At 49.1% G+C, this 54647-nt stretch overlaps 2 protein-coding genes and 1 long non-coding RNA gene across 3 annotated transcripts; 1 reads left to right on the plus strand and 2 right to left on the minus strand.

Annotated features, from left to right (window-relative positions):
• Nucleotides 1-21441: 21441 nt before the first annotated feature.
• On the plus strand, nucleotides 21442-22099 carry LOC101781977. Its single transcript, XM_004961096.1, has one exon. The coding sequence runs from the start codon at nucleotides 21530-21532 to the stop codon at nucleotides 21938-21940; it is 411 nt and encodes a 136-aa protein (XP_004961153.1). The 5' UTR covers nucleotides 21442-21529; the 3' UTR covers nucleotides 21941-22099.
• A 7278-nt stretch (nucleotides 22100-29377) lies between these two features.
• Nucleotides 29378-34465, minus strand: LOC111256627. Its single transcript, XR_002676718.1, has 3 exons — nucleotides 34261-34465; nucleotides 29733-29795; nucleotides 29378-29644 (listed from the first exon to the last, which is right to left on the minus strand). It is a non-coding gene; the product is annotated as an uncharacterized LOC111256627 (long non-coding RNA).
• Nucleotides 34466-36312: 1847 nt separating this feature from the next.
• On the minus strand, nucleotides 36313-39333 carry LOC101782383 (nuclear transcription factor Y subunit B-4). The gene is made up of 6 exons (XM_012844395.2): nucleotides 39170-39333; nucleotides 38859-39059; nucleotides 38615-38744; nucleotides 37680-37685; nucleotides 37502-37579; nucleotides 36313-36672 (listed from the first exon to the last, which is right to left on the minus strand). The coding sequence occupies exons 2-6, from the start codon at nucleotides 39053-39055 to the stop codon at nucleotides 36658-36660; spliced, it is 426 nt and encodes a 141-aa protein (XP_012699849.1). The 5' UTR covers nucleotides 39056-39059; nucleotides 39170-39333; the 3' UTR covers nucleotides 36313-36657.
• Nucleotides 39334-54647: the final 15314 nt, after the last annotated feature.

Genomic DNA, 54647 nt, shown 5'->3' on the forward strand with positions numbered 1-54647 from the left:
ACTCGGCTTTTACCGCTTCCTATTTAAGCATAGCAACTACTCGGTCCAACAACTAGTGTTCAGATCAAGGAACTACGCCATGCATCTACGGTTGCAAACAACTCCTATACGTAAATGCACAAACATGATTAAGAAGGCATGCGCAAGTTTGAGAAACTGGGGTTCATGCTCCGGGGCTTGCCTTCAAGCGAGGAAGAAGGGAACTGGTCTTCTGCTAGGGCGGCTTCGGCTTCTGGAAGCGGTACTCGGCTACAACTCTGTCTTCTGGCGCCGGGTACAGCTCGTAGACGCCGTCAGCGAGATTCAACTCTACACGAATGCAAATGCAGGAGTTAGCACTTAGACGGTTATTTCAACAGCAACACTTGCAAATTTTAGCCCAGAAACTTGTAGCAAGGCTACGGAAAAAGTGGGGAAGTTCACTTGAGTTGGTGGAGAGCAAGGTAAAAGGGTTGGATGGGAAGAAACTTATGATCTGACCCTTAGACTAGAGGAATAGCTGTGCTGGGGGTCCTCAGACTTAACGCAGAGAAGTTCCCAATTTTTAAACATATACCCTTAGGTCAAGGAAAAAGATACAGCCGAGTCCTCGGGCGAGGCGGAAAAGGGTCGGCGAAACAGACAGGGTCGGGCGAGGCGGAAAAGGGGTCGGGCGGACAGACAGGGTCGGGTGAGGCAGAAAAGGGGTCGGACAAACAGAGAGGGTTGGGCGAGATGGAAAAGGGGTCGGACGAACAGACAGGGTCGGGCGAGGCGGAAAAGGGGTCGGACGAACAGACAGGGTCGAGCGAGGCGAAAAAGGGGTCGGACGAATAGAGAGGGTCGGGCGAGACGGAAAAGGGGTCGGTAACTTACCTTTCGTTTATAGGTGAAGCTTGGGGTCGGGAAGGAGCAGACCGGGGCGGAAGGAAAGCACTAAGACTTGTGCAGCGGCGAGGTCCGGCGGTGCTCCGGCGGCGGTGGTGCTTCTTGTGAACACCAAGCAAGCTTTAGCACAGCGCGGAGGAGCAAGCGGCTGGGTGGATTGGAAAAGGCGGGTGTTGAGCGGCGGAGCAGGACTTTGGGGGTGACACCTTCGGCCATTAGGCACTGGAGACAGGGCGGCGCAGGCGCGGTTTTGCCGGTGGTTGCGATTTGGCGAAGGCGGGCGTCGTCGTGCGGCGGATCTGATGGGTGTGACCGGGGGAATGGCGCTAGAAGTAAGGTTGCACAGGTGAGAAGACAGGCGGGCTGCGGCTGCGCGGGCGAGCGCGAAGCAGCGGTCTGTCGGGGCGCAGCTGTGGTAAGGCGGAAAAGGAGCTGTCGCGGCCGGGGTCGGGGTTGGCGAAGGAGGAACCGTCGCGTAGCGCATCTGGGGCGGCGTGACTGGGGAGAGGCGGCGGAAAAGCCGGGAGGCATCGGGCCTTGTAGCTGGGGGTCCGGCGAGGTGATGATGGACGCGAGCTGCGAGGCGCTGCAGAAAGGGTTGCAGAAGGCTTCCGCTGCGATTGGGGAAGAGGGCACGGGAATCCATCCGGTCGCGGCCGGCAACGGGGCGGAGCGGCGAGGGTCGGAGGAGTTGAGCGACGCGGCAGAGAAGCTCTGAAGCGGGCATGCCACTCGAGTGCGTCTGCACCGGGAGATCGGGGAAAAGATTTGCGGGTCCACCGATCAGTCTCGGTTTGTCCTCTGCTAAAGATTGAGAAGGGCACTGCCTTGGGGAACTCAGAAGGGACCGACGGGGTGGGTTGGGGGTCTGCAGGGGTCGGAGCTGGGAATCGGCGGAGAGGGGTCGTGTTCTCAGGGGTCGGGACCGGGGCTGGAGGTTGAGCACTTAACCCGGGGAAGCTGAGTCAGCGGGATTGGGGGACTCGGATTAAGATTTACTCAAAAGATTTAGGGTCGGTCGTCACAGCCTACCCCCCTTAAAAAGAATCTCGTCCCGAGATTCGGGTGTGGAGGTAACCAGTGGGGGTGTGCAGTCCTTACCTCCTTGGCTGGAAAGAAAACCTTGGAAATGCTTGTTCAGATACTCTTCGGTCTCCCATGTTGCTTCATCCTCTGTGTGGTTACTCCATAGGATCTTGTACATTTTCACCACTTGGCGTTGGGTGCGCCTCTCCTTATGGTTAAGAAGTTTGGCCGGGCACTTAGCATAGGTCAAGTCGGGCTCGATTTGAAGTTGCCCTTGCTCTAAGATCTCGGTTGGGACTTGGACACATTTCTTCAGTTGAGATACATGGAAAACATCATGTATGGCCGAGACCTATTCTGGGAGTCGGATCCGGTAAGCAACGGGTCCACAAATTTCCACAATCTCATAAGGGCCAATATAACGGGGAGCCAATTTCCCTTTTACTCCAAACCGTTGCACTCCTTTGGTCGGGGAGACTCGAAGATACACATGATCACCAATATCAAACTGCAGGGGCCTTCTTCTCTTGTCGGAGTAACTCATTTGTCGAGATTGGGCGGCCTTGAGATTTGCTTGAATTATCTTCACTTGTTCTTCTGCTTCTATTACTAAGTTAGGGCCATAGATCTGTCTTTCGCCGGCTTGTGACCAATTCATTGGTGTCCAACATCTCCGACCATATAGGGCTTCAAATGGTGCCATCTTCAAGCTAGTCTGGTAGCTATTATTATAGGAGAATTCTGCCAATGGTAAGCACTTATCCCAATTTTTGTCATAATGGATGACATAAGCTCTCAACATGTTTTCAAGGATTTGATTTACTCTTTCGATCTGACCATCGGTTTGAGGATGATAGGTTGAGCTACGGATGAGCTTGGTGCCCATTGATGCTTGTAGCTGTTCCCAAAAGCGTGCTACAAATTGAACTCCTCAATCAGAGATGATCGTCCTAGGCACACCGTGCAGGGAAACAATGCAGTCAAGATACAACTCCGCATACTTCTTGGCCGTGTAGGTGGTGTGGACAGGAAGGAAGTGGGCAGACTTGGTCAGGCGGTCCACAATTACCCAGATGGAGTCATGCCGCTGCGATGTAAGGGGTAGTCCAACAATGAAGTCCATGCTGATGTCTTCCCATTTCCAAGAGGGAATAGGTAGGGGCTGCAGGGTACCTGCTACCTTTAGATGGCTGGCTTTGACACGTTGGCAGGTGTCACATTATGAAACGTATCGTGCAATCTCTGGCTTCATTCCACTCCACCAGAAGATTTGACGGAGATCATGATACATCTTATTGCTACCAGGATGGATTGAGAACTTGGAGAGATGAGCTTCATCTAGGATTTGCTTTCTAAGATTGGGGTCGGATGGTACAACTAGTCGGTTCTCATAGTACTCTCTCCCATTCTTATCCTGTCAGAATTGCTTATACCCTTCATCCTTCAATGAAATCTTCCTTGTGATCCGCCTTACTTCCTCATCCTCTAACTGTGCAGACCCAATTTGATCTTCCAAAACAGACTCAAGAGATATGCGGCCGAGGGTGCCATGGGAAACAATTTCCAAACTGAATTTTCCCATCTCATGACACAGAGTCTCGGTGAAGTTTGTGGCCGACAAGCAGTTGCAAAAGGTCTTGCGGCTAAGAGCATCGGCCACCACGTTGGCCTTGCTGCGGTGATAGTGCACTTCCTAATCATAATCTTTTATCAACTCCAACCATCTCCTTTGGCGCATGTTGAGGTCGGCTTGAGTGAAGATATACTTGAGTCTCTTGTGATCGGTGTAGATGTTGCAGTGAGTGCCCATCAGATAGTGTCTCCATATCTTTAAGGCATGAATCACTGCTGCCAGCTCAAGATCATGGGTCGGGTAGTTCAGCTCATGAGGTCGTAACGCCCGTGAGGCATAGGCAATGACTCGGTTGTCTTGCATAAGAACACACCCAAGTCCAGTGCCAGAGGCGTCACAGTACACGTCAAATGGCCTAGAAGGGTCGGGTTGAGCCAAAACCGGGGCTGAGGTCAGCAAGTGCTTCAGGGTCTTGAAGCTTCTTCACACTTGTCGTTCCACACAAATCTGACCTCTTTCTTCAGCAGCTCAGTCATCGGCTTAGCTATCTTGGAGAAGTCTGGTATGAAACTCCGATAGTAGCCTGCTAGTCCAAGGAAACTTCGGATCTGGTGCACTGAGGCGGGAGGCTTCCAGTCCATGACTTCCTGTACCTTGCTGGGGTCGACGGCTATGCCATTCCGAGAGATAGTGTGTCCCAAGAACTTGACACTATCTAACCAAAATTCACACTTGAAGAATTTGGCATAGAGCTGATGATCTCTCAACCGTTGGAGAACCACGTGAAGATGATCGGCATGTTCTTCCTCGTTCTTCGAGTACACTAGGATATCATCAATGAACACCACCACAAACTTGTCCAACTCGGGCATGAACACCGAATTCATGAGATACATGAAATAGGCGGGTGCATTGGTGAGTCCAAAAGACATGACCAGGTACTCGTAGAGTCCATATCTTGTGGAGAAGGCGGTTTTGGGAATGTCGCATGGTCAGATCTTGATTTGGTGATAACCTGAATGAAGATCGATCTTGGAGAACACTCTTGCTCCAGCTAACTGATCAAATAGGACATCAATGCGGGGAAGTGGGTACTTGTTCTTGACAGTCACCGCATTGAGGGGTCGGTAGTCCACACACATGCGTAGACTTCCGTCCTTCTTCTTCACAAACAAGGCTGGGCAACCCCAGGGTGAAGTACTGGGTCGGATGAAGCCTTTTTCCAATAGATCCTTCAGCTGGGTTTTTAACTCGGCCAGCTCAGCAGGTAGCATCCGATAGGGTCTCTTGGATATCGGAGCGGTGCCAGGCTGCAGCTCAATGGCAAACTCGATCTCTCTGTCTGGCGGCATGCCAGGCAAGTCATCTGGAAACACATCCGGGTACTCACAGACAACAGGAAGGCTTTCTGTCCGGGCTTCCGATATAGGGTACGCACAAGGAAGTGCGTATTTAGGGGGTTTCAAGGGTAGGGTGGAACTGCCATGAAAGGGTGAGTTGATGTGGAGAGTTTGGGCAGTTGTATCTAGAACCACTTGGTGTCTGGTCATCCAATCCATCCCAAGGATGATATCTATTCCTTCCAGGACAAGGATGATGAGATTTTCCTTAAAAAGAGTTTGGCCTAGCTGGATAGGTACAAGGGTAACGATCTTGTCTGAGGCTATCTTCCTTCCCGGAGTGGAGATCACATATGATCCTTTAGTGTGACCGACACTCAGCTCACATCTTTCTCTAGTCTTACTCCCGATGAAGCTATGGGAGGCTCCCGAATCAAACAAGACAACAACAGTTTGATTTAAGACAAGGAAAGTACCCGTCATCTCTGGCGCACCTTCGGGGAGCTCGGTCAAGCTGGTGTAGTTGAGCCGTCCTTGGCGAACTTGCACCTTGGGCCTTCTTCCTCTGTTCGCCATGGGGTTCTGGCCAGATTGCTGATTCCTGTTCCTAGGGCAGTCCTTAGCGAAATGCCCTTCATTGCCGCAGGTGAAGCAGCGGTTACCATTTGCAGGACACGGTGGTGGCGGTAGGGTCGGCCGGGGTGCCTGTGGTTGGAAACCAGGAAAACGAGGTGCCGCTGGTGGGGGTCGGGCAACCCATCTTCCCGACTGCTGGGGTCAGCTGGGCGCCTGTGGAGGAACCATCCTGAACCTTCGAGCGGGCGGGCTCGGAAATGCCATGGAGGCCTTTCTCTTCTGGTCGGCTTTGAGAGCCTGCATGCAGTCCTCTTGGGAGATAGCCAGATTCACCAACTCGTTATAGGTATCCACCTTAATGGGGTTCAACCTCTCTCTGAGCTCCAAGCTTAGCCCTCTGCGGAATCTGTCCCGCTTCTTCTCATCTGTGTCCGCATGGTACCCAGCGTACCGGCATAGATCATTGAAAGCCTGCGCATAGTGCAGGACATCTCGGTTTCCCTGGGTAAGGTTCAGGAACTCGTTGAGCTTACGCTCCAGGAGACCTTCCGGAATGTGATGCCCTCTGAACGCGGTCTTGAACTCGTTCCAGCTGACAGCATGGTCGGCTGGCAACATAGCATGGTAGTGATCCCACCAAAGCCGGGCGGAACCACGGAGCTGTTGAGCCGCAAACCGGGCTTTGTTATGGTCGGGGCACGGGGCGGTGAGGAGCTAGAACTTGGATTCGATCGTACGAACCCAGGCGTCGGCGTCGAGCGGGTCTTGTGTTTTCTGGAACAAAGGGGGCTGCGTCCCCAAGAAATCCTCATAGCGAGCAACATGAGGCTGCTGCTGAGTCCTTCCCCCATGGGGTTGCTACTGTTGTCCTTGTGCAATAAGCCTCAGCAGCTCGGTTTGAGCCGCTAAGATCGCCTCCAGCGAAGGCGGGGGCGGGGGCGGGGGAAGATCCTGTCTCTGCTCGCTGCTGCTGAGCACAGAGCCAGATCTGGTGCGATGCACCATCTGCAAGAGCCAACGTTCCATTAATTCCATAACCTCAGAAGTATTCCAAACAGATGGGAACGCACATGTTAAATCCTCAAATGCGACTCTTGCCGACAATGCAACACAACACAGCTTTATTAAGGAGATACACACTTCCTCTTGCCATTTCAGTTAGCAACTATCTTAGTTCTGCACACGACTTCGGGCGAACCATAACCATATCCCAGGAGTTCCATTATATCCGACCTTAGGCCAAGGGGTCGGGCTAAGCGAAACAGCACAAGAAGGGGTCGGGCGAAGCGAACCGCATAAGAAGGGGTCGGGTGAAGCGAACTGCACAAGAAGGGGTCGGGTGAAGCGATCCGCACCAGAAGGGGTCAGGTGAAGCGAACCACACAAGAAGGGGTTGGCGAGGTGGACAATCGCCTCGAGGGGTCGGGCGCATCGGACCTCGTGACCCGGGGTCGGCCAAACTTTGGACAGACCCATAGAAAACGGGTGTGTGGTCACAGCACAACTCACACAGTCTGGCATCCCAAGCGTGTTGCAAAAGAGTCGAAGGTCAAGCTAAGATCTGATTTCACTGAGATCATTACATGGTTGTTTCCCCCAAAACACAGGGGAATACTCATCTCAAGGCTAACCTATTACACCACTATCCAAAACTTAGGTTGCCGAGGAGTACAACAAAAGATAAGATCCCTATAGCTCTCCATCTACGAGGGAACACTGTGAGTTGGAGAAGGGGCGTCGCCATCCTCAATGTTCATGCTGGACGCTCCCATGACCTCCTCAGGGTCTTCTTGCTCGTCCAATTGCATTTGAAGGGCATGCATGTCGTCGAGCTCGGCGTGGTGCTCGTCCAGATGAGCATTAGTAACTGCTAGCTCCATCTCGACCTCCATCTTTTCTTCGGACAGCTCGATCATGCCATCCACCAGGTCTGTCACTTCTCCCTCGAGTTCGGAGATTCGGTCTTGCATGTCGTGGATTTGTATTCCTCTCTGGATGAGTTGATAGGTTTGTCCCACCAGGTCTCTCTTCGCGGCGTTGAAGTGCCCCTGGGTGTCTACGGCTATCCAAGCCAAGACAGCCATGGCTCGGCCTTGAAGTGACCAGCGAGTGGGATGTGGCCAACACCTCTATGTTGTTGATGCGATCAAGCCACGCCGGGTCCATCCGGTCTCGGGCAGGAAACAGGCCGATTGGGTCCAAGGTGACCTCAAGCGGGTGCAGCTGACAGAACTGGGTGAGGATTTGTAGAGCAGCTGACTCCCACGTATCCTCCAGGGTGTGTCCGTAAGTCGAGACTCCGAGCTGGGGCCACTCGGGTCGCACAGGAGGTGGAGGTACCACCGCCTGCACGCTGCACCTCTGTACGCCGTGCTCCAGGTACATCCGTCCCACGTATAAGGGCGGGGACTGATACCCGAACCACCTCAAGGTGTCCCACGGAATAGCAGGAAAAACTTCAAAGTGTAAGCACATCGAGTGGGAGAAGCCATCGGCGCCGTACACCACGTGTCCGGGGGCGGCCATTTGGAACCAAGAACCAAAACAACATGAGATAGAAACTCTAAGAAGAAAGGGGGTCGGACAGAAAAGTACTCGGATTTGACCGAGCACAAGTGGGAAGAAAGCTAGAAATCCTTAGAACCGAAGAAGAGCTTTTCCAAGGCAAGGTTGCTTTAGGGAGGTGGTTTCACAGATTTTAGTTGATGACGCATGCACGGCGTACCTCGTCTCTCAACCAAAACAACTGCCAATACTTGGTCTTACGCAGTCAGTGCCGGTGCCAAGGCAACCAGTACGTCTCTCCCTATAGTAGCTAGTCGGTTCTAGTAGCGTCTCCTAAGCGAACGCGGTTAGTGTACCTGCAGGAAACACAACCACATGAACCTTTCGTGCCAGCACCCACGAAAGCTTCCCCAAGCATTACCGTTCACTATAGGAATGACACCCATGCGTTCAAGGCTGCATGGACAACACAACAACCGTGGAAATAGGTCCCCTTGAATGGAACCGTATAACCCTTCGCATACTCGTGATGCGGAATCAGCGCACATATAATAGACGTGGGCGAACAACCGTGATGATAGGCTCGTTGGAATCGAACCATACCACCCTTCGTATGAATTAACATACGGAACCTGCGCACATGTGATAGACGTGAGCGAAACAACCGCGATGATAGGGTCCTTTGAATAGAACTCCCTATCAACCCTCGCATACTCGTGATGTGGACTCGGCACACGTATGTTACACGTGGCGAAGTGCTGGGAGTTACCAAGATAACCAATAAATATTAGCCACCTAAAAACAACCCCAAAATCCCCTAGGACCTCTCGTGCTAAAGTCATCCTTAATGATCGTACGGGATTTCCAACAGTTTTCTTTTGCAAAATTTTATTCAAAAGAAGTGTTTAGGGCCTATTGTGTTCTCTATCTTGCTAAACCAGCTCTGGTACCAGCTGTGGCGGAACCACCTCAGATTAGCTTGATTAAAACATGGTTAAGTCGCATAACACGCGATGCTCATACCTTAGCCAAGTTAACACGAAGTGCCGTCGGATTTCATCCGATTTAACCACTTTAACAGAACCGAGTTAGCAAACTCACACGAAGGTGAGCGGTTCCAGAGAATACAACAAGTCCACTGAGTTAAACAATTTGACCATTTAGTTCAACAACAAAACGAAAAGCGGAGTTTTACAAGGTTCAAAAGCAGCAGAAAGATAAAACAGCGGAAGCTAGCGCCGGGGTCGGACGTCCTTGGTGAGACCAGCCAAGACATCAGTGATCCCTGTCCTCGCCGTCCGAGGAGGGATCCCACTCGACCGTCCAACCCGGAGGGAGTTGGGGCGGCCAAGTGCCAACAGGAGCGGACTCAGGAGCTGCGACTTCACCTGAAAAGAAAGTCACAAACAAGGCTGAGCTACTAAGCTCAACAAGACTTAACCGGCCGGGAGTAAAACTACTCCACCACTTCTAGACATGCGAGGCTCTTGGGCTGAGGGGTTTGTTTGCCAAAAGCACTAAGTAGATCCTTAATTTCAAAGTTTTAGCTCAGATTCTAGGTTCATTAACCGGTCTAGGTTGGCAACTTACTCTAAGCAACAAAGATCCAACCAAAAGGGTATATAACATCATCAAGACCATGTCATCATCAGATTCCTTTATTACTCAGTGTAGCATACCAATCAAGCAGTCTCAAACTGTGAGAGGCAGACGAATCGATTCGAGTTCTTTAACCATGCATGGTGAACCTAACCTCACGACATCCGCGCACCACAGAGGTCGCTTCCTGTGTCGGCCTTCCCCATCAATTCCCTAACCCGTGTCGGGCCTATTTCCTTTGGTGCAAGGTTCCACAGACCCGGCCTCTGCCGTTCTGTGACCACACTTGCCACCACGTGCGGCCGCAGGGGAACTCCGTTCCAAGGACAATGGGGCGACCGCTCACGTCTAGGTTAATTCCAGTACTAGGCTTCCTCATCCCATACTGAGTATGAGGTTAGTACTTTCAAACACTTGATCACGAACACCACCACTGTAGGGCCTTCACAGATTCCATAGACAGATGAGGCAATCAGCCGACCACCAAAAGTTAATCAGAACCCTGCCCTGTCCATCGTCCTTATAGTTGTAACAGAAGGAGAAACAACCAACTCCTATAACTCACGAGTGACAGGAAATCACTCGGCTTTTACCGCTTCCTATTTAAGCATAGCAACTACTCGGTCCAACAACTAGTGTTCAGATCAAGGAACTACGCCATGCATCTACGGTTGCAAACAACTCCTATACGTAAATGCACAAACATGATTAAGAAGACATGCGCAAGTTTGGGAAACTGGGATTCATGCTCCGGGGCTTGCCTTCAAGCGAGGAGGAAGGGAACTGGTCTTCTGCTGGGGCGGCTTCGGCTTCTGGAAGCGGTAGCTCGGCTACAACTCCGTCTTCTGGCGCCGGGTACAGCTCGTAGACGCCGTCAGCGAGATTCAACTCTACACAAATGCAAATGCAGGAGTTAGCACTTAGACGGTTATTTCAACAGCAACACTTGCACGTTTTAGCCCAGAAACTTGTAGCAAGGCTACGGAAAAAGTGGGGAAGTTCACTTGAGTTGGTGGGGAGCAAGGTAAAAGGGTCGGATGGGAAGAAACTTATGATATGACCCTTAGACTAGAGGAATAGCTGTGCTGGGGGTCCTCAGACGTAACGCAGAGAAGTCCCCAATTTTTAAACATATACCCTCGGGTCAAGGAAAAAGATACAGCCGAGTCCTCGGGCGAGGCGGAAAAGGGTCGGCGAAACAGACAGGGTCGAGCGAGGCGGAAAAGGGGTCGGATGGACAGACAGGGTCGGGCGAGGCGGAAAAGGGGTCGGACGAACATAGAGGGTCGGGCGAGATGGAAAAGGGGTCGGATGAACAGACAGGGTAGGGCGAGGCGGAAAAGGGGTCGGACGAACAGACAGGGTCGGGCGAGGCGGAAAAGGGGTCGGACGAACAGACAGGGTCGGGCGAGACGGAAAAGGGGTCGATAACTTACCTTTAGTTTATAGGTGAAGTTTGGGGTCGGGAAGGAGCAGACTGGGGTGGAAGGACGGAAGCACTAAGACTTGGGCAGCGGCGAGGTCCGGCGGTGCTCCGGCGGTGGCGGTGCTTCTTGTGGACACCAAGCAAGCTTTAGCACATCGCGGAGGAGCAAGCGGCTGGGTGGATTTGAAAAGGCGGGTGTTGAGCGGAGAGGAGAGTTCCTCAGGAACTTAGGTGGCAGCGCTTGAGCACAAAACGGAGGAACGGCGGTAAGGCAGCGATGGCGAAGGGGACTCCGGTGGGACTCTGGCATTCCCTTTTATAGCTGCGCGGGGAGAGAGAGAGCTGGAGCAGCTCGAAGACCGGGAAGAAAAGAGGGAGTGCGCTGCCATGGCGGCGATTGAGCAACGATGGGCGACGGAGCAGGACTTCGGGGGGTGACACCTTCGGACATTGGGCACTGGAGACAGGGTAGCGCATGTGTGGTTTTGCCGGTGGTTGCGATTTGGCGGAGGCAGGCGTCGTCGTGCGGCGGATCTTATGGGTGTGACAGGGGGAACGGTGCTAGAAGCGAGGTTGCACAGGTGAGAAGACAGGCGGGCTGCGGCAGCGCGGGCGAGCGCGAAGCAGCGGTATGTCGGGGCGCAGCTCTGGCAAGGTGAAAAAGGAGCTGTCGCGGCTGGGGTCGGGGTTGGCGAAGGAGGAATCGTCGCGTAGCGCATCTGGGGCGGCGCAACTGGGGAGAGGTGGCGGAAAAGCCGGGAGGGATCGGGCCTTACAGCCAGGGGTCCGGCGAGGTGATGATGGGCGCGAGCTGCGAGGCGCTGCAGAAAGGGTTGCAGAAGGCTTCCGCTGCGATTGGGGAAGAGGGCGCGGGAATCCATCCGGTCGCAGCCGGTGACGGGGCGGAGCGGCGGGGGTCGGAGGAGTTGAGCCACGCGGCGGAGAAGCTCTGAAGCGGGCATGCCACTCGAGTGCTTCTGCACCGAGAGATCGGGGAAAAGATTTGCGGGTCCACCAGTCAGTCTCGGTTTGTCCTCTGCTCAAGATTGAGAAGGGCACTGCCTTGGGGAACTCAGAAGGGACCGACGGGGTGGGTTGGGGGTCTGCAGGGGTCAGAGCTGGGAACCGTCGGAGAAGGGTCGGGTTCTCAGGGGTCGGGACCGGGATTTGAGGTTGAGCACTTAACCCGGGGAAGCTGAGTCAGCGGGATTGGGGGACTCGAATTAAGATTTACTCGAAAGATTTGGGGTCGGTAGTCACACCATGAGCCTGTGTCACATTCATTCGGAATTAGAGGAACCTTATTTGATTTTTCTTGCATCTTGCTAAGAGAAGTATCTGCTTCCAAGTCCAACTTCTCTATGGCTTTCTCCAAATCATCAAGAAGCTCTCTTGACATTGAACATTTTAATGTAATGGTTGTAGCCTTTCGAGAGATAAGACTCTGAGGGCATGCTTGCACAAAATACCTATACGATATGGATACCATTTTTAGCAAATTGTATAAAAAAGTTATATTGCAGATCGAAATGCATATACGTACCTATGGCTTCAATCTTTCTGCAAGAGCACGTAACGGTAGAATCTGCACTGTTGAACACTACTGTTGCTTCATGATCGGATTGCATGTATGTGACAAAGAATGTCAAGTTGGTCCTTCAGTTTGTAGCAATTTACAAGACAATGTAAATTGTTTTTTAAATTCATCCTCAAACTCAGAATACATCCTTCTTGTGTATGATTCGGCTGCGATCTTCAGCATAGGTAAATCTGGGGTGTAAGAAACCGCGTCCTTTCAATCTGATTTAAAGTCTTCATCCAACTCATTTTCACGGAGACTAACTAAAACCTTCGCACATTCTACAAGGAGTTCCGAAAGACCAAGTTTCCTATGAAATCTTTTCTTAAAGACATTGTTCATACCTTCACTCCTTTGAGTCGAGGTCATATTCGCTGTAAAAGCATCATGGTACACAGCTGCCCACTTTGCCCTAAAATCATATAGGTTTCTCATCCAAGAGTTATCCTCCAGGTTATATTCAGATAACAACTCATTCCACTTGTCGATGAAGTAATTCTCCGATCTATATTCATACACACATCTCTTAAAATTAAGTAGAAACTTATTATCTGACTCATGAATTACATGCCCAAGATGTTTAGCAACATTTAGGTAAATGTGTCACAAACAAAGGCGATGACTTGTATTTGAGAATACATAAGAAATTGCTCCAGCCATGACCACATCTTTATCAGTTAAAATTGTCCTTGATGTATACCTGACGTTATTGTTAGAAAGGTTTCAAAGAGCCAAACAAATGATTCAATAGATTCATTAAATATCAATGCAGTTCCAAAGATTATCGTTTGCTTGTGATGGTTTGTTCCAAGGATCGAAGAAAAAGGCATCTCAAACTTATTAGTCTGAAATGTAGTGTCAAATGACACAGCATCACCAAAGCATTTGTAGTCCATAAGAGATTGATCATCTGCCCAAAAAAAATTTGCTATCCGACCATCTTTCTTATCTACCTGAACAACATAAAAAAATGTAGGATCTGCTTGTTTCTCAGGTATTCTACCGGTGTCTATGCATCATTGGCTTCTAAGTACCTTTTGCACTCGCGTCCAATCTCATTATTGCAATCCATTTTTGTGAATGGCACTTTGTCGTCTCCTCCGTAAACTGCTTCATGAACTCAAACACCTGGGCTGGCTTCATCCCGGCTTCTCGTATCTGGCCAATTAGCCACCTGTCTGCCTCAATGACATGTTGTTGGGATCTTAGCTTGTGCGACTTATCTGGACCAGCAAGATAATGATTATGATTAGTTAAAATCTTTTGCACTATCCAAATCCCCTCTCTGTTGACACTTTTTGCGAATGACACTTTGTCGGCTCTTCCGTAAAACTGCTTCATGAACTCAAACACCTGGGCTGGCTTCATCCTGGCTTCTCGTATCTGGCCAATTAGCATCTTGTCTGCCTCAGTGATACATCGTTGGGATGTTAGCTTGTGCGACTTATCTAGACTAGCAAGATAATGATTATGATCAGTTATAATCTTTTGCACTATCCAAATGCCCTCTCTGCTAACACTAACTGAACACGAGCATCGCAACCCATTCTTATAGTGTCTTTTGATGACTCGGTCTCCCGATATCCTTGGCTACTGCAAACTATATATTTCTGAGATATACTACTATTTACTCGACACTTTGTATTGCTCTTTCTAACACTGAACCCAACCTTACCAGCATATGTGTTATACATCTCAAAGGCTTCTTCCTATGATTCAAAATTCATTCTAACTTCAGGAGTGATCCCAACTTTATCTGGCACCTGTTGTAAAATGAGATGATGATTAATTATACAAGCATGTTATGCATGATCATAACATGCGATGTTATGCATGATCGTATCAATGAACATGCGATGACCCTACCTGTGATGGCTACTCTCTATCGACTCCATGACCATAGTCAGCGACTGCATCATCCTCATGCGCATCTGAGGTTGACTGTTGTGAGCCTGTATCATGTGCTAGGGCACAGGGGGAGCAACCACAAATGACACCTCTTCCTGACCTCCTCCCAGCATGGAAGATGGGTTGTCTTCCTGACCTCGTACCATGCTGGCATGTGCGACTTCCATGGAGGCGGCGCCACAGGGACGGGTAGCGGTAGGCGGCAAAAAAAGACGGACTGACGATGGGATTGCGGCTACCGACAAGACGCGCATGTGCCAGACGAAGAGATGAGCCTTCTTTTTTTGTTTCCTTAAGCCGAGATTGCCTTAATGCCAGGCTGGGAGGAAGCCGAGCCGAGGTGATGTTTTCTGTGAGGAGGAGCCAGGAGCTCATGAGACCCTTGGCAGGACACGATCTGTCGGATGGAGTCAAGTTCCACGCGTCATGTGGCGGCATCGGGTATGCAACGGATGTGTTTTGCATAATGGATGCACCCAATTTTCTTCCCATCTGTTGCCCCGATCATCGATCGGTTTGACGAGTTCGGAATTTGTTACTAACACACAAAAAATGAAGGTAATGACGTGACATCAATGGCCCACTTCTCGTCCCGACTCCGGTCCGGCAAGGCCACAACACAAGGCCCGTCTTGTATCGGAATCTAAAGGCCAACTGGCTGCTCCCGAGCTAAAACTATGGTGTGGGCCCAATGCCACGCATGCTCAGCCCGCGTAACGCGACCAGACTAGAGTACCAGACGGGCGGTGCCGGTACCGACGCACCCACCTGGCTTAGGCTGTCCGCACTCGCCATACTCTATTTTCGTCCTCTAAAAAGAATATTTTATCCTAGTCATCAAGATTCTCTCCCCTATACCAATTTCTCCCGCACCAGTGTTACTCTATATTCCATACTCTATACCAATTATCCTATATTTTATTCCCCTGCCCCCCTCTCCTCAATCGTTCCCCTCCCTCCCCTCACGATGCCTCGCTCTCCCCGCCACCCGCCTCGCATTCCTCCCCCCTTTCTCTCTCTCCCACCGGCTCCTTCCTCCTTCTTCTCCCCCGCCACCCCTCCCCCTCCCCCTCCTCCTTCTCTTTCCTCCCAACGCCGCCCCCTCCTCCATCCTCACCGCCGCCACCTCACCCGCCGGCTCTTCCTCTCCACCGGCCCCGTTCTCCTCCCTGATCCCCTCCTCCTTCCTCCCAATGCCACCCCCTCCTCCTTCCTCGCCGCTGCCCCCTCCTCCTTCCTCGTCGCTACCCCTTCCTCCTTCCCGACGGATCTGGCGATGACAGATCCTCCGGCGGTGGTGGCGACAGAACCACCGGTGGCAGTCCAGCGGCAGCAACGGTCTGTGGCGGAACCACCCTAATTAACTTAGCTAAAGCACAATTAAGTCGCCTGACACGCGATCATATGCTTTTAATCAAGTTAACTCAGCAGTCCGTCAGATTTCCTCCGATAAACCACTACACACGACCGAGAAAACAGAGCTCACACAAGAAAACAGAGCTCAGATTTCCAGAGAATAAAATAGATCATCCAAAATTAAATAAGTACATTAATTTCTTACAACAACAGGTTCGAAATTCAAACAAAGTTTGCAGAGTTCTTAAGCAGCGGAAAAGACAAATGGAAGCTAACACCGAAGTCGGATTTCATGATGAGGCCGATCATGACATCAATGATCCCTGTCATCACCGTTCGAGGAGGGATCCCACTTGACCGTCCACCCAGGAGGAAGCTGGGGAGGCCAAGTGCCACAAGCAGCAAACTCAGAGGCTTCAACATCACCTGAAAGGTGTACCACAAGCAAGGCTGAGCAACTATGATCAACAAGACTTAATTGACCGGTGATAACTACTCCACCAATGTCTAGACATGCAAGGCTTTTTGGCTGAGGGGTTTGTTTTGCCAAAAGCGACTACAGTAAGTCGTTACTTTCAATATTTTAGCCACAAGTTCTACGTTCATATACCAATCTAAGTTAGCAGCTATACTAAACAAGCAAAAGTTTCCAAGCAATTTATGACAAGCATTCATATTAACATCACCATCAAGTTTCTTTCTTACTCAGTGTAGCATAGCGATCAATCAGTCCCAAACTGTGAGAGGCAGATGAACTGATTTGAATTTTTTAACCATGCATGGCGAACCTAATCTCACGACATCCACGCACCACGAAGGGTCGCTTCCTTTGTCCGTCATCCCCATCAATTCCTAGACCTGTGTTGAGCTCACTTTCCTTGGTACAAGGCTCCACAGACCCGGCCTCTGTCATTCTATGACCGCACTTGTCACCACATGCGGCCGCAAGGGAACTTCATTCCAGAGACAGTGGATCGAACCGCCACGTCCTGGTTCAATCAGGTACTGGGCTTCCCCATCCCATACTAGGTATGAGATTAGTACTTTCAAATACTTGATCACGAACACCATCACCTTTCGACCTTAAACCAATTTCAAGTAGACAGACGGGGCAATCCACCGACCACCAAAATAATTCACAAGGCCCTGCCCCGTCCATCATCCTTATAGTTGTAACAAAAAGGAGAACAAGCAACTCCTATAACTCGCGAGTGACAGGAAATCACTCGACTTTTACCGAGTCCTGTTTAAACATTGCAACTACTCGGCCTATCATACTAGTGTTCAGATTAAAGGAAAACTAAGTAATGCATCTACGGTTTCAAATAACTCCTGGAATGTAAATGCACACTTATAACAACAGAAGGCATGCACAAGTTTAGAAAAACTAGGTTATGCTCCGGGGCTTGCCTTCGAGCAGGGCGGTGGCGAACTGGTCCTCGGCGTGCTCGAGCTCAGCTCCTGCAGGCGGCGGCTCAGCTACAACTTCGTCTTCGGGCACCGGGTGCAGCTCGTACGTTCCGTCGGCGAGGTTCAGCTCTACACGGAATGCAATGCAAGGGTGAGACACTTAGACGGTGATTTAACAACATTTGCAAAGATTTAACCCAAAAATTGTAGCAAAACTACAGGAAAAGGTGCGAAACCCACTTTATTGGATTCTACTCAGAACGAGGATTCCAACCCAAGTGATTTCACATGTTTTTGATTTTTCCTTGATTTAAGATGTAATTTCCAAGCTTCTGTCGATTTAGAACAAGTTAAAAGAGTCGGATCGGGGAAAACTTACGATCTGACCCTTAGATCTAAGAAATAACTGTACCGGGGTCCTCAGATTTAACACAAAGAAGTTCTCGGAATTTTACACAGATACCCTCAGTCAAAAGAAAAAGACACAACCGAGCCCTCGGGCGAGGCAGACAGCACTCGGACGAGTCGAGCGAGGCGGACAGCACTCGGGCAAGACGGACAGGGGTTGTGCGAGCTGGAAGGGGATCATCATCTCACCTTCGGTCCTACTGACGAGGTCTCAGGGTCGAGAAGAAACAAGCTGAGGCGGAACGAGGAACGACGGCATTTCAGCGGCGGCGGTGCTTCTTGTGGACAACAAGCAAGCTCTAGCGCTGCGCAAAAGGATGGCCAAGCAGTTGGTGGGATCGGCAAGGCGCGGTGTTGGGCGGAAGGGGGAGCTCCACAGAGAGCTCAGGCGGCGGCGCTTGAGCGCGAAGCAGAGGAGTGTGCGACGGCGAGTGCGATGGAGAAGAACAAAGCAAGCAATGCGGCAAAGCGGTGGTGGCGAAGGGAACTCCAGTAAGAGGCTTCGGTACCCCTTTTATAGCTGTGCGGAAGTGTTCGAAGGAAGAAAACAAGCTCGAGCGGCAAGAGGATAAGATCGAGGGAGAAAAAGGAGTGCTCCGCCGCAGCGGTGATTGGTCGGCGTCTCCATTGGCAAGCTCGGACGCAATCTTGCCCTGGTTGGGCAGCAAGGATTTGGACTGGGGGCAAAGCGGGTTTGCTGGGCACGCGGATCTGCTAGGTCTGCGTGAGCGTGGGGTCGCGGCCATCCATGGCGGCGGCGCCATTGGCGGACAGGAAGGAGGGAAGGGCACTGCGGGCAAGGACGCTGCAGGCGAGGTGACAGGGCGATCGATGTGACGCGAGCATGCGCGGGACTAGCGGCTCTGCCGGGGCACACTACTGGCAAGGCAGGGGAAGGAGCTGTCACTACCTGCACGGCGGTTGGCGGAGACAGTAGCGTCGCGGGGCGCGCGCGCGGGCAGCGCGAATGAGTGTGACGGAAGGGCCAAAAGGCGTTGGGGCGCGTGGCCGGGGATCCGGGTGAGACGGATGCGCGCAGGAGGCGAGACGGTACCGGTGTGGCAGCGGCCGGTCTTCGGTCGCAGAGTGGCCGGGGCGACGGCGGAGCTGCAGGCAGTGCGCCTGGCGTGGCCGGCGAGGCCTCGGGCGAGACGAGACGAGGCGGAGGGGTCTGCAGGGCTCTTCTACGCGCAACTGGGAAAGAGGCGCACTGATCTATCTTGTCGCGGTCGGCGACTGGGCGTGGCGACGCTCGCCGGTGATCTGCAGGGCTCTTCTACGCGCGACTGGGAAAGAGGCGCACTGATCTATCTTGTCGCGGCCGGCGACTGGGCGTGGCGACGCTCGCCGGTGAGATCACGCAACGCAGCGGCGGCGTTCTGAGCACGGCGCTCGTGCGCTCTAGCGCTGTCTGGCCGACAGATCCGCGTGATCCTTTGCCGGGCCCATCTTCCAGCCTCTTGATCTCCCGATTTTCAAACTGCGCCACGTTGACTCACTTTACAAGAGTTATAGTACACAGACTAAGGTCCAACTTTTGTAATTTGACCGAGTTCAAAAACGCGGTGGATTTGGAGATTCAAAGCTCCAAAGTTTGGAGGAATACCGGTTTCAGGACTTAGGGAAAAACGGCGGTTTTACTAATTTTCAGGGGTTGGGGCTGATTTGAGCTGCTGATTTGGAAATCTTCGGAGGTGAATTGGACCAAGGTCCAATTAGCAAAGTTGTTGTAGGAACTTTATTCTCCAACTTCTACAAAAGGACTTCCTGATGTTCTGTTCAACTTTCCAATGATAAACCCGCCCTAAGGTACCAGGTCAGGCTGATTCCCAGACTTAGCCGGAATGGCTAAAGAGGCTGAGTTTACCAAACTACGAAACTTTGACCTGGATTTTGAAGGCTTTCGGGACAGATTTCGAACTTGCTCCTTAAAGCAAAGTTGTTAAGGTCCCGAAGCTCTAAAACTTTGTTATAGGGCTCATCTCAAGATGACATTGGAAACCTCTAGATAGAGAGCCCCAAAACTTGGACTTTGCCTAAAAGTTGCCAAAGCTTTTCTTTAAGCATAAAGAACTTGCTCTTACGATTAAAACACTATTTAAGCACCCAGGCTGTTACATGGTCCGACGGAGGTCCAGCGGCGGTGATGAGTCCGAGCGGAGGCGCGAGGGGGGTGGGCGTTGAGGCTGGCGGCCTTGGGAGGCGAGTAGCGGGCGCCCTGGGCGTCCGCTAGAAGTAGCGGACCGTCGGCCGTCCGCTGGCGTACTGGAGGCCTCCCAGTACCGCAGTGCAGGGTTTTTTCTGCTACTGCGGTACTGGAGGATCGTTTAGAGGTCCCCGGTGCGGACAGCCTTACCGAACCGTGCACCGCGCACAAGCTGACGGAACAGTCTAAAGAAATGGGTGACCAGTGGCGTGAAGGCCGTCGGCCGAGGTCGTCAACAGTGCTGCGCCGCCGGCCATCGTGTGAAGCCGCGGCCGGCTAAGCTGCCCGGCCGGGTCACTGATTTGGATCGACCGTTTCTCTGGCGGCGACGACCCACTGCAATGTTTGCCTAATAATTCTTTCCTTCCTGCATGCTTCGCTAGAAGTTGCTTACGCGACCGGAGGATTGGACGACTGACGGGAGCGGCATAGCTGTTGCAAGCCTTTTGGCAAAAATCGGCCGCATGCATCGGCTCTGAACTCTGCAAGTCTGAATGCCTAATTAAGCTGCATCTCATGATCTCATCTCTGGTGTATCCCAGCAGATATTGGGTTGTCTGGGCGGTAGTGTGTTGGCAAGGTTTTGGTGTGGTTACACGGCTCGTTGAGCTTAGACGGCCGCGCTTTTGGTGGTTTTCTTTTTGTTTGTTTTTGGCGGAAACGTCCTTTTCATTCTGGTTGCTGAACCATGGTTCAAGAATAATTGATTGCACTGAAGCACATCCGTAGCGAACTAGGTCATGTTTAGATCCTCCTAGCTTATTATAACCTGCAATAGCGGGAGGAATTTAGTTTATACTAGCTTTTTACAAAGGCTGGATAGTTACAAACTGGACATAAACTAGGCTGTTTGGACTAATTGCTTTTTAGCAGTTTTATATTAACTCTAGATGATACAAATGACTCCTTAATATCTTATTTGCTTTGAACATAAGCATCCATTTACTTAAACAAAATTTTAAAAATAATCCGCTTGAGCAATAAATAAATATAGCAAAACTATTATGTGTACCATGTCTCAGTGAATTGTGTATTTGCTTAGTATTTTAGTTTTTTTGGTGAAACCTGCTCGTCTGAAGTCGAAAGTCATATTTTCTTGAATTTACTCTAGGAAGTAAACTACATTATTCTTCCAATCGTAGATGAGGTGCTCCAGACGTCTATTGTGACTTCGTTAAATCTCAAATTCTCAACATTTGCTGGTCTAATTAATTTCTCAAAGATGCTCATAGATAGAGATAGTGCAGCATGTTTTCTCATGCTAATGGTTCGACCATAGCATGTTTTTTCATCTTATAGTTTGCTGCCCACACAATTAATAGGAATGTCGACCACCGGCTCACATGCGACGCATCTCTTGGTTTGATTTTAAACATGAAGGTCGAGCTACATCTATACTGTGCTTCTAAAACCATGCAACTAACAATGCCATTGCGCGCGCCGGCCGGCCCCTCGGTGTTGGCAACCCCCAAAACAATCCGACGCCGATGCGCAGTCCAACCCCCGACGCCGATGGCGTGTGTCCAAACACCTCGCTAGACTCCGAAACCAACGGCGAATCCTAGGCGAACATCGCTCCACGCTCTTGCGGCTTGTCCCGGCTCGCCCCTATTTAAACAACTCGTATGCGTCGCAGCTCCAAAACACAAACCACCTCATCAACAAAACCTCGACTAATTAAGCTTTAGCCAGCCTGAAAATTAGCTAGATTTTGCAAATCAGTAACACGCCAAGAACAGCTAGCCTAGCCATGGCGGAGAAGGAGGGCGCCGTGGTGAAGAAGGGCCACGACGAGGGGTTGAAGATGGCCGTGGCGCTGCTGGAGGAGTTCGGCCTGCCGCTGGGGCTCCTGCCGCTGGAGGACGTGACCGAGGTCGGGTTCGTGCGCGACACGGGGTACATGTGGATCAACCAGCGCAAGAAGGTGGAGCACAAGTTCAGCAAGATCGGCAAGCAGGTGAGCTACGACGTGGAGATCACCGGCTACATCAAGCCCAAGGGCATCAAGAAGCTCAAGGGCGTCAAGGCCAAGGAGCTTATGCTCTGGCCGCCCGTCAACGAGATGGCCGTCGACGACCCCCCCACCGGGAAGATCCACTTCAAGAGCCTCGCCGGCGTCACCAAGACCTTCCCCGTCGACGCCTTCGCCGCCGGCCAGTAGGCCAATAAACTTTTATAATATACCGCTTCTAGTATAATCTTGCGTGTTCATGCATGCTCACACATGTACGCGTGCGTGCACGTCGGATGAGCTACTTATATTTGGTAGATGATGTCTAAATTTTCCTTGAAATATGATGAAATAAAGCCAAAATTAATATCCGTTCTCGTTACTACTCTAGTACCATGTCATACTCTCTCAATTTGAAATTACATGCATATGATGTATTTCGTTTTGTTAAGACAAGATTAATCCAACATAGTGTCATTGCGTGATATAAAATCATGACCATAAGTGAGTATCTTTCAGTACGGATATAATAATATTGATTTTATATTGTATAAAGCTATATATAAACAAAAAAATGATAGTGAAAGGCCTATCCTAAGGAATGAAGTACTATGTCTTGTAATTTTGAACGGAATAGAGTGTGTGCGTGTGTGTGTGTGTGTGTGTGTGTTAACCTGGAGTGCATTTATCATGCCTGTTCTGAAAGTCCAGATTTGAATTAGCTGGGACAGTAGGAAATTAATTAAGTTGTTGAACGAAAGCAACAATAGGGATAAAATTATATGAATATAGAACAGGCACGTCAGCCCTTCTATTCCTTCAACTTGCAGTGGGTAACAGGGATACTGCTGTGCGAGGCTGTGAGGTGAGGCAGTGCATTAGACTTGCGGGCAACTACAGAACGGATAAGAAAGTCTCATAGTCTCCCTCGTTCGTTGAACAAACAATGGAGTTCATCACGCATCAACGAATGACAAAATGCGTCTAAATAATCTCTCTTTCGGTTTTGATGAAGTTCTTACCGAATAATTTTCTGCACCGCTACTTGCTGTGCTAACTACTTCCTTTGATGCGTGAATGAATAGATATTGTTCAGGTTGAACAACGAGTTGAATGACTGCCACAGATAGCTGATGATCTAAACATGAAGTAAAATTGTACTACCGTATACACATAAGCTACTGCAAGGCTGGTTTTCATATTTCATAATATGTATTATAAGAATAAGATTTAGACGAAATACTACTGTTTCGTTAGCAATTGCACAAAGAAAAACAGAAGGGGAGAACAAGAGAGAAATGAAATCAACAGCAGAATACCCTGCATGAATGATAAATTACGCAGAATTCTCTTGTGTTCAGTTACAAATTGATCTCACCCGTTCTGCCTTGTGCCGGAGGCGCCAGTTGCCTTGTGATGATCACCACGAGAACCGTGGCCTTGGCCAATCCTGCTCTGAGCATCTTGCGATGCAGCAGGCCTGCCGCTTTCCTCCTCCTCTGGCTCGGCGATGGCATCCTTGCCGGTGAGCCTCTGGACGACAGACTTGAAGTCGTCGGCGGTGTCGGCCTCCACGTACACCGTCTCGATGATCTTCACGGTCACGGGCTTGGCCTTCTCATCCTCCGTCGACGACATTGCTGTGTGTGGCTCGAGTCTTGGCAGGCTCGCGTTTGTTCAAGGGGAGGAGAAGAGGACGAGAGAGAGAAGTAGCCTGAAGTAGCTAGCTGACGGGCCGTCACTGCCACGAATTTGATTGCGTGTGTCCAGGGAAGAACTAGGGGGGAGCCGTGCAATGATATTCTTCGTGCGGCGCTAAGCCTGGACCATGGTAACACGAACATTGAACAGTTCCTTCTTGCATTGAGACTATCATAAACTACTGGCACTGACTTGTGGGGCTGGAAAACATACAGTAATTGAGTTTGAGCTGGTCATGCAACCTCATTTGAATTCAGAAGAACATGAAAAGGAGATGAAAAATACAGGTGTCCTGGTAAAAATTCTAGTAAATTTCCTGTGCGAGACGAAGCTGACATGACGGCGGCCGCACGTGATGCAGAGGGAAGCAGAACTGCAGAAGCAGCAGTTGCACTGGTGTGTGAGTCTGACCTTGGGCCCCGTAGTTGACAAGAAACTGCTGTCAGAACCGTACATCAGCCCATGAAGATTGAAGAAGCCGCTGCTGGGTTGCTCAGTCAATACCGTACCCGAGCTAAACACAATACATGACCGCGGTTTTAGACCCGTTCAAGTTCACATCCCCAGTTAAATTTGACCTGCTCGGCTACTCCCTCTGTACTAAAAAGAATAATTTTTTGAGATTTTTCAAACGGATTAGGGTGTAAAAGCGTAGAGTAATTTGGTAAACGTGGTTAGCAAACTTGGATCCCACGGTTCCGCGTTTATATATGCACCAAGGCTGCACAATTACATGCAGATAAGTTACATCTCGATTTGATCAAACTAGTCTATCTCTAACTATCTCCTATTCGGTTACAAGGGTATTACATCCTCCTAGGATTCTATCTTCTGGAACCTTGTGCCAGCCCTTGCGCCATATCTGATAAGGACCAAGCCGAGTCCTACTCAAACTTATCTCATTTAACAGCCTCTCTCAATCTTAACCTAGTTTCTTAACCATGTTAAGATTGTGTCTGAATATCTCAAACTTCTAAGTAGCAAGTGCTTTTGTGAAGCCATCTGCCAATTGATCTCTTGAGGGTATAAACCGAATCTCTAATTGTTTCCCCTTTCTCGAACAAAGTGAAAATCAATCTCAATATGCTTAGCCCTTGCATGAAATACTGGGTTCGCTGAAAGGTACGTTGCCCCAAGATTGTCACACCATAAGCAGGGAATTTGGTATTTAACGCCCAATTCCTTTAATAAGGCTTCTACCCAGATTAATTCGGCAGTAGCATTAGCAAGAGATTTATACTCAGCTTTTGTACTGGACCTTGAGACCGTAGGCTGTTTTCTCGCACTCCAGGAGATTAGATTTGGTCCAAAGAAAATTGCAAAGCCTCCTGTTGATCGTCGATCATCAACACATCCTGCCCAATCCGCATTGGAAAAGGCACTGACTAGGACTGAATCTGATGCTTTAATACGCAACCCCATACTGATCGTACCTTTAACATATCTCAAAATTCTCTTTACTGCAGTGAGAAGTCGTCGGTGCATGCAGGAACTGGTAGACTTTGTTGACAGCAAGTGCTATACGGCCGGGTGAGAGTCAAGTACTGCAATGCTCCTACTATACTTCGATACCAAGTCGAATCTCCAGGAGACAGCGGTTCTCCATCTTCCTTTGACATCCTCTCGGCCGAAGATAATGGAGTTGGAGATTCTTTACAATTCAACATACCAACTCTCGTCAGGAGATCCCTTGCATATTTTTCTTGGCATAATTGAATACCACCTTGCATCGGCTGAACTTCAATACCAAGAAAGTAATTTAGATCACCAAGATCCTTGAGAGCAAACTCCTCTCTAAGATCCATCAGTAGAGCTGTTACAGCCTTAGGCGATGAGCTAGTGACAATAATGTCGTCCATATATATAAGCATGAAAATTGTAATGCCTCCTTTTGAATAGATGAATAAGGACGTATCTAACTTTGACGCTTTAAACCCAAGATCATACAACTTTGACCTAAGCCGAGCATACCAGGCTCTCGGGGCTTGTTTCAATCCATACAATGCTTTGTCTAACCTGCAAACAAAATCAGGATGCTTCGAATCCTCAAAGCCTGACGGTTGTCTCATGTATACCTCTTCTTCAAGAATGCCATGTAAGAACGTATTTTGAACGTCCAACTGTCGTAGGCACCATCCTCTTGCAACAGCTATAGACAAGACCAAGCGAACAGTAGCAATTTTTACGATGGGGCTAAAGGTATCTTTATTATCAATCCCATACCTTTGCTTAAAACCCTTGACTACTAGGCGAGCCTATATCGATCGATGCTTCCATCAAACTTCCTTTTTACCTTGTAAACCTATTTGCAGTCAATAAGATTTACACCTTGCTTGGGCGGTACCAGTCGCCACGTCTTATTGTCATGTAGCGCATAAATTTCCTCCATAGCTTGAATCCATTGAGAATCACCAAGAGCTTCGATCAGGCAATCAGGTTCCCCAGTTAAGCAGAACCCTGTATACCGAATAGTGCCGTCAGTGTAAGTTTTGGGTTTAAAAATGCCGCGCTGGAATCTTATGATGACCCGCCACTGCTACTGCTGCTGTTGTTCTTCGTCAGTGCCCGCAGAAGATCCGGGCTGCTGCTGCTCTCCCCCCGGCGCTGACGCGGAGGCAGAGTTCAGCGCAGAAATGCCTGGCGCCAGACCGGAGCGGACACACCCGGCAGAGGACGCGGGAGATGCCGTGTTGGGCTGATACGGAGTATCCTCACGGGAGTCTACGCCGACCGATGCAGGAAAATCATATTGGTCTTCCGCAGAGTCGTGTCCGCTAGCTAGAACAGGTAAAGCGCTACATCTAGCACCTCGAATATCACCTAAGACGCCAGTTTGATTCCTGTATGCTTCCTGTGCTGCATCATCAACACTAGAACAATTGTTATGAGAGTTGGATAATATCAAGTCATCACTATTTGCTCCCCCATAGCTAGCACAAAGATGTGAAGGAAGAATTAAATTTTCTTAACGAAGTCTTGCCCCAGCTTTTTCATGCAGCGCTTCAAAGGGAAAGATTTCTTCATCAAAGATAACATCTCGAGAGATATAAACCTATCCTGTTGATATATCTAGGCACTTGTAACCTTTGTGAAGCGAGCTATACCCAAGAAAAGCACATCAGACGGATCTGAAGGCAAGCTTCCTAGCATTAAAGGGTTTGAGATTCGGCCAGCAAGCACACCCAAAAACGCGAAGAAAGGAGTAATTGGGTTTTTCATAATACAGGAGCTCAAGAGGGGATTTATAATCGGTGACTTCGCTAGGGAGGCGGTTTATGAGGTAGGTAGCAGCGAGAAAAGCCTCGTCCCAGAATTTCAACGGTATGGATGCTTTAGCGAGAAGAGCTAGCCCGACTTCTACAATATGCCAATGTTTTCTTTCAGCGGACCCATTCTGCTGATGTGCATGCGGGCAGGAAACACGATGGATTATCCCATTCTTTTGAAAAAAGGAATTTAATTTTTCATACTCACCATCCCAATATGTTTGCATAGAAAGAATCTTCTTATCGAATTGTCTCTCTACCAGCTTTTGAAAATCAAGAAATACATCGAACACATCTGATATGTTTTTGAGAAGATAAATCCAGGTGTAGCAACTGAAATCGTCAATAAAGCTGACGTCCTAGGCGAACCTCCCAACAGATGTGGGCGCTGGACCCCACACATCGGAGTGGATCAAAGCGAGAGGAGCAGGGGCGGAATTCTCCGATATAGAATAAGGAAACTGATGACTTTTAGCTCTTTGGCAAGAATCACACACTGATTCGATGGTACTGTTACTAACAAAGGGTAAATTATGATCTCTAAGAACACGAGAAACTATAGGAAAAGAAGGATGTCTGAGACGACTATGCCATCATTCTGTCGTTGGTCTGATCGTAGCTAGAACTTCTTTGCTTGAACTCCCATCTGGTTTTTATGGCACCAAGGGGTAGAGGCCCCCTTCACATCTTCCTCGATGAAGAATTTTCCTCGTTGCTCGATTCTTGATAAGGAAAAAGTTTGGATGAAATTCAAACAGAACATTGTTACCAAGGGCAAGACGGTGGACGGAAGCAAGATTTTTATGTGAGCTAGGTACATGAAGAATATTTCTCAAGAACAGATTGTGATATGGGGTTTGCAAAATAGAGTGACCAATATTATTAATCCTCATACCTTGGCCGCTTGCAGAGTATACTTGATCTCGACCGACGTACTTCTCTTGCACAGTCAACTTCTCCAGATTTGAAGTAATGTGATCTGAGGCTCCACTATCGGCATACCAGTTTGTATCAATCCCGTAGGCTGCAGCAAGGCCGGAGTTGGATGTCTTGTTGTTGTTTGCCTGGTTATCATCATCATATCTATACCAGCACTCCCTTGCTGTGTGGTTTGGCCGGTCACATATCTGGCACTTTGGCTTGCTATTTCCCTGGCCGCCGCTCCTGAACATTTGGCGACCATCATCGCCACCATAGCTTCTGCCGCCACGATTTGCTCCATAGCCCCAGCCAAAATTCCCACGACCACGTGGGTTATAGTTACCTCCATGGCCTCTGGATGCAGCATTTGCAGATGATGTGTACTGGATGCCAAAATTATCACGTAGCATCTCCAGCCTTGTCTCATACGCCATCACCTGAGCATACAGTTCGCTCAAGGGAATCTCATCAGGATGACCCATAACAGAGGTAACAATAGGATTATATTCACTATCCAAACTAGTGAGAATAAAGGATATCATCTCGTCGTCTTCGACTTTTCTACCAGCGCCAGCGAGCTCGTCGGCGATTGCTTTCATCTTGTTGAAGTACACTGAGGTCGTCATACTTCCCTTCTTGAGAGTTGACAGTTGCATCCGTAGATGAGTTACTTTTGCTCTGGATTGGGCAGAGAACATGTTCTCCAATGCCGCCAAAACCTCTGCAGATGAAGAAAGAGTTGCTACCTATCCAAGCACATCCTTTGTAACCGAGTTGAAAAGGAAAGCAAGGATCTGCTGGTCTTGCGCCAGCCATAAGGAATACGCCAGGTTGCTAACAATCTCCTTGGACTTGTCCTCTCTGATGATCTCCAGAAATTCAGATGGGGCTTTGACGGATCCCTCTAGGATTCCCAATAGCTGTGCCCCTCTGATGGGCGGAAGAACTTGCATCTTCCATAGGACATAATTGTCTCTGGTAAGCTTCTCGGTGACTTGGGGGCCGAGTGGCGCCAATGTTGTCGTCGAGGAAGAAGATGTCGCCATGACAGTCGACGCTTTTTAGATGAAGATGGCTCTGATTACCATGTAAAAGTGTAGAGTAATTTGGTAAACATGGTTAGCAAACTCGCATCCCATGGTTCCGTGTTTATATATGCACCAAGACTACACAATTACATGGAGATAAGTTACATCTTGATCTGATCAAACTAGTCTATCTCTAACTATCTCCTATTCGGTTACAAGGGTGTTACATCCTCCTAGGATTCTATCTTCTGGAACCTTGCGCCAGCCCTTGCGCCATATCTGATAAGGACCAAGCCGAGTCCTATTCAAACTTATCTCATTTAACATAGGGGTGAATGAAAAATACGCATGTACTACCCTTAATTAGTTCAGTGTGCATATAGAAAATGGAGAAAATATATTTCCATTTAATTATGCATACACGAGATCAACATGCCAGATTATGTATGCATAAGATTTAAATCCTGAAACGTCATTCTTTTTGGATAAATTTTGAATGCCAAAATATCATTCTTTTTGGGATGGATGGAGTAGTTGTTACTCTCTCAGTCCTAATTTATTAGTCATTTTGATTTTTCTAGATCCATATAGTTTGCATCTAAATATATATTATATCTAAATATATAGTAAAAGGTATGAGCCTAATTTGGGACGGAAAGAGTACTTAGCCATCCGAGGCTAAGCTCCATATGCGCAAATCTAATGAGGAATTAGAATGGATCTCATATGATGATGTGGAAGATAGTTTGCTTATGCATCACAAATTCCAATTGGTAGAATTGTTGCAGCTCATCAACATTATACACTGACAATGTAAGGTGCAAGATATTTTTTCCTTTTTGCTTTCATGCATTCTTTCTTTTATTTCAATCTCTATAACTAATCATACTTACTGAATTGAGACTACGGTAGGGTTGAGATATTTTCTGGAACCAGATCGACTATTCTCATTGTGGGGATCTCCCTTCGGGATTCCCGCTGATCACCTGTATTAGTCCCTGGATCGGTAGGTTAATACAGTTATCATCACAATTTAGTATTTCAAATAATAAAAAGGCGTATAATGTAATAAGAAAAGGTTTTCACCTTAGCACAGTGAAGTGGTATCCATCCACTAACAAGATGGTCTAAACACCTGGAGGCCTAAACCTGTATGATGAAAGCAAGGCTGAGTACACTTATGGTTGGTACTCAGCAAGTCCCAAAATTTACTAAGTAATTATATGCATTCCAGGATGTGGATAAGGAAGAGGTTAATGGGTATATTCCTAAGCCTAAAGCATCTCTCGTATGCAAGGTGAATTTTGAAATGTGAGTTTTGTAAAGACTCTCTAAGAAGGTTACTATTATTTTATAGAATGAAAGTTGTGGTCCTAGAGGGGAAAAACTACCTCCCCTACCAGTCCCAAGTTTTATTCTAGATTCCAGTCCATTGACCTTCCTCCAGTATTTCCAAATACTAATCCCTTTCCCAAAAAGCTTCAAGAGGTAATCATGGGGGTTTTTACTTAGTGGGCTCGTGACCGTGAGCCTCGGCTATTCGAATAGATCATACTCTACGCAGAGGTGTACATTTTCCCTGTACATCTGATCAGCCCATACCCTCGCGAAAAGGCAGTGCTGACCTACGAGATTCATACCCACCCGCGTCCATCTCTGGATAGCATTCTCTAGATCTATCCACGGATATACTAGGGTCTAAATAGGGGCCACAAACATCCACCTTACGGATCCTCTCCCGGGAAATGTGCATAAAAAATATAAATAGGGCCTCCGGCCCTCAGGGTCTTCGACCCTTCAAACAATCAACCCGTGCTGACCAGACCTGGGACTCTGCGAAGGTCCTGCTCCAGCATATCCGTTGGCCACCTTGGCCCCTTGGGATGGATGACTAGATTCAGCTAGCGGGGTTTGCACCAAGACCTCACATAAACACGCACTCCCGAAGGCTGTACCTTTTTGGCACATATGGTTGTACGTTTCACAAGAAAGACTCACCCAATGGACCGGACCTTATGTGACCGGAATAAGCTCTGGGACAAAGTAACCTCCACTAAGGCAGTCCCCTTACTCCCAGGTCCAAAACACACCCTAGGGGTTGTCATTACTGCTACTTTATATTTTAACTCACGCATTCCCAAAGAGAAAACCCTTCCTAAGCATTTGTTATATAGAAGGTGATATTTTGTTAGTTCCTCTCCATAGAGGATCCAACAGGTGTATTATCCCCTTTATGGGGCGTACTCTACTGCTTAGCATATCTAATATAGGGTGGCTTATAGGGGTGTAGTTTATCTAGGGTTTAGCATGTGGCATTTCAATAGCAAAAGGACTATTATGTCCTTTTGGGGTATATCTAGCAGGCGCGTAATTGAAAATACTCTAAAAAGAAATGCATGTCAAATTAAGTTGGCAATATTATTACTCTCGCACTCAGTAGTATAAAACATGGACTAGGAGTCGGGACTTGTCTTCATCGAAAATACTTAACGTTTCCTAGGTGACCAGGGTTCTTGGCTTCATGCCTTCTGGATCCTCGGCTTCAGGCAGAGTCTGGTCATCTATCGGCTGGCAAAAGCGTATAAAATAACAATCAATAAAATAGTACAGTAATCAATTCCTCGAAAATTAAAAGGAGGGAAAAGGATGAGTATTCTGGGAATTACTGATAATTAAAGGTGAATTCCCGGGATCCTTAAGGGGTTGCGGTTGGGCAAGATCAAGCAGATGTGTGGCAGCGATAGGGGTTCGTGGTGACGATATGGCAGCAAGGAACAGCCAGCTGGGTGCTGTTAACAACACGGGTAACGTGGCTAGAGGCCGCACGGCATGCTCGACTTTAACCCGGCCCGGCACTAAGGGATAGGGCACGACGATGGGTGGAGGCGGTGCGGCATCTTTCCTAATAAGGTTGGGCTCTAAGAACTTAGTAAAGATGGAAAAGGAACTCATATAAGGTGAATTATAGTAAAGGAAGATATGAATGGGCTTTTGGGATTTTTGGGAATATTCTAGGAATTTTTGGAATATAGGAAGGGCTTGAAACAAGTTTGTATGTACAATATGAGGGTGGACTTAGCAATTTGGGGAGCGCTGACGCGGCGCGGTGGGGCTGCTATTTACTGTGGCGTGGACCATGTCCACGAGCCGGTGGACTGTGGGAGACGTTGGGTCTTTGGTGCACCAGGACTGGGTCTAGGGAGGAAGGGGTGGTAGGGTTGATGGTGGGGTGGGATGGTGTTAGCCGGGGGGCCCACGGGCCAGGGAGGAGGGTGGTAACGGAGGGGAACGAGAGGGGGCGGCGTGCCCCTTCGTCCGCTGGGACGGCACGGCGCCGCCCTGCCACCCTCCCCCCCCCTCCCGGGGGGGCGCTGCCGCGGGAGCTCACCGGAGCACGCCTAGGTGGCATTTCTGGCCACCTTTGCCCTCGTGGCGAGCACCAGAGGAGAGAGAGGGCTAAGGGGAGCTCGGTTAGGGGGTTGTAGGGGGAGAGGGAGAGAGGGGAAGAGGCGCGGCCATTGGGGGACAATGGCGCGACCTATCTCTTCCTCCTCGTGGTGTGAGCGGGGGAAGGAGGGCTCGAGGCATCTTTTATAGGTCGGGCGGGCGCGGCTAGTGAGGACACGTCGCCGGGGGTGGATGAGAATGGAGCGACATGGCAGGTGGCGGTGAGGTGTGGTGGCTGGTGGTGGGGAGAGGGGGGATCTCCCGGCGCGCGGATGGATGAGGTTGACGGGGCAAGTGCCTTCGCGGTCAAGGAAGGGGAGGAGCACCAGCGGGGCAGGCGCACGTACGGCGGCTGGCGAGGAACAGTGTCGCGACACTAATGGCGGCCGGGAACAGTGGCGCTGGCAAGGTGAGATGGCAGGATGGGATAAGGGAGGGGGGAAGCTTGGGCGCCAAGCCGGGCGGGGGAGATGTTCCTAGCGCAGTGGCGTGGCGCTGCAGTGTGGCGGCGCGACACCGGAGTGGCGGTGGCACTAGCGTCAGTGGGAGGAGGAAGAGGATAGGCGAGCTAGGCTGGCTCACAGGCCGAGGCGAGCGGAAACGCTGCGCTAGGCCGCATGGCGGAATGGACCGAGAGGAAGGGTCGCCGAGCTGAGCATCGGGCCGGGATGAGCCAGCCTATGGCGTGGAGGTTGGGCTGGGCTGGAAGAGGAGGCAGGCTTCTTTCAGGGTTGGCAGCCCATAGCAAGATTAGAAGGTTTTCCTTTTATTTGAATGGGAGTTTGAACTCAAATTTGAGTAGGTTCTAGAGTGGGACTTGGAACAGGCATGAAATTAGGACTTTGGTAGGGAGTACTAAATTCGTTAATGTTGAGATGGGACTAGGATTTGGCGGAAACCTTCTAAGGGTTTAGATAGAGTAGATATTCAAATTAAATTTGAATATCAAGGAGGGGTTTCGGGAATTCTATTTGGAGAATAAATTAAGAAGAGAGTTCCTAGGGAAGATCAATCATATGCAACACATAGGTTTACTGCATGAGTGTTTTGAATATTTGGGGGAAAAGATTATATCATAATTAAAGAATTTTTTTGAAAAGATTGTATTTTTAAATGCTCTAAAAAGTGGGATGTTACACTCATCATGTATGAACTCTACGATAGGGTTGAGATATTTTAGCCTGATGTATGGTGCCTAAATCATCCTAACACTTATGAGACAAGACCTAGCGTGTCTTTATCCTAACCCCTACTCCAGACCTTTGTTTTTGAGGCATGGCCCTAATCATAATCCAGCCCTAATACAATGATGTATTAGGTATAAATGGAAAACCATAACAAGTACTACAACAACACATTGCTTAAGAAATACAGAGGACTTAATTATTTCCTTGATATAGATATATACAACCACAATAACAAAAGGAGGCAAACTCAAGTTTTGACATAAAATTTAAAGTTGATTAATCAAGGATAGTGTTTTGTTCGATCCCATTAACTAATATTTTTCCACAGTGACATAAGGAACTAATGGAAGAATATCTATGTGGTAAATATTTTTTTAAAATAGCCGACTTCCATCAATCTTATAGAACAGGTATGCTTATCTGGGAACCCTACTCTAGGAGAAAACGGGGATTCATAGATTTACTCTAATAACACTTTGCTTTGTTTCTATACGATAGTAGAATAGTCATAAAAAAATTGCATCTGAAACAACTGAAAGGAGTTGTATCTCCCTTTTCTTTTTCTTTAGAACATCACATGTTCTTACAAAAACTAACAATAAGATAATGATACAGCAACAAAAGAAATTCAAATACTAATTGAAATGCTAAACTACTAATATGTTATGCATCTTATGTGCACTAAGCCAAGCTTAGCAAAATAAAAGAAAGTTTTCAACTGAATCTTTAGTAAAGTAGTGCCAAATAAAAATTACTTCGGCTATTGGTTTCTTTATAAAAGAAAAAAAATCTGCTTGGGTATTAGCCTACAACTAGAGACTAAAATGGTTCCCATCTTACGAGAGGAATAGAGTAGTCCCAAGTAAAAATTACTTGCACAAAAGTGTATAGGTTTATCCTATCACAAATTGATTAGATGGAAAAATGAATCTCTGCATCAAATCGTAGAAATTGTGGAGGGCAGATAGAATGGAAAGTACCTCTGATGCAGCCTCTTACTTCTCGGAGTGCTTCCTCCATCAACGACAACGACAGATCCCTCGACTTCACAAACTCTAAGAACCAACCTCAAGATCTGTTTGCACTTGCCCTGCACTGAGTAGTGTCATTGGAGGGGAAGGATAAGATGGATCGGCGAAGAGGATTTGGAAGAGTAATAGCTACAGTAAGAGAGCAAGAAGAAGACAGTGGCATCCTGAACAGTTGTGAGAGAGTAAGAAACAGACGCTGGTGTGAGAGGGGAGTAAGACTCATCTTAGAGAAGAGGAAACTACGAAGAAGCCTGGCGGAGTAGCGGGGTTGGTTGACAGCGACGGAAAGTGTAGTAGGCCCCTCCGCCAGGTCCAAGTTTGCTATGTTGTTTCTTTGCCATGAAGGAAAATAGGGGCTTCTTAATAAGGGCTTCTTTCAAGAATCACACCACCCAACGGACAAGGCTGACACGCTCAACCCTTGTTGCATCTTTGTTTTATTATTATATTTTTTTATTTATTTACTCTAATTATTGCAGTGTCAACATATTTATCAAACTAATTAACCACTTTAGAAAAAACTAATTCAATATTTTAAGCAAATGTTGAAATAGTATATAAAAGAAATAAAAAATAGAAAAGAAAAGAAAGAATAAGTAAAAATAAAAGGAAAAGAAAATAAAAGGTAAAAAAAGAGAAAGAACATAAAAAATAGAAATACAAAAGAAAAATAGAAAGAAAGGTTTATTAAAATAAAAGAATAAAGAAGAAAAGAATATATATATAAGGCCACGGGCCACAACTGGGCCACGGCCTCATCCTCATTCACTGAAACAATGAAGGGAAAATTCTTAGTCGCGTCCCTAGTTGATACATATCGCTGCAGAGGCGTCATCCTTTTAGACCTACGTATCAACACATGGTAGGACTCAAAATTTCACGAGGACGGGTTGTACGTCATTGTATTATGCAAGTTCATGCATTGTATTGTTATGTTTGTAACTTGTTGGACTAATAACTTGTTGGACTAAAGTATACAACTTCATATATCGTATTGCTACATTTGCAGTCTTTTGGACCAAAATGAAACAATAGCGCAACTTCATATATGGTGGATGCATCTTACTGTTCGAATTATTGACACAAGGTGGTGAATCAACCCATGTAAGAACCTAACTTGAATTCAAAACAACATGAAAATGAGATGAAAACACAGCTGCCGTATAGTAAAAGTTCTAGTAAATTTCCTAGCAGACATGACGGCCGCACGTGTTCGTACTTGGAGCGATGATGACGGCAAGCAGAAGCAGCAGTTGCACGGGCGTCTGAGTCTGCCCTTGGGCCCCGTAGTTGACAAGTACTCGCGGTCAGAACCGCGCATCAGCCATGAAGAAGATGCTGTAGGTGGCTTTGTGCGGCTCAGTCAATGCCATACCAGAGCTAAACACAGTACATAAGGCTAGTCCCAGTGCAAGGTTTCATTGCACTGTTTTCAAGGATGTCACATCATCCCATGAGGTGTATTCTCATAAATGAAATAGAGAATCCCAGTGCACAGTTTCATTTCACGATTTCATAGGATGCCCATGACATTTAATTGTGAGGCATGTTATTGAATATGGTTAGATGAAATGAAACTCTATAGCCCCCAATGCAAGTTTCAATAGGTTTCATATTCTTGAAAACAGTGTATACACAGTTTCATCCTGATGAAACTCTTTCCCTCTCTCACTTCATAACTACCATGCTATGTCATCACATATGCTGATGTGTCACCGTATTTAATGTGCATGAAACCTCTATGAAACTCCCACTGGGATTAGCCTAACCACGGTTCTGGACCTGATCAAGTTCAGTCTGACATCCCTCACAAAACTTTGACCCACTGGCTATTAGATACTCTCGGGCCTTAGCTGCAGCCATGGTATTTGTCAGTTTGTACTATGTGAATCACAAGCTGAGTCCATGGCTGCAGTGCTATGATGATAGTCTCTTTCCCCCAGGTCATGACCTTTTTTCCCATTGGGAATCAGTCGCACGACAGTCATTGGGCTTGGGATGTCCACGGATCAAAAGGAGAAGCAAGCAGGATATGTGCAAGCTATCTCCGATTTCATTCATGATTGGACAGATTCATCATTTCATACAGCTCACTATGATTGAACTATGACCTAAGAAGTAAGGTTTGTACTCCACGACTCCCGACTAAAAGAAGAGGATAATTTTATGAGGACCAAACATCCGCAAATACAGGTTTTTGGAGCGGCTTCCTCAGAGAGCAGTGATGGTAGTAATGATGAGGGCTTTCACAGTAACATCAGATCTCTATCCTATGTGCCATCTAGCAACTATGGCATATGATCGACCAAACAGCACTTCGCTGCCCACTCACTATCGCCCTCCATCCTACAGGCCATCAAACTGTCAAGAAATAAAACTGTCAGTCAAAACACATTCTGCGCCATTTTAGCAAGGCGCACATAAAGGCATAACAATGCAGTGAAGTCTATGCTCAGAATCTGTCATCAACAATTTACCAACTGATATGCCTCTGCAAATGATAAAAAGTGTTACAAATCTACCCAGGTTTCAACTTGTCTTGTTAATCAGCGTCTTTTCATTGCAGATAGTCGGATGCTAGTCTATCAGCAGATTAGCAAATATAGCAGACCCATAAGAATCATTTAAGAAATTCAAGATCATAATGGATTATTTTGCTACCAAATATTGTTTATCGTACAGTTTGTACAGCCAAATTAGCAGTGGCACATTAGTTCCTTGCTGTAGCTCACCAAATGATTCTAGTTTGCAAGTAAAGTTGCTGGCAATAGGAGGTTGGAACTTGGAACAGCATTCTGACATACAGGTCAAACAATGAACATTTGCACCCTGCTGCCAGTATGTTACAGTGCTGCTGTACCAGATGCTGTCTCACATTACAAGAAGAATGATCAAAATAGACATGCATGCTGATTTGCCATAGCAGAAACTGAATCCTTATGTGAGTCCAAAAACTTTGCCATACAAATTAAATGGACACCTCATGCTAACTTGACTATTTTGAGCCATAGCAGGGGAGCTGAGACATGCAATACATGCAGAGTAGCCTATTGCAAATTGCACTAATATGACACTAATCTAAACAGAAACATACATTATTTTGTATATGTTACAGAAAAAAAAGATGTGAAGTAACATGTCTAAAAGAGGATTGTTTGATTGCATTCTGGCACAAGGTAGTGAATATTACCGATGATCCAGGTTCAACACTGAGTAAAATCTCTTTCTTTCCTGCTTGATCAGAAGATTTTGAACCCTTTGTGTCACCCTAAAAGATGTTGGAAAAAGAATAGATAATTCAGTCAACCGTCATGCCAAAAGATGATAAATTACAAATACTCAAAAAGATAAGCAACTGCAAAGGTTACCTCAGTCTTGAATGCCATCAAGGATCATCAACAGTCAACGTTCGTTTTCCATGGCAAAAGCAAAAACAACCCATCAGCGTAGGAGAAAAATGATTTAAACAATTCAATTTTCTATAGGAAATGGTACATATGGAAGGCAATGCAAGACAACAAATGAATGAACTTACACAAACATATGCAACAGGTGACGCCGGCAATCACAAAGATTTATACTTTGGCCAAGGTGAAACTGAGTAATCTATTTGTTTTAGCAGTTTATTAATCACGATTCTGGCAACTTTGCAAACCAACATACATCTAGATGCTTTCATTTGGAAATAAAAACTGTTTTTAGCCGTGGTTAAACTGAGAATTCAATCCGTTCAGTAGTCTAATTGCAGATCTAACAATTTCACAATTATCATGCATCAAGATGCTTTCGGTTGGAAACAAGGACTATTTTAGTTATGTAAGCTCATATTTCTCACCTCATTGTTAATAGACAGGGTAGACCATAGACCTAAAGGCGTGTGCTTTGAGACCTTGATATCCAAGAAAGTTTATTCCACCAGCATATTATCTTGATGTTGACAACTCTATCCAGCCATTCATCAACACAATGCAGTTAAACCAACCCTATTATCCCGTGTGGGGGAAAAACACTAGAGTCAACCCTTGATGAGTACACACATCAACAGCCCTCTTTTGCATCTAATTAACGAGACACAAGCAATTCCCAACCCACAGAAACATCAGTATGCATAGTTACATCGCCCTTCCTTGCCAATCAGAAGCTCAAGTATAACTATGTGCACCCATAACAGGAAACAAACATAAATAGGGCTCCTAGTGCAAGTTAGAAATCCTAAAGACCCACATTGTGCCCTAGCAGTTCCACACATAACGAACACAACAGTAAACAGCCTGAGAGAAAAACGGGGAGATCTGATAGATACCTCCCGGTAGAGCTTGAGGTAGTGCTTGAGGGGCTCGACGTATTCCTCGAAGCCGAGCGTGCCCAAGGACCATATCAGATCGTCGCCGTTAATGGTCTTGCGCTTCTCCTTCATGCACTTGTCACTAGCTCTGCAGAAATCACGGACGACTCGATCAGAGGTGGCGCTTCGGAGGTTCGCATCTGGGATCATCGGACGGACAGTTTGGACCCGGATCGGATCAAAGGCGATCGGAACAACTCACTCGCTGGTGATGAAGCTGATGAACTCGGAGACGCACTCCTGGACGGACTCCTTGGCGTCCTTGGCGATCTTGCCGTTGTCCGGCACCCCGCGGCGCATGATGCGGCTGATGTTGGCGATCGGCAGGAACCGGTCCTGCTCCTTGCCTCCGAAGCTGCCGCCGCCACCGGCCTCCGGCGCGCCCTCCGCCTCCGACATGCCGCTGGCCCGCCATGGTGGCGCCCGTGAGATGAGATCGAGACCCAAACGGCGCGAGGCGAGGGAGTGGAGGGAAGGGGGAAGAGAAGGGGAAAAGCTGCGGCAGTGGTTTACCTCTTGGTGGCGATGGAGACGGTCAGACGGACATGGGAAGATGGACGGAGATGGCGGAGGGGATCAGCGCCGTTGGTTGGGATGGGTGGGCGCGCGGGGAGGACGCCACCGGCCGCCGGATCTGGAGCCGTGTTTCAGGGGGAGTTGGTGGCGAGGATGGTGGCGCCGGTTACTCCGCCTTTTGTTTCCTCCTCCGTTTCCTTACTTTATTTTCCCTTTGCGTTTGGGCTTTCACGAACGATTAGATCCAAAAAAGGCCCAGTTCGTGTTAAAAAGAGGCCCGGTTGATTTGTGCTGCTGATTCATGTGTGCATTAAGGCCCATTCTAGCGGGCCTTTTGGACTGGGTGGGAATGAACCAGCTAGCTGGAGGGGAAATCCAAATGGGCCCATATTTTTGAAACTCAACTCACACGGACACAGCGCCATCGGTGACGTGTGCTCGGTTTGACGTCAGGATCGGGCGACATGAAGCCCATGCCGTCGACGGAGAAGGCATCGAGCGACGCTCCAGCGATCGCCATCGGCCGGGATCGCGCTGTCGAGAGGGTGCGGCGCAGGCAGGGAACCAGCTCCACCCCTGCTTCCTTGTTTCCCGACATACTCGTCATCAGATCAAGGTCGCAGAAGAAGATTTCGCCATCGCTTCAGAGCAGCAGGGCAGTTGGTGCCTGAAAACAACGCCGGATCGATGGACGATGGACTGAAAGACGATGTCGTGCCATACGGCTGCATATATGAGCGTGTAGATTACATATGATGCCAGTGGTCCGTGCTACACGCAGCCAGCAGCGACTGGAACAGCGACAGGTGCCGAGGATCTAACCGAACTCCACCGACGAACGAGCGAACGAACGAAGCATGCCCTTGCTCCGGGCGAGACAGGGCGCCGGCCACGCAGGTGTACTGTTCGTCAGGTAGACAAACCTAGCAGCCCATGTCGTGGTGCATGGGGCCTGCAGGCATCCGACCCGGGCCGCATCGGCATCATTCGGGAGTAGAGCGGAGGAGAGCAGATCGACCGTGTCGCAGCGAAGGCTGGTCGCTGGTAGCTAGTAGCTAGCATCACATGCTTGCCCCATGAATTGATGCCTGCCTGCCAAACGCGGCCGGCTGGCCGGCCGGCTGGGCGGCCAGGCCTGCAGGGCGGGCTGGGCGGCACCGATCGATCGCATTCAACCCTCACATCAACCACGACGGCGACGAGGCACGTCGCAGGCAGAAGGGGACGGAGGAGGGACCCGGGCGCCGGGGTCCGGGGGGGTCCAGGGGACAAGCGCACGTACAGTGGCGGGGGACCAATGGAAATGGGAGCGATTGAGCGTGAGGCGGATCCATGTGGGAGGATAAGGGCACCTCAACGGCGTGCGTGCTCGTCGTCCCCGCCGGCCGACCGCCGCGGGGGACGAGCGCGTCACCGGGTCCGCGGCTTCGGCGCCGCGGTCGGGGCCAGAAACTGCATCGTAACCGCCGGCGCCAACGACCTTCGATTCCATCGGGATGAGCTGAGCAGTGAGGAGGGAGGGGGCTCGGGCCGTTGGGCGGGGCACGTCGGGTGGTTGCGAGTGGGGGCCTTCGATTCCTACTCGATCTCGTACTGGGGATGACCGGGTGGCAGTTCTTGATCCACCGTCCTGGAGTTGCTGGATGCGTCAAGTCTGTACACCTAAAACCATGCCTAAACTTTGATCAAAACTACAATGCATATTGAAGCCGCCCTCGACGGCGCTATCAGCTGCATTGCTCCTGCCTGCCAAACCTACTCGTAGTTGAAAGCAACAGGGATTACGTGGAATAATTAGATTGGTTAGGGTATACAACATGTACAAATATATAGATAGCTCTTGGTAAGATTTATAGAAACACAACCGACCAAAGGATAAGGTTATCCATCCTAATCCATCTAGGGCACGGCAGGGAGCCGGCCTAGGCCTCGCGCACAGCCAAAGCCCATGTACACGCACAGCACATGCAGCACATACACATCTTCTAACACGCCCCCGCAGTCTGATCGTCGGCAGTTTGAACGTTCAGACTGGACCTAAACTCCGTGAACATTAAAGAAGGCAGGCCTTTGGTGAAAATGTCGGCGTACTGAGAGCTCATCGGAACATGAAGAACGCGGACATCACCAGTAGCAACGCACTCGCGAACAAAGTGCAGATCAATCTCCACGTGTTTTGTGCGCTGATGCTTAACGGGGTTCAAAGACATGTAGATGGTGCTGATGTTATCGCAATAAACCAAGGTGGTGCAACGTAGAGGAACATGCAACTCAACGAGAAGTTAGTGCAACCAGAAGACCTCGGCAACGGCATTGGCAATCGCCCGATACTCAACCTCGGCACTCGAGCGAGAGATTGCAGTATGTCACTTTGAAGACCAGGAGATCAAGTTGTCGCCAAAAAAACTGCATACTCGGAAGTGGACTTCTGGGTGTTTGCGCCACCAGCCCAATCAGCGTCGGAGTAAACCAGCAAATCCGACTAAGTAGAGGGCCGGAGATGCAAACCCAAGTGAAGAGTGCCACGAACATACCGCAGAATGTGCTTTAAGGTGGCAAGATGTGGCTCACAAGGATCATGCAGGTGTAGACAAACCTACTGAACCGCATAAGCAATGTCAGGACGAGTGAAGGTGAGATACTGTAGAGCACCAGCGAGGCTCCGAAAATCAGTCCCATTGACAAGCGGGGCACCACCAGTATCAGACAGCTTTGGATTTGTATCAACTAGTGTGGAACAAGACTTGCAATCAGTCATACAAGCACGCTCTAGAATCTCTAACATAAACTGACGCTAAGACAGACCGCTGAACATGCATACCCAGAAATGATGAAGTTCACCAAGAACCTTCATCGAAAACTCCCGCTGTAAAGCAACAATAGTGCGACAAATAAGAGGTGTCGAAGACGCCGTGAGGACTATATCATCCACATACAGGAGAAGATAGACCATGCCGTCGTCGTGGTGGTACACAAACAAGGAAGTGTCGGTCTTGCCTTCCACAAAGCCAAGCTGCAGCAGGTGAGAGGCAAAATGACTGTACCAAGCATGAGGAGCCTGCTTAAGTCCATACAGAGAGCGATTCAGTCAACAAACATGATCAAGATGGGCGGTATCCTCAAAGCCAGCAGGCTGAGCACAGTAGATTGTCTCTGAAAGCGTCTTGTGAAGAAAAGCGTTATTCACATCCAACTGATGAATCAACCAATGACGAGAGAGAGTCAGGGACAACACGGTACGGACGGTGGCTGGTTTGATGATAGGACTAAAAGTCTAAGAAAAATCAATCCCAGGTCGCTGAGTGAACCCGCGAAGCACCCATCGCGCTTTGTAGTGCTCCAGAGAACCATCAGCATGAAACTTGTGCTTAAAGGCCCACTTGCCAATAACAACATTAGCCCGAGCAGGACGTGGTACAAGATCCCATGTGTGATTGGCCAGCAGAGCGTCGAACTCCTCCTACATGGCCCGGTGCCAATTGGGATCAGTGAGAGCGCCCCGGTAAGTTCGAGGCACTGGTGACAGCTGGAAGGAATGAAAAAGTTTTGGCAGATGGAATCCCAGCTTCCCGTGCATTGTCATGGGGTGCTGATTGGCGATGGGACACATGGGAACCGCATCGCGAGGAAAAACGGCCGAAGAAGGAGGCTACGCGAGGGAGAACTGTGGGCGCTCGCCCGACCGATCGGAGAGCTCGCTAGCGTGGTCGGGGCGCTCACCTAACCGAGCGGAGCGGTCACCAGCGCCGTTGGGGCGCTTGCCGGTGCCGTCGGGGTGCTAAGACAACCGATCAAAGAGGTTGCCGTTGCGGTCGAGATGGTCGCCCGACCGAGCGGAGCGGTCACCGGTGCGGTCGGGGCGCTCGCTCGACCGATCGGGGAGGTCGAAGGTGCGCCGAGAATGAGTGTCCTGCAGGCAACAGAGACGGTGCCGAGCCAATAGGGGGTGGCACCACATCAGAAGGTTCCAACAAAAAATCAAAGTCCTCGCTAGCTAGGGGCGGTTGCTGATGAGAAAAGGGAAAGGTAGTCTCATCAAACACGACATGGCGAGAGATGATGACCCAGTTGAATGAGAGATCAAGGCAGCGGTATCCCTTGTGATCAGCAAAGTAGCCAAGGAAAACGCACAGGGTGGAGCGAGGAGCGAGTTTGTGTGGCGCAGTAGTGGAAAGATTCGGAGAACGAGTGCAACCAAAAAAACGGAGATGGTCATAAGACGGCGAGACACGAAACAGACCGATGTGCGGCGTGGAGGAGCTAAGGGTTTTTGTGTGTAGAATGTTCAATAAATGTGTAGCAGTGTGCAGAGACTCAACCCAATAGGAGGGAGGCATACTAGCCTGAAAGAGAAGGGAGGGAACAACATTGTTGACACTCCGAATCATGCACTCGGCCTGACCGTTCTGGGGCGATGTATAGGGGCTGGACATGCAAAGACGAACCCCGTGCGTGAGGAAGAAGGTGTGTGTGCTAGAGTTATCAAACTTGCGGCCGTTGTCCCACTGAATAGACTTCACTGTGGCGCCAAACTAAGTACGCACAGAGGAGAAGAAGTTAGCCAGAGTTGCAAAGGTGTCAGATTTGAGACGTAAAGGGAACATCCAAAAATAATGAGAACACTCATCAAGAATGAGCAAATGATATTTATAACCAGACACACTGGGAATAGGAGACATCCACAAATAACAGTGAATAAGCTCGAAATTACTAGACGCTCTAGAAGTAGATGACTAAAAAGGGAGACGAGTGTGCCGCCCTAGCTGACTCGCATGACAGATGATATGGATGTCCTTATTACAAAAATGAATGACCGAAGCAATTTTGGACAAAACTTCATGGCTGGGATGTCCGAGATGGTGATGCCACACAGAGGAAGTGGAGGCGGCAGCGAGAGCGTAGGCAGCAGGAAACCGCAGGGGATAGAGTGGCCCGGAGCTATTGCAATGGGCGATCAGCCTCCAAGATGCCAGATCCTTCACAGAGCAGCCAGCGGGATCAAATTCAATAGAACAATTGTTATCAGAAGTAAACTGGCAAACAGAAATAAGGTTCTTAATAAGATTAGGTGAAACTAGAACATTGTTAAGGGATAGGGATCCGGAAAGTGAGCTGCGCCAGTAGCGATAACAGGAAGCAAGGAACCATCACCGACAACAATTGATGAAGGAAAGGGATACCGCGGATGAAAAAAATATAAAAGAGTACCAGCGTCTGAAGTCATGTGTGAGGTGGTACCTGAATCAAGATATTAGTGGGTCGGCTGCGGCTGGTTGAGGGTCATGGTACTGAACGTCGAGGTGAGGGACTGCTGATCCTAGGAGGACGGCAGGCCCATCATGGGATTGTAGAACTCCGGGGGCACCTGTGGCGCCTGCTACCCCATAAGGGGGGTCTGAAGGCTCTGGAGCTGCGCCTGCTGCTGTTGAGAGTACAATACCTGCTGCTGGACGAGGAGGGCTTACTGCTGAAACAATAGTATGGGCGCGGCTAGACGGGGAGGAACGGCGGCCTGCTGCCGAGGGCCTGGGTACATCTGAATTGTACCGGACCAGGGGTTCCAGAAGGAGGGCCAGGGACCGTCGGACTTCTGGGTGGTGCCGGGAGCAGGGGCCTGAGCATCGGCGGCAGGGGTCTTGCTACCATTGCCACTGCCCTGCCATTGCCGACCACCACGCCAACCCCTGTCCCGCTTCTGCTTGGAGGAGGGCCCTCCTTGCCACCCCCGGAGCCGGAATACCCGGCAGACTGGTCAGGAGGCGCAGAGGGGTGAGAGGAGAAGCCAATGTTGACGCCGGTGAGCAGCGCCGTGGATGGAGTCAAGGAAGGAGGCGCGATTGTGAGCTCCTCAAGAAGCAGATCGTTGCAGGCCTCCAAGAAGGAGCGAAGAGGACGAGAGCACCGGATGTCGCGGCCGACGGCGGCGAACTTCTCGTTGAGCCCGCGGATGATGTTGAGGACGATGGTGCGGTCGGAGACTTGCTCACCGAGATCGCCGAGGGCGTCCGCCATGCTCTTGAAGCGGCGGCAGTAGTCCATAATGGACAACTCGCTCTGACGAAGGTTCGGAACTTGGCGAGGTAGAGGGCCCGCGTCTCCCGGTTGTTGAGAAACTGCATCTCAATGGCGAGCCAGGTGGCGTGGGCGGTGGCGCCGCGCTCGCCGCGATCCACGATGACGTCGACGAGGTCGGTGGCAACGGTGCCGTAGAGCCAAGATCGGACGACGCAGTCCATCCGGCCCCAATCATGAGAGGCCAGAGCGGGAACATCACGGAGAATGGATCCTGCAACGAATACTTGCCGACAGTGAGGAGAAACTGCTCACACCACCGTAAGTAGTTGTCGGCAGCGATGTCGAGGATGACGGGGATGAGGCTTCGAATGTTCTGCACGGTGACAATCTGGGCATGCAGGTTGAGGACGGCGGTGGCCTCGTGGAGCATCATGGCCTGGTGAGCGTCGGGCGCCTGGTCGGAGATGTCGGCGCTAGCGTCCTCGTCGGAGTCAGGCGGGGCGCCCTTGCGCTCTTGCGCGGCAGCGGTGGCATCAACCTCAGCCTTGACGGCGCCTCGGGGGTGCGGGCTTCCTTGCAGGCGGCGCGGCGGTGCTAGCATCAGCCGCGCGCGTGGCAGCCTCGGTGGCGGCGGTGTCAGCCGCGGCGGCAGAGGACTCGGGCAGCCGGGTGTCGGCCATGGAGGGCAGCGGCGGTGGAGAGCCGGTGCGGGAGCAGCGTCGCGGTCGGGCGCGCTGAGGGCAGCGCCGGTGGTCGGGCGCACTGGGAGCGGCGCCGGCGACGCGCTAGGATGCGGAAGGTAAGGAATCGGGAATAATCCGGACTCGTGGTACTACGAAAGCAATAGGAATTACGTGGAATAATTAGACTGATTAGGGTATACAACTTGTATAAATATATAGGCAGCTCTTGGTGAGGTTTATAGAAACACAAACGATCAAAGGATAAGACTGTCCATCCTAATCCATCTAGAGCATGGCAGGGAGCCGGTCTAGGCCTGGCGCATAGCCAGGACTCAGGTGCACGCACGGCACATACAACACATCTTCTAACAGTAGTCGTACCCACAGGCGGGCAAGCCCGCCGGTTCGGCGCCGATGAGACAAGATAGCGCCCCCAGAGTTTGGACAACCGGACGGTGCGCACGGTTTCACGTCGAACCGTGGGCATGAACCCCGGCACAAGATCGAAGTGCCAGGCAACAAAGTATACGCCAAACGCACAGGCAGAGTCGCAGAGATCTCACCGCTGGCTGCGCTCATTCCCACCGTCGACTGCGATGCAGACTGCAGGGCACCAAAACTCTTGTGCCAAGTGACAGGTCGGTGTCCCATGGCGTGTGCCCCGTGAACTGCCATGCAGGACATCTGGTATGGGCGGCGCACCGTACCTGTACCGTGTCTCACCAGCTACGACAGGTAGTACTCCCTCTCAAAAAAAATTGCAACTCTCGCTTCACGAAGTCAACTAATTTTAAATTTGATCAAATTTATACAAAATAATGCTAACATTTATGGTACAAAATAAATATCAATAATTTAATTATGTAATATATTCTCGTACTAAATTTATTTGGAGGCGTGAATGTTAATACTTTTCTATATAAATTTGGTTAAATTCGAAACTATTTGACTTCAAGAGAAGTGAGAATTGCATTCTTTTTTTTAACGGAGGAAGTACAAAACAGGCACGGGTGGACGGTGCCCAGCGTGTCTGACAGGTCGTCGGAGCAGTCTCTTCTCAATCGTCCGATGAGCCTGCCATGCAAGCCAAGCTGACACGTGCAAACTTCAGGTCCGTTTTGTAGGTCCTACAAGTCTAGGTGACCTTCTTCGTAGGGCTTGAACCGGATTTTGCACCGGCTCATGCTAAAGTCCTACCAAATGCACAAGTTCAAAACGGCTTCAACGCATAATTCGAGCAAAAGCTGATCCGAGAAACTATCCAGATAGCATGAGCTTAAAATAGTGGTTTAACCCCCAGCTTCATCATCTCACCACCACCAGCACACATTACATTACCCCTCAGGTCGAATGAAATCACAATAAAAGATTTCAGTGGATCTTATTAGCAGTGTGATGGCATGACCGCTCCTACATAGAGGTACACGAGGCGGAGACGTTCCAACCACACTAGCGCGTGGCGGAGCTAAGCGAGGCGCTTTGGCACGGGGCCAACTTGGGTGCAGGCTGCACCAACTGGATGGGTGGCGAGCGAAGCCGGGACGAAGGTGCGCTAAAAGAACAGGACACAGGTGTGGGTAGGAGGCGTAGCTGCGCATAGCAGGCGTGGGGGAGGGACTGGGATGAAGGCAGGGGTTATGGAGGCTCGAGGAGGATTGGAGAAGAAAGCGGAATGAGGAGGAAAGTAAAAAAAGAAAGAAGAAAAATGAATGGGTAGGTAGGGAAGAAAGGGAAGGGAGAAAAAATTGAAGAAAAGAAAATAAAAGGAAAGAAGAAAATGATAGAGGTATTATGGATATTGGTCTCCTCTCTGAATCCTAAAAAGCAAAGAAGAAGCCATTCTATTAAAAAAATTTCCAAGTTACAGTTAGAAAAGCTGCTTCGTCGGATGAATCAAAGCCAAAAGCCAGTTTAGCATAAGATAGAGCCCACCCTGAAATAGCTCCGGCTTCTAAGAAGTTATTGCACACTATAGTAAAAGTTGGTGTAAAATATAAATTAGATCCAGATAAAACTACTTTTTTCTAGCTCCATCGGTTCACAAAGAGAGTCCTACCAAACTGGGATTTCAATATTCTGACAGGAGCTCTCGAGCCGCTGAAAACTTGTACGAACCTGGAACAGATCACGGGAAATCAGCGAGTTAACGCCGCGTAATCATATAGTATCGTGCTACTATATGGTTAGCATGTTTCTTTCAGAAGAAAATGCATGCATATGCAGATATGCTAGCTGCATATCGTCGCCACCGCCTGTGATGTAGTTCGGTGTAGTTGGTGGCACTCCGGTCACTGGACCATGGACCGATGGGAACTCAGCACGTGTGACGACGCAATTTCTGGGCCTAGGATTAGGGTGACATGACAGTGACACCCTTAGGTCTCGTTCGTTTCACCAGGATTGGATTCCAGTTAGGATTACTTCCAGGTCCGGTTTGAGTGATTCCACCCGTGTCACTCAATCCGGTCAGGATTTATTTCAGGGGTGAGGAGGTATGGTTTCAATCCGGGCCATCTAATGTAGAAGGATTCCAATCCAGGCCGATTTTCGTTCCAGGCCAGACTAAAACGAACAACACTTTCAATGCAAGTCTGGTTTCAAACCGGGTCACTTCAAACCATCCGGAATGGACCTCATTCCGGGCCAATCCGGTGAAAACGAATGAGGCCTTAATGAGCTCACCACGTACCATTTCACTCACAAAAAAAGGGGGCTGTTGAAGAGTCCAAATTTTAGTGACCAAGTAGCAGGATAGACCGATCGACAATTAACAAAGTTTCTTTTGAAGAAATATAATATGCATACAAACCTAATAGCATCACAGGATTTTTAACGCAAGACACGATGCCTTTTTCTTATCCACCGCTCGCTCGCGTCTGCAAAAGATACATTGCCGGCATTATTTATATATTTTTTTATCATCAGCGACTACGAAGATCATTGGGATATACTATATAGCATGATCCTTCTGTACCGACCACGCTCACCTGACGCGGACGTCGTTGGAGCCTTGGAGGACGACGCCCCCAGCATCCTTTTGGTCACATCACGCGTCAGGGATGAGATCCCCACCCCAGAGACCACCCCATCGACGACCATCCAAAACGTGTGCTACGGCCACTGGAATCACCTGCGAAAAAGCTTGCGATCGATCAAACATCCGTTCAAAAAAGCCAGCGAGCATCCGGTCGCCGGTCGCCACGTAAGGGGGAGAACCTCAGCTGATTGCTGCGGCTGGCACGGTCGAATCGAGAGACGGTGACAGGTGGACCAAGCAGGGGCGCCCACGCGGAAGCTACGCGTCGTCCAGCTGCGGGGTGACATGGGGGCGACGAGGCCGGCCGGCGGTGCCCCGCGATTGGTAGCTAGCGTAGCCACATCACGGCCGGCCGGATGGTCACAGCCGGAGGTTTTGGAGCTTGGAACCCTGCCTTGTCCCAGAGCGCGCGCGCGGCCGGCTCGACCGGTCGCCGTACACGAATCCGGCTAAGGCGCTACGCCGTGAGCTAGTTAGCGCGCCGACCGCGCCCGGCCGGTCACGACCTGGCCGGCTGGCCGCCGGACTATGCGGTGACGTCGTACATGCGTGACCGCGACCACCGTCGCCGCGGGGACGACGTCGACAGCTTTCCCCGAATCGTGTGGACAACGACGTCGCCACATGGCGCGTGCGTGGCCTAGCTAACTCTCGGACGTGGCACGGCGAGGGCGCAAGGCATTATTATGTTGGGCCGGCCGGTCTTCTTGATCCGCAGGTCAGGCTCGGTGGAGGTTGCGGTGCACCATGCAAGGGTGATCTGTATCTATTTTGCGCGCCGACGGCGAGCTCCGCCGCGCGGATATTTCGCGGCGAGAGACACACGGCCCGGGCGCGGTCGGGACGGCGGCGTCCGATCCGACGACGACGTACGGCGTGGCCGCCGGACGGTAGCTAGCTACTAGGGGGTTGGTGAGCGAGAGGATGGGCGATGCATCCTGGTCACGTCCAGATCACATCTGATTTCGATTCGACACGACTTTGGTATCCATTTTGCTGACGCTGACCAGACGTGCATCACCAGTGATGTGGTGTCGTCCTAAAACGATGCTCCGTACGTGTCCAGTCATCAGAAAATCACGTAGTGGCGTACGAGCTATATGCTGTCAACTGTCATGCTGAATGGTTCAGCTCTCGCCGTGCCGACGTAACTGTGTCTGCCATTGGCTGGACGAAGCAAGCAGAGCGAAGGAGAGAATCCGTATACGTGCGTGGCTACGTACGTATGGCATGTTCAATCTACATGCATGGGTTTATTGCTTTCGTCTGCGTATACTTAGTATCCATGCTACGTAGGCACCGCGGCGAGCGGCAACGGTCAGACTCACTCATTTCATTCTGAGTTACGACTTACGTGCGTGACTGCTGAAGGGTAGCCACTGGGTTGCTCTCATGCACCATAAGCTAGAGCTAGCTAGCTAATCCCTCGATTTTTTTTAAAAAAATAAGAGATCTTAATTTTATTCTAAATCAAAATGCTAAGTTGCCACTGGATCATTGAAGCGTATTTTCACCCTAGTCCCCACTGAGTCAGAGATACCCTCATCTATTACTCTTTCCGTCTCAAAAGTTAAGGTATTTTGGTTTTATCACAAGCCAAACTTCTCTAGAGTTGACTATATTTATATGAAAATATGTTAACATCTACTATATCAAATAAACAGACATATTTTATGGTGATCTATTTTTCGTAGAGGTTGGTGTAGTTTTCTACAAATCTAGTTAAAATTTAAATTTTTGAACTACTACAAAACTACTTTTTACATTTTAAATGTAGGTAGCAGCTACTACTGCTGACTGTTGAGTGCATTGGCGCGACATTTACATCAAACAGGTTCACATGGGGAAGATGCTGTCGTTTGGAGCGCTCGTGAACGAACAGTGCAGGTCTGCAAGAATAGGAAGCAAACGACCAAAACAATAGATTCGATCCCCGTTTTTATTCGGCACTATATGAGCCAACATGCAAATGCATGCGTGCATGGTCCCGAATCCCGATCCAATCACGTACCGGAAAAAACTAGAACACACAAGATCCCAACAAACGAAAACGATCAACCTAACCTAACCTGCAATCGTAGCACTCAGCTGATTGGCTATTTGGCTGAGCCGGCAAGCTAGAGTACCGGCCCGGCTAGTCGGCTACCCCGCTAGAGAGAGATAGGCTAGGTGGGACACGGGAGCCCAGCCCTGTAACTACCAACGGTCGTGGCGGGGCCCGCGGCGCCAGGGACGGGCCACGTGGGTCGGGCCTACCGGAGGGCCTGTCGGCGGTATCCGCGCAACAACGTGGTGGGGCAGGAGCGGCGGAGCGCGCACCCACCTGCTCTACCGCGGGGCCCACCCCCCGCACCCCCGCTACGTACACGTGGCACCACCGCACCAGGTAGCGACGGTCCGGGCCCACCGCTGGCTCCGAGGATCCGCGCCCGGAAGAAAATTGCCAGATTTGGCACCGTCTCCTTCATCAGGGCCCTCCTCTGTCTGCGTGTGTGGTTCACTATCGCCACGACGCGGCACATGCTGGAGCATATAACCTGTCGTGTTACTTTTTAAAATTTCCGGCGGGGACATGATGGTCTGATACTCATCACATGCGCTACAATTTTGCAGAGCTGACGGTGTCGATCATACGAAGTTTGATCGATTATAGTGGAGCCTCATCTGTTAACACTTGCATTAAGATTTTATATTGCTGCGTAACTCTAATGTTCTTTTTCCCTAAAAAAACAAATACGTACGGCACATTCTATATGTTTTATTCCTGACCAGAACGCTAATAAGCTAATAACACTACGTAGAGAACCCACCTTCCATTCGTCGTTTTTTATTCCGGTTTAAAGTTGTTCCGGACAAAAGGTTCACCAACCGGGACTAAAGCTTGATCACTGGCGGGGCTCACCAACCGGGAACTTTTATCCCGATTGCAAAGGCTAGTGGAAAAAAAAAGATCCTGAGAGGCCTTTTATCTCGGTTTGAAACACCAACCGAGATAAAAGACCCCCCCTTTTATACCGGGCTCACCAACCGGGATAAAAGGGGGTTTTTTTATCCCGGTTGGTGTTTCAAATCGGGATAAAAGGGTCCCCCACGGGGTGGCTGAAAGAGGGCCAAATCCCTCGAACCTTTTTATCCCGGTTTGTAATACCAATCGGGATAAAAGTGGATCTTTTAACCCGGTTGGTGTTTCCAACGTCTCCCACGAGTTAATACAAAAGGATTGCATCCCCCTATATAGTTAGATGTGCTGTGTAGGTGGGATGGTAAGGAAGTTACGCGCGAGGCTGGAGGTCGTGGGTTCGAATCCCACGCACCGCGCATATTTCGCGTGAAAAATCACGTGACTTGTGGCCTTCCGAGGATACCAATCGGGATAAAAGGGTGTTTTAAGTCCCGGTTGAGTGACCCGGGATAAAAGACTCCCTTTTATCTCGATTGGTTTTGGATGGATGTTTGAGAAATTTGCTTCCTACCAACCGAGGTTGAACGAGAGTTCTAGTATAGTGTAATCCGAGCATGACTTGAGATAATTTTGGACACGGACATCTTACCTTCGGAAACTAGCGTAGAATCTACGACCATTGTACGGTGCCTCTTCGCTCGATCTAAGAGCCGGATTATTTTTTGCAAGTAATGTAACCTCTGAGCGCCACTCTGAAAAATAAAAATCCAAGTCCTATGATTTTCTCTGGTGAAAGATGAAAAGATCCAAAAAAAAATGTAGGTTTTGAACTCGAAGAAACATATATGCTCATTGATGGCTCGTTAGCATTTGCCCATTACTCAGGGTCCTAGTTTCGAACTACTTTTTAGTTAAAAAATGAATTTCAGACTATAAATTTCTTGTTGAAGAATAGTTCGCTCCGACTTGGGGAGGGGGAGAGATCCGGGTTGGCTAGCCGGTCAGCCTTTCAAGCCTGCGACAATTGTTCGAACCCCCGTGGTGCCACTCTCGATAGGATTTTGAGGGTAGGCACCGCCTAGACGTATCACAGTAAATCTGATCCTTAGCGTTTTCATAAAATATGTGGTTATCCTAACTAGTCCATAGTTTGCGGACTCGAAATACGAGAAATAAATTAATTTGTTGTAGCGTGCTACTGACTAGGGCTACCTATGTGTGTGGCCATTTCTTGTAAAACTCTTCATCAACTGATTAAGCTGTTGTACTTGTACTATACGCTATTAACAAAGGCTATATGCGTATGAGATATTATTTCTTGCAAAACTCTCCTTCAAATCTTAGAACAGGGACAAATTGCAAATATATTACGAAAAGGATGGAGTAAGTCATCGCTCCGAGACTACTTTCAACGTTTGCTTTTTAGAACACCGTACCACTATTACGTACGTTGGTCATGCATGGCAACTAAGCATAAAGGTGCACCATATCGGATAAGCTGATCGATGCATGGTGCCTTTCGACACTAGCTAGTGGGCTTCCATCACCGCTAACCAGATCACGAAGTAGCTCTGCGTGAGCTAGTGATCACAAGTGAGAACGCATCCAGGAGTCAACAAAGAGCCTGTCTCCTTTTTTTTCCTTTTGACGGACGGAGTCAACAAGCTAGACCCTCTGGGAAAACTCGGCAGTGCCCTTTCTCTGATTCTTTGCTCGCCACTATACGGATGGGACTAGAACTGTTCAAGTGCACCGTGTCATGCATGGCTCACAAGTCACAGCAAATTAAGAATAACAACTACTTGGAGCAAAACAAAGCAAACTCCCCCGCTAAAAAAAAGCTCGAGTTCCTTTGGACGGAAGAAAGAATCATCTGATCCTGTCGGCACCACCCGTACACGATTGGAGGAGCGTGGCCGGCGGCGGTCGTCGCCGCGCGTCATCGGGGGCGGGGCCATGCAATGGGTGGCAATGCTTTTGAGCGGCGCGCCGTGGCCCGTGGCCATGGAATAAACTGCGCGAGTTCCAACCCAAACTAGCACTCCGAGTCCGTGGTCGTACATGCAAAAGTGCAAAAGCGGCTTTGGCAACGTCCGGTCCATATTGTTAGGTGCAGGGCTTGCTTCAACGCGTACTGGTCGTTGGACACTCTATACGGCGTGTTTGGATACGCGGTGTTAAACTTTAACAGTATCACATCAGATATTCAGATGCTAATTAGGAGAAGTAAACATGAGATAATTATAAAACAAATTGCAGAACCCTATGCTAATTCGCAAGACGAATCTATTAAGCCTAATTAATCCATCATTAGCAAATGGTTACTGTAGCACCACATTATCAAATCATGGACTAATTAGGCTTAATAGATTCGTCTCGCGGATTACACTCCATCTGTACAATTAGTTTTATAATTAACCTATATTTAATACTCCTAATTAGCATCCAAACATCCGATGTGATATTGCCAAACAACCCATAATTACTGCCTCCGTTCGTTTTTATTTGATATTCAGAGGAAGCTAGCTTATTTTGTGCTAGTTTGATTGCTGCTTCTCCTCCACCTTCCAAGAAATCGACTGATTGGTTTATTAAAAGTCGTTCAATTCAAGATCATATTCCCTGTTTTTTTTCTAACCGTTTCTCGTTCAATTCAAGATCATATTCCCTGTTCAATTCAAGATCATATTTTTTTTTATCACATTGCCTCCCAAATACATGTGTTAAAAGGGATGTGTTAAAGTTTAACACCCCCAATTTCATAAACACCTCAAGGGGTGTTAAAAGTTGTTAAACTTGTTAAATGTGATCCCCTCTCCACTTTTTCCCACCATTGCC

Source organism: Setaria italica, chromosome III (assembly GCF_000263155.2).
Source record: "Setaria italica strain Yugu1 chromosome III, Setaria_italica_v2.0, whole genome shotgun sequence".
Lineage (NCBI taxonomy): Eukaryota > Viridiplantae > Streptophyta > Magnoliopsida > Poales > Poaceae > Setaria > Setaria italica.

Bases quoted from the DNA above. Each gene is read 5' to 3' on its own strand.
- LOC101781977 (XM_004961096.1), top strand. From the start codon at position 21,530: ATGGCGGAGAAGGAGGGCGCCGTGGTGAAGAAGGGCCACGACGAGGGG.
- LOC101782383 (XM_012844395.2), bottom strand. From the start codon at position 39,055: ATGTCGGAGGCGGAGGGCGCGCCGGAGGCCGGTGGCGGCGGCAGCTTC. The intron at 38,745-38,858 runs GTGAGTTGTTCC...TGATTTCTGCAG, and splicing joins ATCAGCTTCATCACCAGCGA to AGCTAGTGACAAGTGCATGA.